Source organism: Hevea brasiliensis, chromosome 17, assembly GCF_030052815.1.
Source record: "Hevea brasiliensis isolate MT/VB/25A 57/8 chromosome 17, ASM3005281v1, whole genome shotgun sequence".
Lineage (NCBI taxonomy): Eukaryota > Viridiplantae > Streptophyta > Magnoliopsida > Malpighiales > Euphorbiaceae > Hevea > Hevea brasiliensis.
In genome coordinates this window covers 16,531,905-16,603,993 of record NC_079509.1, presented here as the reverse complement: position 1 = coordinate 16,603,993, position 72,089 = coordinate 16,531,905, and the positions used below count along the sequence as shown (strand labels likewise).

The window sequence follows — 72,089 nt, the reverse complement described above, 5'->3', positions numbered from 1 at the left end:
AACTTATATTGAGGATTAACCACCACTGCAATATAAATTATTTTATTCATCTTATCAGGATCCCCCCAATATTTATCAAATTTCACCTTCATCCTATCACCCATACATGCCAATTCTATGTCATTACTCCCTTGCCACTCTTGCAATAAACAATCAACTTAACTGATCTCATTAAAAAATATATTAGAAGTGACATATCGAGATTCTGATATTCTCAAGGTAAGATCATAAAAGTGGCCCAAAAAATCTACAAGTCTCCTAGCATTTTCCCAATCCAAACTATCTGGCAAACCATCACTTGACTGAAGATCAAATTTAAAGCATGGATCTATAGCAGCATATCTATCAAATGCATTTTCAAACTTTTGTGCAGCATTTAACATCAAATAAGTAGAATTCCACCTAGTGCACACGTCTAAGCATAAAGAACTTTTACTTTCAATCCCCTCCATCTCACAACATGATTTAAACTTTTGCAACCTAGCAGGAGATTGCTTAATATATCTCACTGCTTCCCTAACCCTTTTCACTGAAACATTAGTTTCCTTCAATCCATCAACAACAACCAAGTTAATTATGTGTGCAATGCATCTCATGTGAAGGTACTTGCAATTTAAAATGCTAAACCCCCAACCAACTATTTTCTTTTTCAAATAGGCAATAGCAACATCATTTGAACTTGCATTATCAACAGTTACTGTAAACACTCTCTTAATTCCCCAATTTAGTAAACAACTCTCAATTGCCATGCCAATATCATCACCCTTGTGACTAGTAATTGGATAAAAATTAAGAATTTTTTTATGCAATGTCCAATTATCATCAACATAATGTACAGTGATACACATATAATTGATTCTTTGCAATGAAGTCCATGTATCTATGGTAATGCAAACCCTTTGATTGGAATTTTGAAAGTAATTCTTCAATTTTTTTTCTCTCTTCCATGTACAAGTCATAACAATCCCTTGAAACTGTCCAACGGGATAGAATTCGAAACCTAGGTTGTGTAACTTCCATAAATTCCTCAAACCCTTCCCCTTCCACAAACATAAATGGGAGCTCATCAACAATTATCATTTTAGCTAGGTTTTGCCTTGACCTCTCTTGATTAAAATTTCAAGTATTTAGTGTACCACAATGACTTCCCCCTCCCTCTTGTATACTAGAAGATGGTTGTAAAGACAATTCTGATTGCCTAGTAGTCATACCATATGGGTTCTTTATGCATGCAAACATGTGATTTCTAAGTGCAGTAGTTCCATTTTTTTGTGGGTCACAGAAAAATTCTTTATAGCAGTAATTGCACTTGCCTTTTTGTATGCCACTACCATCCACAAACTTTGAAAAGTGATTCCAAACAGCTAATCTTGGCTTCATGCCCTTCCTCTTCATTTTAGAAATTGCTTCGTTGACTTCGGTTTGACTTGAAGCAACTGGAGGTGGATGAGAGGGTTCCACAAGAAGATCATTTGTTGTTTCTTGTTGTGCCATCTTTGAAATTTAAAAATTAACCTGCATATGAAATAAAAATATATAATTACATATAATATATAGTTACATGTCATTTAATATGTTTTATGAAGGAATGAAACTTAAACATAATACATCTACTTATATGTGTGTGTGTCTATATATATATATATATATATCAGCTCATTAATCTAATCAAAGACAAATAATTAATTGAATTTCAACTCATTAATTTAACCAAAGGCAAATAAGTAATTGAAAGTTATATTGTTTTCACCAATGTAACAAGCAATCTAGTATCCTAGGTCATTTTATTAATAATTAATTGGATATATATATATATATATATATATATATATATATATATATATATATATATATATATATATATATATATATATATATATATTAGCTCATTAATCTAATCAAAGGCAAATAAGTAATTGAAAGTTATATTGTTTTCACTAATAGAACAAGCAATCTAACATCCTAGGTCATTTTATTAATAATTAATTGAATTTCAACTCATTAATCTTACCAAAGGCAAATAAGTAATTAAAAGTTATACTGTTTTCACTAATAGAATAAGCAATCTAGCATCCTAGGTCATTTTATTAATAATTAATTGAATATATATATATATATATATCTGCATAGTGCTGCTTCTGTTACTGATATGCATAGTGCTATTTGAGCTACACTTACTGTAAAATTGAATTCTGGTTTTACAAATCCAAACACCCTTTCATATGTATATCCAGGTAGAGATGGTCAAATAGGCATAAAATGTAAGGGAATTAAAAAGAAACAAGAGCACCTAAAGAAGATTCCTATATGCAGCTGAATGCAGATCATCTATGAAGAACATCCTGCAGTTTTTGCACACTTTGGATCAAGATCGCAACCAAAATTTTACAAAATCCATGGACATTGGCTTTATGGGAAATTGAAAATATGTTATAATGGAATATGTTATATTTTTGAGCACATGTTTGCTGAGAACAGAAAAGTATAGTCCCAAGGTCTATGACACGGGATTTCTGCAAATGGAAAGAAGACTACAATGTGCCCAATTATCAGATATTTTCCACAAAGTGCGAAGAAAATTGAAGCTTTATTGGTTGCATGGAATTTAAAACTAAACAAAATTTAAAACTTTCATTAAATGAATAAATAAGCAAACAAATTTTAAAACTTTCATCAAATGAATTTAACATTTATCAATTTAATATCACAACCTCTTTTTCAATACATATGCTACTGCTGCTATCTCCCATCATACCTTTTTTCTCCCTCAACTTTTCAAGGTTGAAAGTTATTCCTAGTGCTGCTTCTTACTAATATGCACAGTCCTATACTCCTATTATTCTACTATTCTATAATCTAAATATTGTGAGACTAATTATATTAATATACATAATGATATTAACAGTTAATATGATGTAAAACAATATTAATCATATATTGACCTGATTAGATTAACACAAAATAATGTTGATTCTATTACTGGTATGCATAGTCCTACAAGCTATTAGCATGCTCAAACCACCAATATATCTCTACTTGTTGTGTTTACACTCCAGCAGACCATCATTTGAAATGGATATAGACTAGTAATTCCCCAATTGAAATCATAATCAAATACTAGTAACACTACACCCATTTTGCGTCATGTTAATTACTGAAATTATTAATGCAGTAGATATAAATTTATAGAATCATGTAATAAACTACTCAACAGTATTTGAGAATTGGGCTACAAAAACAAACAAAATTGAGCAATTTAACAACATATATGATGATTCCCTTTAATAATCATAGAGAAATTTTAGTATAAATCAAGCATTTAATTGAACATGCAATGGATATAAATTTATAATATCATGTATCAAACATTCAAACTACTCAATTGTATTTGAGATTGAAAGTAAGAAAAGAACTAAGGAGAGTTGAACCTACCGTGGACTGGAGAATGAGAGCGAGAGACAAAGCACTCTAAGACAGCGACGACAACCTTAGGTTGTAAGAAGAATGAGTCGAGAGAGAAGGGAGGAGAGGAATGAGTGAGGAGTGTTGTAACACCCCAAAATTTTATTATTTATGAGTATTTTTGGTATTTTAATTTTATTTGAATTTTAGGAATTTTTTTTGAGATTTTTCGAATTTTAAAAATCGGGTTCGATTTTCCGAAAATATAAACTTTGATGATTTTTAAAAATTAATTTAAAGACCACGTGGCAAAACTAAAAATATATTTGGAGTCTACGTATTTTTCTGAGTTTTACGGAATTTTTTCGGAATTTTTGGACCTCGTTTTCGGTCCCGAGGCAGAGTAAAAATTCAAAATTTTGTATTTCGAATCGAATCGACCGGACGGATCGGACCGATCGAATCGGACCGGTCTCTTCTTTTTCATGCTCCGCGACGCCTCTCCTCTCTTCTCTCGCTTTCTCTCTCCGCCCTAGCCGCCACTGGCCACCGCCTAAACGGCCGGAACGCCGAACGTCCCTGCGTGCGCCGCGCCGACTTCCTCGGCCAACCGCCGATCCGCCACCAATTGGACCGGTCTTATATCCAAAATCATCTACTCGGCGAGAGCTTTCCATAGACACCAAGAACGCCGAAATCCATCGAGCGGATTGTCCGATTTTTGCTCGGGAAGATTTTAGCCCATTTCGACTTTTGGGCTAGATTTCTCGAAAACCGTGAATCCCACGAGGAAACCGAGGCCACCAGCACGCTCCATTCGTTGAGAGCTTCGCAACGACATAAATTTCGAATCTTTCCGACACCATTTTTCGGTGGGTCCCACGGAACTTCGCAGTGTATTTTCGAGCATTAAATGAGCTTAGAAAATTTTGAAAAATTTATGTACTAACCCCCGTGTTATGGGCTTCGTGTAGGTATCCTCAATTCGCGGAAATTCGACAGTTGACTGGGTTTGCAAATTTCGCCGCATGCACTGCACGGAAAAGTCCCGAATTGATCGAGGTTTTGGCTAGCCCCATTGTCGACGCCCCAGCGTTGCCAAGTCGGAATCGGCAAAGGTAAACCCGAACCTTGCTTTTTCGTAATTTTCTAGTGCTTAAATAGGATTAAAAATCCATAAAATATTCGTGGTAGCTTAGAAAATTACGATTCTTTTTGCAATAGCTTAGTAATATTGCTAAGGACCGCGGGGCAAAGTTTTATAATTTTTAGAGCTTGTTTGGGCAGTTTTTGCAAAAATGATCAATAATAAGGACTAAATTGAAATTTTGCGTATTGTGATGGGTGATTGATTTGATGGGCGGGAGGGGCCGTGTGATATGATTGAACTGTTGATATATGGATTGTGAATATAGAAGTGCTTTTAGCCCTTTTGCAGTTGGGTAGGTCCTAGGTATAGGGGACTCTGCCGGATTTTCGGCACGACTTAGGACGTAATTGGTCTTTTCTTTGTTTGTATTGAGTCAGATTGTATTAAATAAATGTAATATGATTGTCAGGTGAGTCGGGACAGCCTTCTTCCTCCGCCCAGCCACCACAGTGATTGTCGTCAAGTCTGTGAGTAAAATATTAATTTTAATTGTAATTTCGATATTATTATATGTTCAAGCATGCCCATGCATCACTTATATGCATATATTTATGTAGTTAAACTCTAGGCACGATTTTTGATGCATTGATAAATGTTAAAGTGCCATGTATGTTGTTGTGGTAATTTGGAGCAGTGTGCGTGCGTTGGCGTGCGTGTGATGTGGTGTGGACTATGGATAGGACGGGTAGACACGGCTTGAGTTCTTCGCTGGGACCCGGTCCTTCGGGGTAGACACGGCTTGAGTTCTTCGCTGGGACCCCGATTTGGTATTTAAGTGGAAGTCCGAAATGAGTTCTTCACGGCACTGTGTTGGATTTAAGAGAGTCAGATAGGGATCACCCCATATATTATGATTGATGTTACAGGGTGCGTGAGTGCTCCAAATTACCTTTGTGATGTTATGATGTGAAAATGATGTGGATGTTGCATTTCACTCTACAGGGTGCATTAGTTTCAGATAGTTATAGAGATTATAGTTAAGATTGATATTTTACTCTCTGAGTCGAACGCTCACTCCTGTTCAAAAATTTTTACAGGCCACAGGAGGATATTTATTCTGGATTAACCTGCTTTTATACTTCGCAGGTTGTTTATCGATATTTGTGTAATTTTATTTACTCCTAGAATTTCCGCATGTGTTAGCAGTAATTATTTGAATTTAGTCTGTAATATTATTATCATGTTGGACCTGTAAACTTAATATTTTAAGTCTGTTTTGATGGATTGGATGAGGGAGCTGAGCTCCCATTTATTATTATGTTGATGAGTATGTGGAGGGTGAGCTGAGCTCCCCAATGGATTGTTTATTGTGTTTACAGGTCGGGTGAGTCGAAAACTCCCCGTTGGAAAGTCCATTTTATGGCCGGACTCTGTCCGTTTGTTTTCTTGAAATTGGGCCCAAATGGGCCTTAGAGTTGGGTTAATGAATAGTTAGGCTTACTACGGGCCTCGGGGGCTTTAAGCTGGCCCAGGTCCTAGTGCCGGTCCGGCCCATAGGTTGGGTCGTGACAAGTGTGAAGACTGACGAGACGACTGAGTGAGAATCGAATGACTGAATGAGTAAGTGCTGCTATGGAGAATCAGAATCGCGCGGCGAGCAAGTTTGGAGGAATGGACTGAAGTTAACAAGAGATATTTACTTAAACCTAAATCCCAAGGCCAAAACTATAACACCCTAGGCAAATCCCACATCGGCAAAACACGGGAGAGATGCTGGGTTTATAAGTTGGTGGTTCGTAACCCCAAGTGACGCGTTTTAAAACCGTGAGGGCTTCGACCCAGAGCAGACAATATCATTAGTGGGCCGGACCATTACATTTGTGGTATCAGAGCCGCTCCGCGTGCAACCTTGAGCAATGGTGGGGCAAACCTTAGCGAGGACGTTGAGTCCCATAAGGGGGGTGGATTGTAACACCCTAGGCAAATCCCACATCGGCAAAACACGGGAGAGATGCTGGGTTTATAAGTTGGTGATTCGTAACCCCTAGTGACGCGTTTTAAAATCATGAGGGCTTCAGCCCAGAGTGGACAATATCACTAGTGGGTGGGGCCGTTACATTTGTGGTATCAGAGCTACTCCGCGTGCAACCTTGAACGATGGTGGGGCAAACCTCAGGGAGGACGCTGAGTTCCATAAGGGGGGGTGGATTGTAACACCCTAGGTAAATCCCATATCGGCAAAACACGGGAGAGATGCTGGGTTTATAAGTTGGTGGTTCGTAACCCCTAGTGACGCGTTTTAAAACCGTGAGGGCTTCGACCCAGAGCGGACAATATCATTAGTAGGCCGGGCCATTATATTTGGGCTTGTCACGACCCAAGGATGGGGTTGGGACGTGCTTGTTCAACCAGCTATGCACTGGGCTGGAAACTTCGTGTCCCACATCGGAAACGGGAAGAAAAGATTTGGGCTATATATGTGGGAGCCTTCTCACACAGTCGCGCTTTTTGGGAATGAAACCTCCCAAGGGACAAATCCGTGAGGACCATGGGCCAAAGCGACAATACTAATCGAGAAGGATCGGGTTACAATTTGGTATCGAGCCGACTCCTCTAGTACTGTGTGGTGCGAGGATGCACCAAAGTGAAGCCGTGGGCTTGTCACGATCCAGGATGGGGTTGGGACGTGCTTGTTCAACCTACGCGACCGGGTGGAAACTTCGTGTCCCACATCGGAAACGGGAAGAAAAGATTTGGGCCATTTATGTGGGAGCCTTCCTCACCTGGTCAGCGCGCTTTTGGGAATGAAACCTCCCAAGGGACAAATCCGTGAGGCCCATGGGCCAAAGCGGATAATACTAACTGGAGAAGGATCGGGCTGTTACAAAAACCCTGTGTTTTAATAAATTTTGGTTTGGTTCGGTTCAACTGAACTTTTTGGTCAGTAAAATCGAATCGAACCGAAATAACCAAAATTTCAAAAAAATAAAACCTAACCGAATTGAACCACTCCCAAAACATAACTGAAATACCGAAATAGGGCGGTTCAGTTCAGTTAATTCGGTTTGAACTGAATAGTGCTCAGCCCTAGTGGTGACATGTGGCACCATGAAATGTCGACACATGGCACCATATGATCGTGCCACTTGTCTTTCTATGATGGAATACCATTTTTCATGATTTAAATGGAGCTTGACACTTGACTCGATAGAATTAAGTCAACCAAAAAGCAAGATGGGATCTTGTGGTGACATGTGGCAAGGGTAAGTGAGGTTTGACTTTACTATAAAAGGAAAAAGGAAGAAAGAGAATGTAACTTTCTTCTTCCTCCCTCATTTGGATGGCAACATGGGTGTTCCTCTCTTCTCTTATTTTTCTCATTTTGATTCAAAGAGAAATCACTTGTTTTCTTTGAATTAAAAGTGTTAGAAATTATTTCTAGTCCACTAAACATCTTTTAACCTTCATCAAATCACTAAACCCCATTTTCAAGTGGTTGGATTGGCTTAGGAAATCAAGTTGGGGCTGCCATAGTTGATCATTGGTGTGCTTGTCGTGGACAAGCAAGAGGGACTACAATTGGAGTCCTAGAGGCATCAAAAGTAAGAGGGATACATCAATTGTGCATCAAGAGGTTAGTACTTAAAATCCCCCTTTTAATTAAGGATTATTGTGAATTAAATGTTAATTCACAATCTTAAATGACAGATGAAAGTTTAAAGCATATTAAAATATGTTTTAGTATGCAATTGAGCAATGAAAATTGATTAGAATCATAACACACTTGTATAATGCATGAAACCCTATACTGATTTTTGAAATTTTAATGCTTTAAAGGCCCTAAATCCATACTTTCACTCCTACAAAAATAACTACTAACTTTTTACTATAAAATAATAAGTTTCATGAAAAGGATAATTTTATAATTTTCATATTTATCCTTAACTTTCAATGCCATCCAACCAAACAAAATGATGTTATAAAATTTTCATTTACCTTACTTTCCTTCCAAATATAAATCAGACTATTATCTTACCTTACTATACTATATATACCTACACTTTACTTTACCTTACTTTATTAAACCTCCTTTCACTCCATTCAAACAAACTCTAAATTTTAATAAGTTATTTAAAAAAATTTATTAATATATAATAAATAAAATTCTAAAAAATTTTATAAAATAATATATTTATGTTATCTAAAATAAAATCCAATCAATAAAAAAGTTTAAAACAATAATCACTAATAATTTCAAATCTATAGCATCTTATGAAAAATGAGAGTTTATATTTGCGTAATATTATTATATTTTTAAATTTATGAATTTTTAAATTTAAGAAAAAATTAAATGACAAAACAAATTAAAAAATAAAAACGCTTTAATCGCTTTTCATAAATAATTAAATAATTATAAAACAACATTTCTATAAATATTAGTATTAATCAATAAAGAAGTAAATATATATAAAAAAAAAAAGGAGACATAAGTGCCAGTGAAAGGGAATGGCGTGTCAGGGTTTGCGTATGGTTTGCTTCGCTTTGAGGAAACGGATTTCGAGTCTTAAAGCGTGTCTTGGAAGAAGAGGCGGCCCTTCTCACGCCGCCTTCCATTCACCTATTTCTATTTTTTTTTTAATACTCTTTTCCAATTAATTTTTATTTTATTTAAAAATTATTTTTTTTTTCATTATTTGATTTTTTTTTCAATGCTTTATTAGAAAAAAAATTGGGTAGTTGTTCAATAAATTTTTAATCACTTAACTTTTTTATTCTTTTTAATTTAAATTTAAAATCTTACATTAATATCACTAATTTAAAATTTATTAATTTTAATTTTAATTTAAAATTAATATTATTGAACTAAAACCCATTAAAACTGCTTATGTTTCATGGAATACTGGCTTGATCAATGTATGCATATGGTCCATTGGTCTTTACTACTAATTCTTGCCATAACCATAGAAAAACAAAAAATAATCTATTGACTACAACAATTTGCCTTTCTTTGGATTTATATTTGATATATCTCAATCTGCTGTATTGTTCAAGCTTATGCTATATTGTGTTGAAGCTTTTGAATTAATTGCCAATGAATAAATAAAATTCTCTATGGCTTTTTGATGAATACACCAAGGAAATGGGTAGTTCAACAGCCCAAATCTAGAATTTAGAACTTGATGCAGAGTAAGCTATTGAGCATACAGAAATGACACAAGATGTTGAATTATTATACTTAACAATGAAACTCTGTTCTCCACTAGCCTGCATTATTATGGATCTGATACCCAACCAAAATCCACTTCACCTCTCTAATCTCTGTCACCTTTGAAGCCCAAATGAACCCATGTGATGTGAGTTTTCTTCGTTAACATGGAAAAATTAAAATATTATTAAAAATATGTAAGTGAAAAATTTCATATCCAAAAAAAAAAAAAAAAAAAAAAAAAAAATATATATATATATATATATATATATAAACTCATTACCTTAACATTTTGAGTTAGATATTATGTCAAACTATGAGTATATTCTTTTATAATATTCATTAAAAAATATTTTCATCAAACGTTTTAAAATTTTTAAATTTTTAATAAATATTTATATTTTTTATAAAAAAAAAAATTATACTACCTATCAATTATTTTAGTTCAGTAATAATATAATTATTTAATTTAAATTTTAATCAAAATCAATTATAAAAAAAAATTACACTTTAATCATCTTAAAGTTGTGAGAAAAATTGCTAAAATGCTGACCAATTTCTAGAGTAAAGTTTCCTTAAGTTTTAAGAGAGTAATGGCATAGCAAGGATTTTGGCTTTCAATCTTTTATTTGATCTGAGGAAAAAAATAAAAAATAAAAAGAAAGACAAAGAAGCGATAACTATGAACAGGTGGCTGACAGAAAAGAAGATTTTATCTCTGAGAGACCAAATCATGAGTTGGAAAATAGCTTTTACTAAAACTGCTTTTAGAAAGTTAAAAGCAAAAGAAAAGCAGCAACCAGAGTTTAGAAACTTGGTTGGGCTCTTTTATAAGTGTGGTTTTCTCTTTTCTTTTGCTCTGATTGACAAAGCTGCCTGACCCATTTGCGCAGATAAGGCTTCACTAATGGTAATTGATTGATAATTATTAATATTTATATTTAATATATATATAATTAGTTAATATTAATATATAAAATAAATATATAATTATTTTTTTAATCAATTTTTTACAAGATTGTAATAAATAATATAATTTAATATTTATATATTTCATTTCAAAATAAAGTTTAATGAATTGAGATTTTATTATAATTATATCTTATTAAAATATTTATTTATTATTTATTTGTTAATGAGTCGGTACTTTATATATATGACAAATTTATTTTTTCTTTTAAAAATTTTATAAATATTAGAATTTAAAATTTTTGTCACCAGTGGCTAAAAATTCTGGATTATATTGCAACCGACTCCTTTCATAAATATATTGTTTGGTTAGAAAATTTATTAAAAAAATAAACTTATAATTTTATTATGTTTTTATTATATAATCTTTGTTATTTATATGGTGGTCATAGCATATTTGTAACTTTAATTAGTTTTCATAATTTTTTATTTTTTATTTTTTACTTTATAGAAAATTTTGTAGAGATTATTTTTTTAATTATTATCTAAATAAAATAAAATAAAATAATATTTTCTATCCATTTTTCCTCAAAACAAATAAACTTTGTTGCTTCTAATCACTTTTTTTTTTAAGTCATAATTCAAAATTTTTTACATGCTAATGTAGATTATTTATAATAAGTGAGAATTCAATTCTTATAACTCAAATATGTTTCCATGTTTAGTGTATAAGAAAAAAGAGAAGATCACAAATTTCACTAAAAATATCACTTAATATATATATATATATATATATATATATATATATATATATATATATATATATATAAAGGTAGAGGGACCATACACCTTATAAAATAAAAATGTTTTTATTTAAAATTAATTTAAAATATAAAAATATAAAATTTATATATTTAATAAATAAATTTTATTATATATTTTATGTTTTAAATTCATAATAAATCATATATAAATAAAAAAAATCTTATAAAATTATAATATTATCATTATTATTATTATTATTATTATTATTATTATATTGTCAAATTATATATATATCGTTGCAGAGAAAATGCATACCTTTTGTTCTATCATTTTTAATGATCATTTTATTTTTCACATTAATTTTATGTTTCCAACGGACTAGTTGCAAAACGTGCTTTTGTAATTTTATCTAATTTCTATACATTTATTATACATGATTTGATTGATTGTTTAATAGATTCTTCATTTGATTAAAAACATAGAAAAGTAAAACAAAATAAAATTTAGAAATAATTTAATTATAGCATGCAAGTAATTTTATAAAATTTTTTAAAAATTGATTGGTTGAATAAAATTATACTAATAAATTTTTGTAATTAAGATAAAATTATTAAAATTAAAAAAAAATTAAATAAAAATATAACATGTCCTATTTTAATATTTAATAATAATAATTACGCCTGTAAAATAAAATTCACATGTTTAAGGGACGACGAACGTCTTTGCGGTTGTGTTCTTTCCATTAACCAATGCTAGGAGCGCCCATGTCTTTGCAATGACAACTCATGAAAAACCTCCATGGTTTGCTTGTCTCAGTCTGCTCTGCTGTGCCATGGGGTCTGGTTCTCGTTTATACTACGAGAAAAAAAGCTTTATTTTTAATAAGAAAAAGCTTGCTTCTTGCTTGATAACAGTATAATAATGGGGTGTTGCTAAAATGAACCATCTAACGCTTGGGATACTTCTCTTGCTCTTGGGTTTCGAGCTCGACACCTCCAACTTTATCTCTTTAATGCCTTTGTAAAAGCATATAGATATCCAAGAATACACTTGGAAAAGACTTGAGAGAGTTACGTCGTTTTTTGTTCTTTTCTTTTATTGAATCCTTTTTAGTTTTTTGTTTTCATACGGAACTGATAATCTTTCCTCTGATGATGTTTTCGAAACCAAATCAACGCTTGGTGTAATGGGTACTCGTTCCTTTTCCTAGAAAAAAAAGAAGAAAAGAAAAGAAAAGAAAGATGGTGCTGGTTCTGTAGTTGTTCTATTTAATATTTGCAGCGGTAAGAAAATAAGAAGGAAGAACATTGGTCTTCCCTCTGTCTACCTGCCTGTCTCTGCCAGTTTCCATGTCAGTGACATTTTTTTTGTCCCTTTTTTTTTTAAATATTTTTATCCTTCTTTTAGAACTCAAAACGTATCGTTGAGCTTCTTTCTTTGTTGAGACCCATTTGAAAATTTTTTTTTCTTGCATTATCCTTCTTTTTTGGTTTTGGGTTGCAGCTTTGTTCGTTTCCGAGCTATGGAAAGTTTGAAGATGGGTGCTTTTTTGTTATGTTTTTCCTTTTTCTACGAGGCCTGTAAACCAGGAAGAACTGGAGCTTAAACAGTGTAAGAATAGCAGAGTCATGATATGGCGTGAAAGCTTTGTTCTTTGGGTTAATCAGTGAAGACAATCACACAAATTTGGAGAGATCTGCTTTCAGCTTTTTGCGTATGTACGTATTGGCACTCTCTGAAATTGGCTATTATTGTGAATTGCTATTTGCTAGTCTCTCTTTCTTGAGGTTTTAAAGAAATTGCAAGGCGTAAAGATAGTAATTAGTCTAGTAAGGACAACGGATTTTAACAGGACTAACTTGAATAATTTACAGAATAAGCATGGTCACTTGTATATTTTATTTGCAATCTTAGTAGTTTCCTAGCTGTGAGGCTGAGAAATCCAATGTTTTTTTATTCTTGATGTGGTTTTCTTTCTCCTTTGAAAGTCTTTGAAGTTAAAGAAAATTTTGCATCTTCTACTAGAACTTTAAATTAAGTTGACAGTTTAGGGTTGTCCTCTTCTGTGTATATATGATTAATTGAGAATTTGCATGGATGAACTTCTTAATATTATGTTTCTATTTCTGGTACAGAACTACGATGAATTGAGACTTTATCTGGGCTTTGCTCATTTTATTATGCTTTGAAGTTAAACTTGGAGCGTATTCTTTTGACTATACTGAAGAAATGGGTTGTGTAGCATCAAAGATTCATAAGGAAGAGAGGGTGCAAATTTGCAGGGAGAGAAAGAGGCTAATGAAACAATTGGTAGTGTTCCGAGGAGAATTCACAGATGCCCAGTTGGCTTATTTGAGAGCACTGAAGAATACTGGTGTAACACTTAGGCAATTCACTGAATCAGAATCTTTAGAGCTTGAAAATACCTCTAATGGCAAGGCATTGCCTTCTTCCCCTCCTCTTCCTCTGCCTCCTTCCCCTCCACCTCCTCCTCCTTTTAGCCCTGATTTAAGAGGGTCCATTGATAATCAGAAAGAAGAAATTGATCAAGAAGAAGGTATAAAAATTGATGAGGATGATTGCTATACCCAATCACATCCAATTTGTAGTTTCTCATGGAATCTTTTGGAATCAGAATCCATTGAGCAGCCTTCCCCACAACATTGGGAGAAAAACAAAATAGTAGAACCAGCAGTAGATGAGGAAAATTGGGCAGAGGCTAAGGCAGAATTTGAGGAAGAAGATTGGGAAGATGAGAATGCTGGGAATGTTCATTCTAATTTACTTCCCCAGATGCAGCAGCGACAGCAGCCTGTTAAATTGATTGATGATGACTCATCGATGGTGAGCTGTTGTAGTAAAGATACTACAGACGTGGCTATGGTAAAGTGGAGAAGCAAGATGACCTTGGAGGGTATTGTTAAGGAGTTAGATGATTATTTCCTTAAAGCATCAGCTGGTGGAAAGGAAATAGCTGTTCTCATGGACATTTTCAAAGGACACACCTCTCTATCTCAGAATTCCAAGGAAAACAAAAGTAAACGCTGGCCCCTTCAGTAATATTGCATTTATTTTACATTCTTTGTGTACAACCATAAGTGTGTGCATGTGTGTGCTTGTCTGGTTACCCAAGCTATTGATGGATGGGAAAATCTTCCAGTATTTCTTAATCCTAAACACTGCTTGTCTTTGAACATGACAAGTTTGTTTTATACTTCAATAGCTCTACAAATGGATTTTGTTCTGCATACAGAAAAGTTGTGGTTATATGTGTATCTCTTTGATGGAAATTCTGCCTGATGCTGTCACTGCTCATTGTAGTAATACTTAGGCTTTGGTGTGGGCTTTCTTCAATCCATATTTCTAGTTAGATTATGGTGGAGCTTGTGTATTTTAGATTATTTAAGGAATCATATCCTTTTCACAATTGTGGTCCTTGGTGTTGTCTTTTTTTTTTTTTTTTTTTTTTTGTATTAATTGAGTACTTCATTTTAGTAATTTATGTGGTTATCATTTTAAATCTGCCTACAACTACCATTTTGAATAGGGTTCCACAATTATTGGGTTGTTAGAGACTTTGAGTTTAGGAGTAATAGTTGTCAATAGGTGAAAGATTTTGGAGTTCGTTTTTTGGAGTGTGGATTTTTATTGCTGACATCATGATGCTTTGTTAGATGAATTTAATTTTTCTCTTATCTACAGGACCATTGAACTTCAATCCTACTCGATAGAGGATGGTGTATCTTTTGAAAACAATTGTTGATCAGGGTTTTTCAATTTGTAGAAAGAGATTATTCTCCTTAATTTCAATTAATATGTACATGGGTATATATACACAATTGATTCCTATAATTGTGTTATACTAATTAGGAAGAAATCCTAAATAGGAATGCATAATATACAGAGAAATAATATAATGATTGACTTTCCATAACACTCCCCCTCAAGTTGGAGCATAGATGTTAATTATGCCCAACTTGTTACAAATGTAGTCAATCCTAGCTCCATTAAGAGCTTTTGTGAAAATATCTTCTAACTGCTCACCAGTTTTGATGTGTCTTGTTGAGATGATCTGTTGTTGAATCTTTTCACGAACAAAATGACAATCAATTTCAATATGTTTGGTCCGCTCATGAAACACTAGATTAGAAGCAATATGGAGAGCAACTTGATTATCACACCATAATTTCGCAGGCAGGGAGGTTTTAAAACCTATCTCATCTAGTAATTGAAATATACATATTACCTCACATACTGATTGTGCCATGGCTCTGTATTCGGATTCAACACTAGATCGAGAAATTACACTCTGCTTCTTGCTTCTCCAAGACACCAAATTTCCTTCAACAAAAACGCAATATCCAGTAGTTGACCTCCTGTCAATCTTAGATCCAATCCAGTTAGCATCTGAAAAACATTCAACATTCAAATGCCCATGATTATCATATAACAAACCTCTTCCTGGAGCGCCCTTCAGATAACACAAGATTTGTCCCAAGGCTTCCCAATGAGCAACAGTTGGGGAAGACATAAACTGACTTACCACACTAACGGCATAAGCAATGTCAGGACGAGTGACTGTAAGATAGTTCAATTTTCCTACCAATCTCCTGTATCTCTCTGGATCTTCAAACAACTCACTATCCCCTGCTAACAGTTGTAAATTTGGAGTCATTGGTGCACTACAAAACTTAGCACCTAATTTTCCTGTCTCTGTCAATAAATCGATGACATATTTTCTTTGAGACAAGAAAATACCTTTATTGCTTCTCATAACTTCAATACCCAAGAAATACTTTAACAATCCCAAGTCTTTGGTATGAAACTGGGTTTGGAGGAAGGTTTTAAGAGATGAAATACCTGCAGAGTCACTCCCAGTGATGAACAATGTCATCCACATGGACTACCAGGAGAATTAGACCAGCCTCAGATTGTCTATAAAATACTGAGTGATCACACTTATTCTTTTGCATACCAAATTCCTGTACTGCTTCACTGAATCTCCCAAATCAGGCCCTAGGGCTTTGTTTCAATCCGTAAAGAGACTTCCGAAACCTACAAACTTTACCCAACTTCCCTTGAGCAACAAACCCAGGTGGTTGCTCTATATACACCTCCTCCTGAAGATCACCGTGAAGGAAAGCATTCTTGATATCCAATTGGTGCAGGGGCCAATCATATGTAACTGCTAAAAAGATAAATAAGCGAACAGAAGTAAGTTTAGCTACAGGAGAAAAAGTGTCAGAGTAATCAACCCCATATGTCTGAGCATATACTTTTGCTATAAGGCGTGCTTTTAATCTAGCCACAGAACTATTAGAATTTACCTTTAACTGTAAATACCCATTTGCAACCAATAGCTTTCTTACCAGTGGGCAAAGGCAATAGTTCTCATGTACCATTAGCATCTAAAGCCTCTATTTTCTCTTTCATAGTAGCACACCAGCCAGGATGAGACAGTGCCTCACCAACAGTATTAGGGATAGGAACAGAGTCTAAAGAAGTAACAAAACACCGAGAACAAGAAGACAATTGATTATAAGAAACAAAAGAAGAGATAGGGTAAGTACATGAACGTTTACCTTTACGAAGAGTAATGGATAAGTCTAGATCAGAATCATGATCAGTATGAGGTACAGGATCTCCCAACGAAGTAGCTGATGGAGGATCTGAGTTAGAAATCTCCAATCTCCTCGAATAAATATGAACAACGGGAGGTCGAGTAGGTCTAGAGACAGAAGGAACAGGTTGTGGGAGAGGACTAGACATTGGTTGGACAGTATATATTAAGAGATTAACCTTCTCCCCCTGACTCTCATACACAGATGATTGAGGAAAAAATGGAGTGGACTCAAAAAATGTGACATTTGTAGAAACAAGATAATGATTAAGAGTAGGAGAGAAATAGCGGTACTCTTTTTGCAGCCGGGAGTACCCAAGGAAGACACATTTGAGAGACTTTGGATCCAATTTAGTAACCTGTGGACGAACATCACGCACAAAACAGGTACAACAAAAAATACGGGGTTCAACAGGGAATAAAGATTTTGTAGGAAACAAAGCAGTATAAGGAATATCCCCATTAAGGACAGAAGACGGCATACGGTTGATCAAAAAACATGCCGTAAAAACTGCATCCGCCCAATAGTGTTTAGGAACTTTCATCTGAAAAAGAAGAGCACAAGTTACCTCAAGAAGATGCTGATTTTTTCTTTCGGCCACGCCATTTTGGGATGGGGTATCCACCCAGGAAGACTGATGAAGAATGTCATTTTGTGTCATATAAGACTGAAATTGTGCTAAAAAGTATTATTTGGCATTGTCACTTCTTAATATGCTCACAGAAACATTAAATTGAGTTTTGATTTCATTACAAAAGGCAAAAAAGATAGAAAACAACTCAGAACGATTCTTCATTAAATATAACCAGGTAACACGAGAGTAATCATCAACAAAAGTAACAAAATAACGAAATCCAGTTTTAGAAGTAACAGAACAAGGACTCCAAACATCAGAATGAATTAACTTAAAAGGGGATGAAGCCCGTTTATTGACTCTAGACACAGAAGGCAAACGATGATGTTTTGCAAACTGACACGACTCACATTCTAGTACTGATAAAGACTGAAACTGAGGACATAGCTTTTTCATGGTAGACAAAGAAGGATGACCCAATTTACAATGAGCTTCAAGAGGTGTTAAGGTACTGGAGCAAACAAGCGACCACGGTACATGATTTTCTAGAATGTAGATACCACATGACTCACGTCCTCTACCAATAATCTGTTTCATCGTAAGATCCTGAAACAAACACTGGTCAGGAAAAAGAAAACAAAACAATTTAAAGTACGAGTAAGTTTACTAACAGAAAGTAGATTAAAAGAGAATTTTGGTAGACACAAAACAGATGACAAAGAAATTGACGAAGTCGGGTTCGCAGTTCCAGAACCCATGACACAAGAAGTAGAACCATCAGCTAAAGTAACAGTAGAGGAAGTGAGATTAGACTGAAAAGCAGATAGAAGACTAGAATTACCTGTCATGTGATCTGTCGCACCAGAATCAATAACCCATTTGGATGAGGAAGACACAAGGCATGTAGTGGATTTACCTGACTCAGCGATCGCAGTGATAGGGGAACTGGTAGGCTTTAGAGATGCCTGATACTCGGAAAACTGTGCAAAATCCTCTGCAGATACCAAAATAGTTTTATCAGAGGAAGATACTGTAGAATCCTCTGCTGCCATATTTGCCATATGTGATCGCTGATTTTTTCTCTGAAGTTGCGGACAATTATATTTTGTATGGCCAGGCTCATGGCAATAATAACAAATGACTCATCTTGAGTTCTGATTATAACTAGCCTCTCCATTACGCTGATTACTTCTGTTGCCTGTAATTCCTCCTCTACTTCTTCTTCTATTACCCTGTTGTCCATTTGGATTACGGCTAATAAAAGCACTACTGGCAGGCTGTGAAGATTGGGTACTCTCTGTACGAAGGACCCGTGTGAACATTTCATGCAAAGAGGAAATCTCAGAACTGGAGAGAATCTGAGATTTAGCAGTCTCATACTCTGAAGGAAGGCCTGCAAGAAAACTCATAACAGCAAGTTACTCTCGTTGGGCCTGCTGAACTTTCACATCAGGATTAAAAGGCAACAGTACATTAAGTTCCTCATATACCTGTTTAAAATCCATAAAATAAGCAATGAGAGACTTATCCTCTTTTTCAGCACGGTAGAATGCCTTACAAACGTCATAAATACGGGAGATATTCCCTTTAACAAAATACAAAAAATCTAAGTAATCCATCAATTCCTTAACAAATTCACAGTGATTAATTAAACTAATTACCTCACTGTGAATCGAGTTCCGAAGCTGCAAAAACAACCGAGCATCCTCTCTTAGCCAAGTTTGTCGTGTATCATCCGTAAGTCCCTTTAATAAGGTGATCATCCTTATCAATGCTACGCAAATAGACCCTAACAGTCTTACTCCACTACAGGTAACTCGAACCATTAAGTTTGTGTTCCGTGATCTTAGTCATCACCGGAATCACATCAGAAATAAAATTCTTATTGTCTGCCATTTATTGATACAAAGAAAACTAACCGAAACGCTAATCCAAAGTGCTTACAGCAGCAAAATAATCCAAAATCACAAATCAAGCAAATACTGAAATAGGATCTGAGAGCCAAACCTCATATTTCCTTTAATGGTATACTGGATCAGGCAACAGCACACAGTGGTGGAATGAGGGGGGTTGAGGCAAAGCCGGCGATGTTGATCGGAGTCGAAACGGCCGGTCGGCGGCTAAGGTCTCTCCTGAGCTGGGTGGTGAGAACAAATAGTCATCCTAGATAGATATCCTGCTCTGATACCATGTAGAAAGAAATGATTCTCCTTAATTTCAATTAATCTGTACATGGGTATATATATACAATTGATTCCTATAATTGTGTTCTGCTAATTAGGAAGAAATCCTAAATAAGAAATTCTAAATAGAAATACAAAATACAAAATATACAGAGAAATAATATAGTGATTGACTTTCCATAACACAATTTAACATTGCAAAATTCTGCCTACATCATTTGCTTTTGGTTTTAATTTATGTCCAACTTGGTTTCACTTGAATGTTGCACACTTGCACTTAACCTCACTTTTGTCTTACCATCTTATAGATATTTCAGCCTATGCGAACTCAAATCTTCATGCTAACTATATGAGCCCTCTTTAAAGTTCATGAAGTTCTAATTCCTTATATTTGTATGTTCTTTGGTTTGTGACCATTTTTTCCCAAGTGTTTGATCTAAAAAATTTTTGCAGATGAATTAATTGGAAGGCTGTTTGACAAGACTATGTCTTCCATAAATATATTGACATATAGGATGTAATTTTCATGGGCAAGTAAACATGATGCCACTAGCATGTGAAACAAAGTGCTCTCATTTATATAAGGCACAATGAGTTGGAGAGCATATGGAGCATTCTGTCATAAGGCAGGTAGTATTGGTATAATTATTTGGCAGTTGGCACTCTGGTCTTAATGTCTCTCATTACATGTAGGAGATGACATTGAAATAAATGTTAATGATCACTAAACAATTGAATCTGTTGCTCTGTGTGCGTTGTTAGGTGCATGCTTTTCTGACGAGAATGTGTAAGTGTGTAAGTGATAGGCGCACAGTGATGTGTATTTTTTTGTTCCATTTTATGGGATCTAAGAATTTTGTTTCGCTAGTCATTTTGGCATTTAATATGCTGCAAATGGTTTTTCCAGATACTATGCATATGCATGTGCTGATTGCATGATCATAAATGACTTATTGATATTATTTTTTCAGTGACTAAAATCACTTCTTATCTTTATTGTCACTCACTGCTTCAATTATTATGTTTCTCATGGAAGCTGTGTAACTTTGTTTTACAGGGAAAAGGAGTAATTCTGTCAAGGTATTCAGTGCATTGTCATGGAGTTGGTCTTCTAAGTCACTTCAGTTTGCAAAGGATGCTACTGAGGTTTATAATCCCAGTGAACCATGCAAGCCTGGAGCTCATTGCATCACACTGGACAAACTATATGCTGCAGAACGGAAACTGTACAAGGAAATGATAGTAAGAATGACATTTCACTTATAGATGGAATATGTGAATTCTTATTTGAATGATTGTATTGTTGGACAATTTTGATCTCTCTCTCTTTCTCTCACTCTGTATGCACAATGTTACGTATTATTCACCATAGCAGAATATTTTTGTTCAAGAGTTATCATATACACAAGAACACAGATTCTTTAATGTTGTTTGTTTCTATTTTGCCAAGTAATAATAATAAAAACCTCTCTTTTGTCCATTCAGTGAACAGTTGGATTGACAAATTGCAATGTTCAAACCGTAATAGCTTTTATCTAGGACATTTATTTGATGTCTTGTCCCTCTTAGACTGATACATTTCAGACTTAAAATTTAACTCATATATATACGTTAGAACTGAAATGATTGCACATGACTGTGACTGGACACATGGTTAGAACTGAAATAACTTTCAATGGTAATGCATTCTTAGGATATCAGAAATAAATTGAATTTGAACATTTGAAATACATATATGACCTGCTTTAATTTACTTGCTAACTTTATTCTAGGTTAAATTGCAGATTCATGAATGAAATATTTTTATGTTCTAAATAGAAGAAAGTATCTTGCCATAGTGGAAATGTTTCAGCATTTTTCTAATCCTCAGTGATTTGTGTGTGAGAACTCATCATGCGATTTTGCTTATTTTAATTCGCTTGCATTTGAATTTCTTCTTCCACAATGAAAATATTTTTAGTTTTCTACTGTTTTTAATTATCAATTTATTATATTACGTAGGAAGAAGAAATGGCCAAAATAGAGCATGAGAAAAAATCTGTGATACTCCTAAAACAAGAAGAAGAAAACCATGACTGGACCAAGACTGAAAAAACTCGACTGAGTGTTGAGGGTTTGGAGACTGATATCAGACGCCTGCAGCATTCAATAAGTAATACTCGTTCTACTATATTGGAGCTCATTGATGTGGAGCTGTATCCTCAACTTGTCACAATAACTTCTGGGTAATAAATCGCTATAGACACCTATTTTATGCTCTTGTTTTATGATTGGCATTTCATTAGTGTAGGACAAGCAAGATGATTTTCCACTTCTTCAAGCAGTTAATATATTTAAGTTATTCAAGAAACCTGTTTATCATCTATTTGAGGTCATTATGAAATTGATTGCTACGATAATCTCGTATCTTGATGACAACAGTATCATTCTTTTTGGTCAAATGATTGGTTATATAACACTTAACAGGAAAACTCTCCCTATTTTGTGTGTGAATTGGGTTTGAAACTTTGAACTCATGTCTCTAATATTGACACTGTCAAATGGCTTTTAGAGTTAAAGACAGTAGCACCCACCCAATTTTTATTTAAACTAGTAACTTTCCCATTTGTTTACCCCTTTTTGACTCTCTTATAACTGAATGATTACTTAACCTCATATATCTGGCCCATGCATTGAAATTTTTGCTGTCCAAATTTCTTTTGGATTTATCAAAAAGGGTATGATCTCATAAAGAAATAGGAAATTAACCCTCTCTTTGGATTGAGTGCAGCATAGTTTATTAATGTAGTATATTGTATTATATTGTATGGTTTTTATTGTTAACATATTTGGAAAGATGGTCTGGTACAGGATGGTTTAATAACCTTTTCTTGTTTGCTTCTTTCTTCTTAGCTGTTAAATTCCTGCTCTTGAGTGATTTCTAATCAGGCCTTAGGTTTTCAGTATCTTTCATATCTGTAAATTGTGTCAAGTCAATCTTGTCCTAAATTTTGTTGTCTTTGCTTTTCTTGATTGCTTTTATAGGCTGAAAAAAATGTGGAGAACTATGTATGAGTGCCATCAATTTCAGAACGATATCTCTCTGCAGTTGAATCATCTCACTGATAGTCAAGGTGTAGACTTGACTACTGACTATCATCACCAGGCCACCTCTCAGCTTGAAACTGAGGTCACTTCCTGGTACCTCAGCTTCTGCAAACTTGTAAAATATCAACAGGGGTATGTAAGAACACTCTGTAGGTGGATCAAGCTAACTGACTGCCTTGTAGATGACAATCAGCATAGTAGGTCCTTGTCTGCAGTTCGTAGTCTGTGTGAAGAGTGGCAGCTTCTTGTTGATAGGTTGCCTGATAAGGTATTTCCACAATCCTCCTATGAATTTTATAATTTACCTAGGACTTTAGTTATTGTCGTATATCATGTACTAAAACTCACATTTTTTTACTTGTGCTTCTTTTGTGGTCAAGGTTTCTACGTTTTGAGTCAACTGGTCATGGTTAAATAGGTTATTGATGATAACCCTTCCTAGTTTACCTTTATTGCCATCATTTACCCTTATTAACTTGGTATCTTTATGAGAAAAATCATGTCTTGTAGTGTTGGTTCAGTCTTGAATCAACATATTTGGATTTTGAAATGTGGTTGTAACTTGCACACTGAAGGATCCCCCAGACCCAGAGTATAAGTTAAAAAGTTGGTAGGTAGATTTATTTGTTCGATCTAATTTAATCCTTACATGGTTAAACAATAACAGCCTGAGTTATGGTCACAGAAGCACATTTTTCCCGAGCAACTTCCTAGCACAAAATCCACCATGTATGAACACAATCTCATCTGAATGGAATATTGTCATCTTTCATTTGATTGTGAGCTGCAACGTGGGAATGAATTCAGTAATGCATTTATTGCATGTATTGGATTATATCCTTTACTTGCATTAAAATTAATTTATTTGTTCTAAAGATTCAATTACTGTTTTTTTCTCCTTTGGATAATGTGAATTCTTTCTACAGATAGCCTCAGAGGCCATTAAAAGCCTTTTGGATGCCATCCAAATGATAATGCTGCAGCAGGGGGTGGAACACAACCTACATAAAAAATCTGATAAGCTGGAGAAAAGATTTCATAAGGAGTTATTTTCACTTGCTGAAATGGAGAAAAAGGTTCATTGGAGTTTGGCTGATGAAGATATGCAATCTGATTTGAGCCCTAAACATCCCTTGTCGATTAAGCGTGCCAAAACAGAAGCTTTAAAGAAACGGGTGGATTCTGAGAAGACTAAATATTTGAACTCAATCCAGGTTACCAAAGTTATGACCCTAAACAAACTGCAAACAGGCCTCCCCTGTGTATTCCAGGCATTAATGGGATTTTCAGGGGCTTCTGCTCAGGCCTTTGAGGCTGTTCACGGCCATGGCAGACCAGTAGTTGATTGCAATGCATCAGAAAGTTCAACGAACTAAAGTTGTTAGAAATGGTGAGATGAAGTGGGAACTAGTTACGCACTTACAAGAGCCATTTGGTCAATGTATAGGCCCCAAGTGCAAGTTCTTTGACATTCAAGAATGCATATCAAACTGCAACAAAATGTAAATTTTGTTTAGAGTTAGATGTTACTGTTTTTATCAATTACCCTGGACAGAGATTCAGTTGACGGTGTAATGTCAATGTAATGAAGTCCTACACTTGAGCGGCGCATATTCCTTAAAACTGCATTCACATGCCTCTCTGCACTATTCTTGATTAAAGAATTCTCGCAAGTTGGTCTACTGGCTGCTGCCCAAGAATTTGAAGCTGGTTTTTTTTTTTTTTTCCCGAAGAAATGATTTTATTCATGATAAAGATTGCCATACAACCTATCTTTAAGTAGAGCATAAGCTAACTCATCAGTAGGATTAAGAATCCAACCTTGGTACAATAAATCTTGTCTCACAACTTTAGCAATCAAGTTAGCACATTCATTGACACATCTAGGAACATGTCTTACAGACCAATTAGGATAGGATGTCCAGAAAACCTTAACATCATGAATAACAGCCTCAATTTCCCATGAAATTGTAGCAGATGGTGAAATTAGCATATTAACAAGAGATAAAGAATCAACTTCAAAAATCACCTGATTGTATCTTCTAGAGATAACAAATTGGAGTGCTGCTCGCAAAGCAATTACCTCAGCTACTAAAGAATTTGAAGCTGGTCTAAGGCAGTGCAACTAAAGATTGTGTAGTGTGACAAGATAATCTTTTCAAAAACAGTTCAAAGAAATATAATAATTTTTTTTTCAAAGGTCTAATGTTATAATTCTAACACTTCTCCTCGATTGTTGACACTTTATAATTAATTTATATTTTTAATTTAATATAAATTTAATTAAAATCTCTAAAACGAACAACACAATTTAATTTCTGATATCATGTTAAATTCAGAGAAAGTGCTAGTCAAATTACGTATTAATTTATTTTGATATGAGTTTATATAAATGATTAGATTACTTTACCTATTAAAATGATTTAGTCAATATTACAGTCTAATTACTCATATTTATCCTTTTATTTTTATAATTTCCAGACGTGAGATTTATAATCTCAATAAAAATAACTATTGTAAAATCTTAAATTTGAAAAAAAAAGAAAGAAAGAATTTAACCACAAATTTACAAGGTCGTTCTTAAAATTTAAAATTTTTACAATTTGAAAACTGGCAAAATTTTATTTTATAATTTATCTTAACTTATATAAAATTGATTTTAGATTTTAACATTTATGCAATAGAGTTTTTTGATGGGCAACTTGTAATATTACGTAAAAGAAATAGAGTGGTTTGGGGAACGATTGGCCACTTGGCAATGGCACTGGTGATGCCCAACTGGGTTTGTAAATTTGACCACTAAACGGCTAGTAATTAAGTTTGATAACAAGACTTTAATTAAATAATATCTGAGTTATTTTTAAAATAATGAAATTTCAAATTTAATTTAAACTCAAATAAAATTCATATTAATATGTAACTATAATTGTTACTTGTCACTATCGCTAAATTAAGAGTTTGTTTAGTAGAATAATTCATCACTATTGTTATTTACCAAGAATAAATTTAATATATATTCAAACAAAAAAAATCAATTTAATATTACAATTTAAAAAAACATTATGTCAATATTTATTAAGAACCCTTTAAATTTAATATATCTTAATTATAAAAATTTCAAAATATTATAATAAAATTTTCAAAATTTTTAATTGTATCTAAAAGATATATATATATTTTTTTACATAAAATAATTTTAAATTAACTTTTTGACTATCTGACTACAATCCCAAATGCATCCTAGATCATGGATTTTTTTTTATTATTTTTTTACATATGCAAATTTGCACTGGAATTCATTAGAATTTCACCTGCTAACTCATGAACATTTTGAAAGAAACTGTAATAGAAATGTACCTATTATTAAATCTTGTGAATTCAATTGAAAACTCTACTGTGAAAGTTTAAAAAAAATGTAAGAAAAAAAAAAAAGAGAACTATTCAATCAAATAATACTAATATTTGGATGTTCCCTTTTAAATTTTCCCATGTTTTACCCTAATAAAATGTTTAATAAAGTGTAATATAAAATATTCAGGGATTAGAGATTATTGCATCTAAAAAATAGAAATTAAAAAAAAAATATAATTTTATTATTTTCAAAACAAATAACCTAATTGTAAAATTTATTATTTTACTAAACTTTTTTTGAAAAAATATATCATTATATGCTTATTCTGTCAATGTGAATATTATTTATAGGGATTCTTCAGAGTGATAAAATAAGCAGACAAAAGTTGCACCAAATTCCTGTAGTTTTGGATATTGCCTTCCAAAATACCATTAAGCGGCAAGCAACAAGTGCTTAAAATATCAGATTTTTCCTGCAGTGTAAATCAAGGCAGATTTTTATAAAATTTTCATTTGTGCATCTAATTCTAGTAAACGAGATTAAGACACTAAGCATGCACATTGCTTGAGGTCTGTCTTGAACAAAGGTGAAAAAAACAGCATCATAACCCATGGACAGAGGCCAGAGCATAAATTTTGAGACACTAACAGATTAAAAAACTTGGAACTGATTATAAAGGTATTCTGAATATACCTGGAACCCACTTAAGGGTACCAACCCTGATTCTGAGTCAAATGTAAAAATGGACAAAAAGGATTGTCCTGAAATGACAATCTGAAGCATGTGGACAGAATTCCAGAGACTTACGTACAAAAATATCAGGTGCCTGGTAAGTTACTTCCTCATGTGGATACAATTTGAAGCAAAGTTATAAACCCTGTTATTGAAATCTTATGAAATACTGCTTCCTACATTTCAACATGGTCCCAGTCAATTGATCTATCTTCAAAGCCTTCTGATTGGTGAAGTCTGTTTCGACCTAGTCTGCTCATCATGGCAAGACCTGCAAAGGAAAAAAAAATGAATAAAAAGAGACCATGCATAAATGAAGGAAGAACTAAAATATGAGACAAATGCTAAGTTGCTCCCCACTACGAGATGGAACACAAATGCCAGTGCAGCGTCTGCTGCTGCTTCAAAGAATGATATCCAAAAACGTTCATCACGCCCACTATCAGTAAACAGATTATATTGTAGTTACACTAGCAACTGAATGGTACAAGTGATGTGATATCCATTTTTTAACCTGAGTGATCAGGATATTGATTTGCAGATTTACAGTAGAAAAATACATATTAAAGAGAAGTATGCATCAATTGATAAAAAAGATAAATTCATAAAATACAAACAAATATGAATGTCTGCAATCATTGAAGGTTATATGGGGCTCATGTATTACAAGGGGCAATCATTTTGTACCTTCAACCATCTTGTAAAGAGCTGACCACCAGCCCTCTCTGGAAATTTGGTATTGATTTAATGATTCATCAATTACTTTGTCATGCTTCCCTTCCAACACTCCTTGCAAAGTTACCACTGCATCCTTTGTTTTCTTCAGGATACTGTCCTCATCCGCAACTTCCAACCGCTGAAGGTCATTATGTGATGAAGTAAGGCTAACAGCAATGGCAAACTGTGCAGCAGCAGCCCAACGAGAAGAGGCCAGCCATTTCCTCTGCCCATCTAACTGTTTGTTCTCTTGTGTTCTAAACCTACTCTCTCCTTCCCCTCCTAGTACTAAACTGCGCAAGTACTGAGCATTTGCAGCCCCTGTACTTTGAACCATCTTAGAGAAAGCACTATCTTCATTTGATAACAGTTCCTCTGGTGTATCATATTCCAGTACCTGAAGAAGATTCATGACACATTCAGTGAATAAACAAACACCATAGAGATAGAAGATGAAAATTTTCCATCAGATAAGAAATCTGCCAGTGCATGCTGGGGCAGTATCTGCGGACCCTACAGATATTCATGCACGCCTAGCCAGAATAAAGCTTCAAATTGGAGGCATACCTGGCCAGAATCAAGCAGAAGGATCCGGTCACAGTCAATGATCGTATTAAGTCGATGAGCAATGATTAGCATTGTACATGATTTGAATTCTTCTCGTATGGTTTTCTGAATAAGAGCGTCTGTTCTCACATCAACAGCAGCAGTAGCTTCATCAAGAACAAGTATCTTTGATCTCCGCAACAATGCTCGAGCAAGACTCAAAAGTTGTCTCTGTCCAACACTGAAATTCTCCCCAGCTTCCGAAACCTTGACAAATTGTGAGCAAGATTATAGTTCAAAGTAGTAGTATAATAGTAGTAGTGGAAGTGGCAGTAATAACAATTCAAAACAGAGTTACTATAGATCAGTTCACTACTAAAATGCCAAGAACACATCACAACAAGACACCAATTATGACGTGTTCCTTGTTCTAACTGTTCTTCAAAATCAAAACTCCATTGTTTAACTTTAGAAGTTAGGTAGAGGCACATCTCCTTAAAAAATCAAAACCACCATTCATTTCATAACAATGGTATCAGTCAATCCCCAGCTGTAAATGTGAAACTCAGTGCAGTGTAGGATCAAGTTTTACCACACCATGGAAGTCAGTGGGATGTGGCTCCCATACAAGCCACCTAAATCTATGACCACAACAGATAATTGCCATAGAATAGAGAAAAGAATCTGTAAGGTTAATGATAGCACAACAATAAATGTGGTGTCACTCCTCATGAATCTATCAAGATCTTTTGGCTCAACTTTGGCCAAGTTTTGCTGAGTTCTGAAGCAGATATGCATGCAAATCCTCCCCCCACCCCCAATCCCCAAAAAGAGGTTTTTTTTTTTTTCTTTCCCTTTTTTTTCTTTCTTTCTCTTTTTAGGAAAAAGTTTCTCAACTGTTCAAGTTAGACAGAAGAGCTGTGATGGCAACAGAAAACTATTTAAGAGTAAATATTTTTAATCCAGAATAATTCATAGTAATATGGTTCAAGAGGTCTATATGACAAGCTTTATAACACGGAACCCCCTCCTGCATTGGATAAGTTTGATGATGTTAAAATAAATCCTTGCACAGAAATTTCATAAAGCAGAATTGTTTGCCTTACTAACTCAAAATAATAGAAATCTAACAAAAGAAATTTTGAGCATGTACCTCAGCATTCAAACCTAAAGAATTCCTTCTAATAACATCCTTCAGGTGTGCTCTCTCCAAAGCCTCCCAAAGATCAGCATCATTGTGTTCATTAAAAGGATCAAGATTAAACCTCACAGTTCCTAGACAAAATAAAAAAAATGAAAGTTAACTAATCATAGTCTTATGATCATGATTGAAACTAAGATTATAGAGAGAGTGTACCTGAAAAAAGAACCGGTGATTGTGGTATAATACCAAGTACTTTGCGTAGATCCATCAAACCAAACTTTGCAATATCACAACCGTCAATCAAGATTCTTCCTCTTTCTAGTTCCACAATTCGAAATAAAGCATTGAGCATGCTAGATTTGCCTGCTCCAGTCCTTCCAACTATCCCAACTTTGTCACTTGGAGAAACCATAAAGGACAGTCCATGTAAGACAGGTGGAAGTTCAGGTCTGTAACGCAGGACAACACCCTCAAACTTGATTGATCCTGATGAAGGCCAACCTGGAGGGGGGCGGTTGCCCTCAATAATTGGAGGGGCCTCTGATGGCAAATCTATATATGTGCCAATCCGCTCTACAGCATTTAAACTATTCTCAGCCAAACTTGCAAGTCTGAGTACACCGGTCAGTAAACCTGTAATATTTAAGGCATAGCTGAGAAGTAGACCCATTGTAGATGCAAATGCCTGTTGGTTCTCTGCCCTTCCATTCTGCATCACAGCAAAGGTTGCTGTAAGCCAAATCATAATGCCTCCCAATGTTTCCAGACGGATAGCAAGCCAACGATTTGCACTCATGTTGACAAGGGTGAATCTGATACTGTTGTCCATAGATCTACCATTGATGTCGGCCATCCGATCATAAGCTTTGTATGCACGAATAGTTGACAGACCGTTTAGAGCTTCTCCAAATTGTGCATAAACAGGTGATCTACTTATAGAATCCAAGCGCTTTACTTCGCGGGCTGTGCTCTATGAAACAAAGTAGTTTTTAAATGAAACTGACTCTCAAAAATAAACGAGTGATTACAAATAGAAAGCATTTATCTGCCAAAATGGCTCTGCAACCTAAAAATATTTGTTGCTTTATCCTATATACAGTTGCAGTAATAAAGAATGATACTATAAAAGCTATTTCAGGGTACATCTAGGGGTGGCAATGGGGCAGGGTGAGTCCAGGTTTTGTGCCTGTAGGTATAGAGAGGGGCAAAAAATTATTAGGGCTGGGGCGGATTCCACATTTTTAATTTTTTTTAATTCTATAACAATTAAAAATATGTACTTTTTTATATATTATCATAAAATAGTACACACATTTATATTATATTTCATATATTATTAAGTTATCAATGTGGGATTGGGACAGCTTAATCCCATCTCTGTGCCATTACCATTGGCAGGGTGGGGCTTTTGGGGCTGATCGGGTTTTGCCATTCCTAACAGCATCAAAAATGTTCTCTAAGAGAATACAATCATTGCCACAAATCTAGAAAGTTACAGTTATAGCTTGATTTTAACCAAAATGCTATGCAGGTAGAGACAATTACAAGCAATAGCATTTATGAGCACTCAGGTCAATTAATAACTAAGGACGACATGAAGAAATTCAGACTAAGATGCAGCCTAAGTGGTATTTATTCATATTGAAGCCTTACAAGCCAAAAAGGAAGCCTAATAGAACCAGAAGGGAAGAACATAGCATAAAAGCCATAAAATACAGTGGCCTTTAAAGCCGGCCAAACCAAATTGTTGCGGTAAGGCTTTGCCACACACATATAAATCTCATGTTAAAAATGATATTGCACACCCATCAAATTCCATCCAACAACAATTTACCTACAGTTGAACAAGATCTTGGAATTTACTAAAGATCAAGACATTATAGTGCATAATTACGTTAAATTACTTGAGTGTCTATTCAATTACAGTCCGCTTTAACATCTATAAGGCCAAAATAATCTCAATAATTTAAATGCTTAGCAAGAACTACATTGGATAAAACCCACAACATTCAATTTCCCAATCTACCATGAGTAGCCACTTATCATATAAATAAAAATAGTAGATAATTGAGGGGAAAGGGAGATAACTGAAAAAAATAACAGCACCATATTTACATGTCGGATGAAAACATGTATAACAAACGATAAGAAGTTTCACATACCTGATAATATAGATAGGCTCCATAAAACAGAACTAAAAGCGGCATTATGGCCCACAATGACATAGTGCTCACAATTCCAATGAGGATAAATGTAGAAAGGAGCTGTGACACTTGACCCAGAAACATATTCACAAATGGGGCAACATTCCTATCAATGTCACCAAGATCCTTTGCAAACCTATTGATAATACGTCCAAGTGGATTGGTGTGAAAGAAGACCATTGGAGCTCTCAATATGGAATTAAGCATAGCATCATGCAACCTTCTGGCAGCATAAAGACTTGAAATGATCAACCAATATGAATTTAATAATGTCACCATAACCTGCAAATTGAGTAAGGAAAGAGGAATCAGTTATTAAAACAAAAATTATTTATTTTGGATGGTAAAGATTCTTTCACTTAGTAGGCAATGAAGGCCCCTTAGCGGCTAAATTAGACTGGACAGAATGACGGATAAACAATGAGTAAATAGATCTATCTGCAGTAGAACTTGCATTCAGTTTTCATCCAGTTGATTCATACCTGACCAAATGATAGAAGGGAGTATATAAGATTGTAGTAAAGGGGCCCATGGATCTTTGTAGTGCCTTGATCTGTCCAATTACTTAACCAAGTACTACTGGAAACTCGCAAAACTTCTGTAAGGACATAGCACATAAAGAGTATCAATACCACCCAGGCACCTCCTAATGCATTCTTGTACCTGGAAAGAGATTATTATCATAATATCTACAATTTAAGGAGAAAAAACAAAGATAAAAACTGTATAAATTGAAACTAACAGATAATTACATCACATGTCAAATAAGGATCACTAAAATTGATGTTCTCAAAACAGAAACTCCTATCAGCAAGCAGCCTCTGGATGCCCCCCATCACACACCACCACCCCCCCCCCCCCCCCCCCCCTCCTCCCCTCCTCTCCCTCTTTCTCTTTTAATTTTCCCTTTCTCACTTGCACAAATTTCTGCATTATATGTTATGTTTAGTGTTTATTACTATCATTCTTAACTTCGTACTCTTTCCTTCTACAACGAAATTTCTGAATTGTCTGTGGCTGCTAAGCCAACATGATTATCTTTTACACATTCTTATCTGCATTTGGTTTGCAATGTCTTTGTGGTGCTCCTCAATGAATTCCATTATTCGTCATTATACTGTTATAAATACTGTAATGAAATCACCAGAGTATTCACATCAATAGGTAATTAAAACATTCCTCTCCAACACATCAATTAATCTCTAAGATCCCTCTCTTAATCAGTGATTCAACATGTACACAATGTTGAGCGAATATAAATATATGATTATTGCCACACAATAAGCTTTCCAATCTTTCCTGACAAAGTAGATGACCAACAAGAAATTAAAAAGGATAAAATGTATGGGTTATCAAAGGAAGAAACAATAAGCAGCTAAGAAAATCAATTTCAGCATTCATTTGGCAAGACAGAACACAGCAGGGACCATCATCAATGCCCATTACCATCAAATTCTAGTTCCAAACAAAAGGTTCGCACAAGAACTTTTCATCCTGTAACAATCACCAACACTTAAAAGGCAATGAAATTCTAATTTCAAATATAGGACAAGGGGAGTTTATAATGGCTGAAACAATGAAACTCGTAATCTAAATTGAGATACTCAATTCATAAATGAGGTAAGAGACAATCTGGTCTCAAATTAGCATGAAGGTTCCACTTTATTTATTGCTGGGGATGTCGGGTTTGTTTCCTCAAAGCATATTTTATGTAAAAGAGATACATTGCATTTTACCGATAGATAACTGAAGCACTACAGTAAACATTTTATTACCTCATCAAAACATTCCAACTGACAACACCTGTTTCCCGTTCTTCCTGCTTGATAAGAATAGACTTGCCTTCCTTTCGTTTTTTGGTCTCCGTTGCATTCTTACGCAAGTCATTCATTGCCCCATTAGCAACAGGTTTTGAAGAGGTTTTAAGATCAAAAGTTTCACCATTTTCCTTTTCTTCCACATACTCTTCCATTTTTCCTGCATTTTCCATCAGCTTTTGGAACAGCATGCCATTGTTGGAGAGCTCCTCAAAGGTTCCCTCCTCTTTCACCATACCCTCATGGACCAGCATAATTCTATCAACTTGAGAAAGAAAATGGAGCTGGTTTGTGACAAGAACTCTCGTTTTCGCACTCAATTCTCCCTTGATACATTTATCAAAAACCTACAGATAATAGTGAACATTAGTCCAGAAAATAAAAATAAAAATAAAAATAAAATTGTAATGGCTTCATCATGAACACAGTCAATCACAGCTAAAATAAGTACCACATATTAAAGTTCTTTTATAATTTATGGAAGGTTAACATTTGTTAATCATTTGAGCCGGGGGACCTTGGCTTCATTAATGGTGTCAGTCAAGATTGACTGTCACAGTATTACAATCTTATCAACCTGTGTAACCATAATTTAAAAAAAAAAAAAAATCATATTCATAGTTTAGCATGTACCTAACCAAGCATATACATATTAAGAAAACATCAACAATATACTATAATTTTCTAGCTGCAATTGATGAAAAGGGGTAACTTTTTTTAAATGGAAATAACAACGTTTAAAAGTAGACTACAGTCTACAGTGCAAAATGGAGGGGAAAAAAAAGGAATTCTAAAGAAAGAAAAAAGTAATTGTAAAACAATTTTGTAGAACTCTCTCTCTCTCTCTCTAAATAAAAACACCTACAAACTCATATATATATATGTATATATATATATATACATATATATATATGAGTTTGTTCGTGTTTTTATTTAAAACTATAAAAGGTCAAACTTAGCCTAAATAGGCTTTACAAGAAGCACTTGCATTGTTTATGAAAGCCCATACAAGAGCTAAGGCTTTTAGAAATAGTGTCAAAATAAAAAAATTAAAAAAAAAAGGAAAAGACGATGGAAAGAAAGAGACACTATCTCTCCGCCTCAACCCTCCTCTTCTTTTCCTCCATTTTTTTTTTCCTGTTTGATATGCTTATTTCTCTCACATAATGGTGTGTGTCAAATGCTTTGTGCAATCAAAACCATTATAGGCAAAACCCCAGTGTTCCCAAATAAACCAAACAGATAACACCCAATCCCTATATGAGCCAGCCATTTTTCCTTAGCACTCTGGCCAATACAAGACAACATGACTTTTTTTGAGACCCTGAGTGCAATGGATAGCAAAGAGAAGAAAATATGAAAATAAACAACATATGTTAAAAGGAAGTTTTAAGAAGAACTCGTTTCAAGACATAAGAGAAGCAATGCCCTGAGGCACTATCAAAGCAAAATAACACTCATTGCATACAAGCTCTTCAAAGTACAGGAATTTACAAATTAAAGTCATTACAAGAAAAAATGTATATTTCTTGTCCAATAGCAATATAAAAAGTACCAAACCAAACCAAATTGCAATGGTAAGAATCTTGGGTAAGAAACAAAGAGGAGGCTGTAAGCAGCCATTCTTGCATAATTTTGAAAGAGTGGAATGTCTCAAAATGCTACCTTACTTTGGCTGGAGATGGTTGGGAACTGCCTTGTCCATTAATAGCCCTCTACTAAGTTTGCAAAAAACTATACATGACAACTGTGTGGACAACGTTTTTTGTTTCATATCAAGTAGAGCAGTCAAGTCTGTCCTATTATTTGATCCTATCTGTGATCTTAAAGACCCAACCAAGAATCTTAATTGTCACAACCACAAACAGAAACTATAGATGCTACAATAATAAAATAACAATTGTGTTTCGAGTAATAATGCAGACTATCTTACCTGTCGAGCTACATGAGCATCGAGAGCACTTAAGGGATCATCAAAAATGTATACATCTGAATTGGAATACACAGCCCTAGCCATGGAAACTCTTTGTTTTTGCCCACCACTAATATTCACCCCTCTTTCGCCAATCTCAGTGAGATCACCACCCTAGCAATCAAGAACATGAGAGAGAAGAAATTCTGGAATGAACTTCTTAAAAGATTTGATATTTGCATATCCACAAGTACTGCTACATAAGATAACTTTCTCGAACAACTTACAGGCAATAAGTCAAGGTCATGCTGCAATGACGTCACATCTATTGCCTTCTCATATCTTGCTGAATCAAAGGGAGATCCAAAAAGTATGTTGTCTCGTACCTGCAATAATAGACTCCAGCAGTCACTTAAAGTTGTACCAAGCAATTTAGTCACAAGTCAACTACTAGTAATTTCAATTACGGAACTTATTTAAATCCAATAGAGAGTAACTTAAAGGCTTTCACATCATTGCAATCAGCAATATGAAATTTACAATTATCCCAAAAGCCACGAACATTAACATAGGAGTGAATTGAACTCACACACAAACATAAATACAACCATCCACTCTTTTCCTTTTTTTTTTTTGGGATAAATTACTTAACAAAATAACTTATATATTACAAAGCATAAGAAAACCATAACTTACAGTAGCATTAAAAATCCATGAAACTTGTGGAACATAAGCAACTGTTCCCCTAATAACAGCACTTGCATCTGATATCGCAGGAAGCTCCCCAAGCATTGCTGAAATTAATGAGGTCTTTCCCTCTCCAGTACTACCAACAATTGCCACTAGGCTACCAATAGGTATATCCACGTTGACGTTTGATAACGTGGGCCTCTCTGCCTGAAGTAAAAAAAAATTAAATTGTCCATAATTAGAAATATTGTTGCCAGCTTGTGTAGCATTGCTAACGTAGTAATGACTACAGAGTAATGATTCAGTACTACTATTCTTCAATTGCTTCAATGTTATAGAAAGTCAATCCTATAATTATGTACATAATATTCTTTATTAATTAGTTAGCATAATTATTGGGATCTCTTCCCAATTAGAATACTTAATTATAAGATTCTTTATATATAAATACCTTGTATCTCATTCAAGAAAATACACAGAAAATATTCTCTTCATGGTATCAAAGCCTAGGTTCCCTAGCCCAAATTTTTTTTTTTTTTTGAAATATATATATTTTTTTTCTCTGGTTCTTCTCCTCCGACAAGTGCTGTCTTCTAGGAGAACTCAATAGAGTTATCACAATGTCTCACCACCCATCTCAAGAGAAGGCCTAGGTGCCGATCGGCCACCCTTGGAAGTCCGGTAACCGGACTTGAAGCGCGTAGCCTTCATGCGCCATTCTTGAGTTCTAATCCCTATTCCACGCGCCGGCGCTTGGACGCGCGTGTGCCCTCCTCCGGTGACGTCCGACAATCACGCCTCTTATCCCAGGGTCGCCTCAACTTTGTGATTCTAGTTCCACGGTTCATTGTTCAGTTTGGGGCATTTCTTATGGATCTCAAATATTTCTCTCCTTCGGGCAGTTCACTGTTGAGTAATTTCAGGTTCTGTTTTCACGGAATTCTTTTGTTTCTAAGTTTTATTAAGTTTGTTTGAAGATTGGGACAGAGTTGGTTATTAATCTGTGTTAGAATTTTGTTAATTTCATCTAATGGCGGACAATAAGGCTATTATTTCTGATGTGATTCCAATGATGACTAAAATCACATAACACAAACTTAATTATTCAAATTACCTAGAGTGGAGTAAGACCGTCAGGGTCTATTTACGAAGTATTGACAAGGATGATCATCTGACTCAAGATCCACCCACTGATGATACAAAGCAAGCTTGGCTTAGGGAAGATGCGGGGTTGTTTTTGCAACTTTGAAATTCGATTCATAATGAGGTAATTAGTTTAATTAATTACTGTGAATTTGTTAAGGAATTGATGGATTATTTAGATTTCCTGTATTCTGGTAAAGGAAATATTTCTCGTATTTATGATGTGTGCAAAGCATTCTATCGTGCTGAGAAACATGATAAGTCTCTCACCGCTTATTTTATAGAATTTAAGAGAGTATGTGAAGAACTTAATGTCTTGTTGCCTTTTAACCCTGATATGAAAGTCCAACGGCTCAACGAGAGCAGATGGCTGTTATCAGTTTTCTTGCAGGTCTTCCTTCAGAATATGAGACTGCTAAATCTCAAATCCTATCTAGTTCTGAAATTTCCTCTCTACATGAAACATTCACACGTGTCCTTCGTACAGAAAGTACCCAACTTCCACAAACTACTAGTGGTGCTCTTGTTAGTCAAAATATGAATGGACAACAGAGAAATAAAGGAGGAAATTCAAGCAATAGAAGTAATCAGCGTAATTGGGAAACCAATTCTAATCTGGACTCAAAAGGAGTTATTTGTTATTATTGTCATAAGCCTGGTCATACAAAATACAATTGTCTAAAGCTTCAGAGGAAGAATCAGCAGTCTTAGATGGCAAACATGGCAATAGATGAGTCTACAGTTGCACCCTCATCTGAGAAAAATGTCTTAATATCTGCAGAGGAATATGCACAATTTTCCCAATATCAGGCATCTTTAAAAGCCTCTTATTCCCATGTCACTGCTATCGCTGAGTCAGGTAAATCCACTACATGCCTTGTATCTTTCTCATCCAAATGGGTCATTGATTCTGGTGCTACAGATCATATGACAGGTAATTCTAGTATTCTATCATCTTTTCAATCTCATCCTACCTCCTCTACAGTTACTTTAGCTGATGGTTTTACTTCTTGTGTCATGGGTTCTGATATTGCAAACCCAACATCATCTATTTCTTTATCATCTGTTTTATGTCTACCTAAATTTTCATTTAATTTGCTTTCAGTTAGTAAACTTACTCGTGCCTTACATTGTTCGTGTTATCGAAGTTATGAGAAGTAAGAAGGGTATTTTCTTGTCTCAAAGAAAATATGTCCTCGATCCATTGACAGAGACAGGAAAATTAGGTGCTAAGCCTTGTAGCGCACCAATGACTCCAACTTTACAACTGTTAGCAGGGGATAGTGAGTTATTTGAAGATCCAGAGAGATACAGGAGATTGGTAGGAAAATTGAACTACCTTACAGTCACTCGTCCTGACATTGCTTATGCCGTTAGTGTGGTAAGTCAGTTTATGTCTTCCCCAACTGTTGCTCATTGGGAAGCCTTGGAACAAATCTTATGTTATCTGAAGGCGCTCAGAAGAGGTTTGCTATATGGTAATCATGGGCATTTGAATATTGAATGTTTTTGGATGCCGACTGGCTGGATCTAAGGTTGTGAGAAGGTCAACTCTTTGGATATTGCGTTTTTATTGGAGGAAATTTAGTGTCTTGGAGAAGCAAGAAGCAGAGTGTAGTTTCTCGATCTAGTGCTGAATCCGAATACAGAGCCATGGCACAATCAGTATGTGAGGTAATGTGGATACTTCAATTACTAGATGAGACAGGTTTTAAGACCTCCCTGCCTGCGAAATTGTGGTGTGATAATCAAGCTGCTCTTCGTATTGCTTCTAATCCGGTGTTTCATGAGCGGACCAAACATATTGAGATTGATTGTCATTTTATTCGTGAAAAGATTCAACAACAGATTATCTCAACAGGACACATCAAAACTGGAGAGCAGTTAGGAGATATTTTCACAAAAGCTCTAAATGGAGCTAGGATTGACTACATTTGTAACAAGTTGGGCATGATTAACATCTATGCTCCAACTTGAGGGGGAGTGTTATGGAAAGTCAATCACTATATTATTTCTCTGTATATTCTGTATTCCTATTTAGGATTTCTTATTTAGGATTATTTAGGATTTCTTCCTAATTAGTAGAACACAATTATAGGAATCAATTGTATATATATACCCATGTACAGATTAATTGAAATCAATGAGAATCATCTCTTTCTACAGTTCGGTTTCCTTTTTTCCTGATTATTGTTTATTTCAGGATCTTAGGACGAAGCAGATTATTGATAGAGGATATGAGTCCGGTAGTCTCTACATCCTGAATAAATATGTACCGCAATCTCTTACTTGCTCCAGCACCTTAACTCCGCTCGAAATTCATTGCCGTTTGGGCCATCCCTCCTAGGCTACCTTGAAGAAATTATGTCCTCAATTTTAGTCTTTGTCCATCTTAGAGTGTGAGTCATGTCAGTTTGCTAAGCACCATCGTTCACCTTCTACACCTAGAGTTAATAAACAGGCTTCGTCCCCTTTTGAGTTGGTTCATTCTGATATTTGGGGTCCTTGTTCTATTACTTCTAAAACTAGTTTCAAGTATTTTGTTACATTTGTTGATGATTATTCCCGTGTTACTTGGTTGTTTTTAATGAAGAACGTTCAGAATTGTTTTCTATTTTTTGTACCTTTTGTGCTGAGATTCAAATTCAATTTAAAACTTCTATGCGTATATTGAGAAGTGATAATGCTAAGGAATATATTTCTGACAAATTTTAGGCCTATATGTCACAAAAGGACATCTTCATCAAACATCTTGTGTTGATACTCCATCCCATAATGGGGTTGCTGAAAGAAAAAATAGACATCTTCTTGAGGTAGCACGGGCACTCCTTTTTCAAATGAAGGTCCCTAAACAATTTTGGGATGATGCAGTTTCTATAGCTTGTTTCCTAATTAATCATATACCATCATCTGTGCTTAACGGTGACATTTCTTATAACATTTTGTTTCCTTCTAAATCTTTGTTTCCTGTTGAACCTCGTATCTTTGGTAGTACGTGTTTTGTGAGAGATGTTTGTCCACAGGTTACTAAACTGGATCCCAAATCTCTTAAGTGTGTCTTCCTTGGCTATTCTCGACTTCAAAAAGGGTACAAATGTTTTTCTCCAACCCTTAATCGTTATAGTGTCTGCTGATGTTACCTTTTTTGAATCTACTCCATTCTTTCCTCCCTCTCCTAGTTATGAGAGTCAAGAGGAGGAACATGATCTCTTAGTCTATTTTGTCCATCCAGTGTCAAGTCCTCAGCCAAGTCCTTAGAATCCTCCTGCACCAGCACCTGCTCGACCTCATCGCCCACCTGTTGTTCATGTTTATTCCAGGAGATTGGAGACTCTTGACTCAGATCCTCCACCAGCTTCTTCGTCAGAAGATCCAGTTTCATCTACTGCTTCTCAGTCTAACTTAGATCTTCCCATTGCTCTTCGCAAAGGTAAGCGTCAATGTACTTATCCTAACTCTTCCTTTATATGTTATGATCAATTGTCTCCTTCATCTCGTTGTTTTATTAGTTCTCTAGACACTATTTCCATTCCTAAAACTATTGCTAAGGCATTGTCCCATTCTGGCTGGCGTGCCGCAATGGAAGAGGAAAAGGTGGCTTTAAATACTAATGGTACTTGGGAATTGATGCATCTGCCTCCAGATAAGAAAGCTATTGGATGTAAATGGACTTTTACAGTGAAAATGAACCTCGATCGTACTGTTGCTCGTCTCAAGGTTCACCTTGTAGTTAAAGGATATGCTCAGACTTATGGGACTGACTACTCTGAAACTTTTTCACTTGTTGCTAAACTAGCTTCTGTTCGCTTATTTGTTTCCTTGGCAGCTAGATATGATTGGCCTTTACATCAGTTGGATATCAACAATGCTTTCCTTCATGGTGATCTCCAGAAGAAAGTTTATATGGAGCAACAACCAGGATTTGTTGCTCGGGGGGAGTTAGGCAAAGTTTGTAGACTTCGAAAACCCCTTTATGGCCTGAAACAGAGTCCTCGAGCTTGGTTTGGCAGGTTCAGTGAGGTAGTTCAGCAGTTTGGTATGCAAAAGAATAAGTCTGATCATTTGGTGTTTTTTAGACATTCTAAAGCTGGACTAATCCTACTTATAGTATATGTTGATGATATTGTCATTACTGGAAACGACTATGCAGGCATTTCTTCACTCAAGTCATTCCTTCAGACTCAGTTTCAAACAAAAGATTTGAGTTTATTGAAATATTTTTTAGGCATTGAAGTTTCAAGGAGTAAGAAAGGCATCTTCTTATCTCAGAGGAAGTATGTCCTTGATTTATTGGTGGAAACAGGTAAATTAGGTGTCAAACCATGTAGTGCACCAATGACTCCCAATCTTCAGCTCACAGCAGGAGATAGTGAACTATTTGAAAACCCTGAGATGTATAGAAAATTGGTTGGCAAACTTAATTATCTTACAGTAACTCGTCCAGATATTGCATATTCAGTTAGTAATGTAAGTCAATGTATGTCCTCTCCTACTGTTACCCATTGGAAAGCTTTGGAGCAAATTTTATGTTACTTGAAGGGTGCTCCAGGTCGTGGTCTCTTATATAACAATCATGGGCACTTAAATATTGAGCGCTTTTCAAATGCAGATTGGGCAGGTTCAAAGATTGATAGAAGATCCATTACAGGTTATTGTATCTTTGTTGGAGGAAACTTACTATCTTGGAGAAGTAAGAAACAGACTGTAGTTTCCCGTTCGAGTGTTGAATCAGAATATCAAGCTATGGCCCAAGCTGTGTGTGAAGTTATGTGGACACGTCAGTTATTGGAAGAAATGGGTCTTGAGACCTCATCTCCTACCAAACTATGGTGTGACAATCAAGCCGCTCTTCATATCGCCTCAAATCCAGTGTTTCATGAGCGTACTAAGCATATTGAAATTGATTGTCATTTCCTTCGAGAAAAGATTCAACAGAAGATCATCTCAACAAGGCATGTCAAACCCGGGGAGCAATTAGGAAATATCTTCACAAAAGCTTTGAATAGGGCTTAGGTTGACTATATTTGTAACAAGTTGGGCATGATTAATATCTATGCTCCAACTTGAGGGGGAGTGTTATAGAAAGTCAATCCTATAATTATGTACATAATATTCTTTATTAATTAGTTAGCATAATTATTGGGATCTCTTCCCAATTAGAATACTTAATTATAAGATTCTTTATATATAAATACCTTGTATCTCATTCAAGAAAATACACAGAAAATATTCTCTTCATTCAATAACTCAAATGCAGTTGTAACAACAAGACACTTCATTTACGTTGAATTTCCCTTGCTACTCAAAAGATTACATGTCTCAGGTCCAGGGATGTGTGCATTTTTATGTCTGAATGAGTATATTATCTATTACTGAGAAGGAATATGTTCATTTTTATACATGTTACAGAATATGGGCACAACAGCACGCAAGTCAAAATTTTTCTATGCTATTGTGGTTGCTTCAGTTCATTCATCTTGAAGCATTCATCTAATAAAGTTTCATCAATCAGCATTGAGCAAAGGGTAAAAGATATGGTTTAAAAATTTGCATAGATATTTGAACAAATAAACTATCATTTATATTAAAGTTCACCTCAGAGTCTCAGACATAATTGATGTACTAAAAAGTAATAATTGATGTACTAGAAAGTAATTGCATGAATAATCACAAACAGTTGAAACACAAATGCACATGTGACCTAAAGTAACAAAGTTGATGAATGGAACCTTTGAATCCCAAGAGAAGTATCCATTTTTTATTGAGATGGCGGGTTGTCCTGTCTCAAGAGGAGGGTTTGGTAGAAGGATCCTCTCTTCAGCCAGAAGTAGTTCCTCCAAACGCTTTAGGGATACATTTGCATTCACTACCTGTCCAATTACAACATCAGTATAACCTAACAACACAAGCAACTTGGAGACATGCAAGCATATAACGTATATCAATCACGCAGAGAAATGAAAATTTATTATAAAAAAGAAAATAAGAAATAATACTGGAAGAAAGAAAACAACAGACGAGGATCCTATTCTACAACAAAAAGTATTGTTTTTTAAATTCATGAGACGCTAACATTATTAAAAATGGTAAATTTCATGTGCAGTGTACTTGAAAAAATATTTCTAATAGACATTTTTATTTTATTCATTTCAAGTTCACCTTCAAATATATCAGCTCTGAATCAAGTTATTTTGACTGTTCCATGTTCCATTTCAAAATCAAAATTGATAGTCAAATTTAGTGATTAAATTAATCAAAACAATCTAAACTAAATATTCTATTAAAATTAGCAGACAAGCTGCAGCAGGGAAACCAATTAGAACAGGAAAATAATCCCAATTGTTTTTGCATTTTCTTTCCACAATAATATTGCATGCAGTATCTCAGCAGTAAGCAAGATGCAAGATATAGAATAAAGAGGCAAGTAAACAAACCTGGGTAATAATATTAGGAAGCATAAAGAGGGGAAAGCGAAGCACGGCAAACAGGGAAAGTGATGTAAATGCCCTTGCAGGTGTCAGATCTCCCCCAAGCAAAGTGAACATACCAAATGAAATCACAGTGACCACCACAGGGATGCTGTTTAGTATAAAACCATTACACTGCAAAGCAAGCAATAAGCAAAGAATATGCATCATCTCAAGAAACAAAAACCATAGAACTTAATAGTCCTCGCACTAAACATCCGTGTATAACATCAATTGGCCAACATTCAGATTCAAGCAATGTATTTGTTTCAGGTATAAACAAATTATCCTCAAAAAAATCATTAATCAATTAAGTTTTCCTAAGCCTGAGCCTTCAGTTTCTAGACATGCGAGTTTCAGCCTGAATTATAGGCTGCAACAGAAGTAGAGCTGCAAATAAGTCGAGTTACTCGTGCACGACTCAGACTTGGCTTGCAAAATATTCAAATTCAAATTGGTTTTTAGTTGAGTTGAGCTCAAACTTGAGTAGCAAGACAAACCAAGTTCAAGTATTACAATGTTTAGCTTGACTGGCTGGCAAGCTTATTTGACTATTTATTTTTATACATAATTTTTAAATATATATTATATTTTATCTAAATAATAATTTATGAACTCAAGCTCACTTGAGTTTATTTGAGCTTTAACTCAAGATTACTAAACAAGATTACCAAAATAGCAGTTAAAACTCAAAAAACTGCAAGATATCATCAATATTTTAGACTTTCTAAACTATAGGTGAAAAAAAAGGGAATCTCCATCAAATATGTTCCAGGCCATACCGCTCCCAGTAGTGATGCTTTTCGGAACCATGACAATTCATCATCACGAACAGTTTGAACTTTAGCCTGGAAACTGTTCTCCCATGCATAACACCTATGCCATTTCAACATGGTAAAAAAAATCAGTAGATACCCTTTAAGAAAATAAAAGAAATTACTTTAAAAAATGTATCATACTTCACAGCGTCCATTGCAGCCAAAATTTCATTCATAAGGCCAATCCTCTTGTCAGTGCGCTGCAAGCCCTCCTTTGACAATTTCTGCATTCTGCTTATAACAAATGTCTGTTCCAACATGCGTGAGAGAGCAAGAATTAGGGACAATCTAATTAAAGGAATAAACAATGTACAAGTACATCAACAAATTAATAACTTGCAGCATATGAAACCTTATTGGATGAGTTTGACATAGGCTAGTTCTAATTACATCCGAAAACCTACCCTCTATCTGGAGTTCTAGTTCCACATGCAAAAAGCAACCTGATTGGATGAGCTTGATATAAGCTATTTGCACTACCTTAAATCGGACTTTAAATGTTCAAAATGCTATTTGGTTAGTTACAGGAAAAATGACAAAAGTCATTTAGAGCATTCTTTAAATTTTGGAAGCCTGTGTAATCTTTTACTTTATTTTTTTTTTTCAAGAGTCCAGATACATATGCTAAGACATTTTGATAATGCACAAAACAAATACACACACACACATACAGAGAGAGAGAAGAAAAGACCGTAAAAAATTTTCACCATACTGAACCAAAAATGTGATTTACATTAAATGGTAAGGCTAAAAGTGCATCCTTTGGAGAACACCCATATAAACATAAACCTTTGATCCTGCTATTTTAATTACACCAGTTGGATTATACAGTCCTTTTCCATTTTCAAAATAACCATAATGCAATGAAATACAATCCCTCATAATATTTAGTTTGCAGTTGTATAATCAGATCCTTGCAGCTATTAACTATAGGCTTACTTATAAATCCTTTCAAAGGATGAATCCCTTATAAGTTTTACATATAAACATGAGCATGTCACAGCAAAGTACTCATTTAAATATTTTATGAAAAAATAACAAATCGTTTTTAATTTCAATTTTTTTTTTTTAATATTCAATGTGTCAGTCGCTTAGAGTTAAAGTTCATTTGGAGGACATTCCAATAGTTTTTGCACCTCAACAGTGTAATATGGGAACCATGAAACTTTTGATCAATTCAAACTCTTTGTACGCATGAACGCATATGAACACACATAAGGAAACAGGAAAAACTAAAAAGTCCTCCAAAAGCACATTATTGCAAGCTGGTGAAATTTTGGTCGAATGATAGAAAAACTTCATTATTGAGCTTTTTAAAACATGACGTCATTAGTGCTTTAATCTGAAGGTTACAAACTTCTTTGCAACTCTCAATGCTAATTAACTTCTTGGATAAGTTCTTTCAAGCTTCTTGCATTTTCAATTTTTCTTATCATGTGATATCCTTCTATAGGGACTACAACTAACTATTTTGACTACCTCAACATGAACAAAAAGTACAATTATACAATATATCGATTAAAAATTTTATTCAAAACCTTCTTTGCTCTTCTGATGATGTACGTTCCTCAAAAGCAAAACCAGATTTCAATTTGTTAATACTACTCTTGAAAATCACTTCATTGAGCCTTCACACGATGCCAAAATAATGTAGAGAAAGCTAGAAAGGGATGATATGAAAAACCTGGATTTCTATCCACTGTCTATACTGAATAGCATGTAAAGCCCAGTTTGCACTAATATAATGTGCACCAGGTAATGTTATAGAATACTGAAATCTTCTTTTTGGAGCATTTACAAAGATTCAAATATGCCTTTATTCATTCATCATATTCATACTTCCTCACCCTTCTCACAAAAGTTCAAACAAAGTTATAGAAAATTCAAAGCAGGTTTCTGCTCATCACAAATCTTCACTTTTTCTTTTGATGTATTAGTATTACTTCAAATCATATTTCATCATTTTTTTTCTTAGACTCTAGTTCTTCAAAAAATTTGATGACCCTTTTCTCATAAGCAATTAGATTAACAGATTCACAAATCAGATGCAACTATACATAAGTTGAACCTAGGGAAAATAATAAAAATAACATACGAGAAACAGATCAAAATAACCCCCACTTGATTCCACTACTCAGTTTAATAGAAGCAAAAATTTCTGGAAGGAGATGAATGAAAAAGGAAAAACTGAAAATTCATCAAACTGTAAAGTACTCGGGAAAATGAAATCTGTGAAAGCTGAAAGGTAGAACATTCCTTTTATTAAACAGAGAAAAATTATTTAAAAAAAAAAAAGTAGATTCTAAAAAAATCACATATTTGAGAATGAAAATGAAAGTTGACCAAGCGAAAAAAAATGAGAAAACAACATCTAGCAAAAATTACTATAGATCAAATGATCAAAAAGAGAAGGAACTTTCATGTACCTGTATGGGAAAGAGGAGTACTAGTATTACTGCACCAAGAAGTGATGCAACGCCCAACTGCTGAAAAAGCAAAACCATTGCAATGATAATACGAAACGGAGCTGACCACAGAGTGTGAAGGGATTGGCATACTTGCTGTTGATAGAAATCAGCAATCAGTCATTAATAATAACCAAGTTAACTAAACAGAATATGAAATTTTCATAAAAATGAAAACCACATCTAGTCAGAAACAATACTTGGAAGTTAAGGTGGCATAACATGATCTAGTTACATATTTATGCAAGGCTCAGTCCTTGGATCTCCCATTATATTTGCAAAAGAGCAACACAGAAAGGAAGCTCATATAATGCATCTTCATTAAAGTAACATCTTGATAGTTTTTAGAAAATAGCAGGAAAGGCAATTATATTGGTGTTTCTATTCATTTCTCAATTCTAGTAAACAGAAAATCATGATCATACAGAAGGTGCAAGCCCAAGCTATTATTTCTATTAAAGGTATATTGACCTAGAATAATTACAATAATTCTAATATGGTTACAATACCAAAATGGTGTACGAACTAGGAAATACATTATGAATGTGTGGTGGTTATGTGGGGCTATAAACAATCAATTCATACAAAATTCTGAAAGAAAGGACTCTCCAGAATTACTTCCGAGCACCATGCTTTGCAGGAGTTATAATTGGTGATGGCATTTTTCTTCATGGATACATGCCAACCGAGTGTTTGCACACATGAGCTCATAAAACACAAATGGCACATTGCACACTGTTTTGAATCTTTTTAGAGCAATCAGTATATAAATCTAGCCTACACACTTCACCTATTTTACAGAGTAGAAAACACATTCAGTGAGATAAGCAATCAAGAACACAACAATTTGTATAAAAGATTGAAATGAAAGAACATGCCTGAAGTGCTTCAGCATCAGTGGTCATCAAGTTCGTTATTTTTCCAGATGCAAACTTTCGCCGACTCTCATGAGTTAGCCTTAGAGATTTCCGAAATACAGCAGCAATCTGAAAAGCATGAGAGATGCAGAACATTTAAGTTCAACATTTGAATTTACCACTAAACCATTCAGATAACTTCCAATTTCCTCCCTTAAACCAACAACAAACCCACTGAGGTTGCCTCTTCCTCCCAACAAAATAATAATGCATAAAAAATTTTGCTATTTAACCCAAAGCCAATTACCCCTTGAGTTCAGCATTATAGAAATATTTTTTTTAAAAAAAAAAAAGAATGCTGATTTTAGGTTTCAATAAGAATAAGAATGATTCCTGAGGCCACATAATATCTTATCCCCCAATTTCTGTGTTTTATCTTTTATGTTTACATAGTGACACTCATGGGCATTTGTTTTTATACTGCTGTGTAGTAAAATTAATTCAATTTTCTAGTAGGTAATTCTTCAATGGCAAATTTATTTTAGTAAAGCTGATTCACAAAATCACAATAGAAACTGAATACAAAAAAAAAAAGGCCCACAAGGCGATGTTACCAAAGTTGATCTCAGCCGGTAACCAATACGCATGACATTCTGAAAATACTGAGCTTCAAATAACACACCCAATACCTGACAAATATTACAGCAAGTAAGAAATCCCAAGTGCTTATATATTATTCAATTATGAAATTAAGTGCACAGTGCACTTGAAGAAGGACCTGCAAGTAGAAGGAACAGCCTAAACTAACAAAACTAGTTTCTACGAAAAACATAGAACAAAATAAACAACAATGGGGCATCGGTTAACTGCAAATGCCCAATGCACAAGAGCCAGAATCACCACGCAGAACATTTTTAAAATAAGGCATTTATTATACTATTTCATCATTTTGCTTCTGATAGACAAATAATAGTTACATGGTCACCCCTCTAACCATTTTCCTCAGGAAGGCATGGAACTCAAATAATCAATACACAAGGCACAACAAAATGCAGCATTTAATGTTGTCAAAAAGACATCACATAAGAAGCTAAATCAGAAGGCAAGCTTAACACTTAGATGGATAGAGGATATATATCATACCACCCCAGCAAAAATTGAGAAAGCATAGATGTATCCAATCCACGATGGATCACCTTCTTGCATAGACTGCATGTAGTCCACCAAAAAAAGTAAGTGAAATAGTCTCAGAAAACTTCAATTAAAAAAAAGTCCAGGAAAACATTTAGTCAAAGAACCACACAGTTTATATCAGCCAAATGTAAACATCTAATCCATGCTCACACCCCCTCAACCTAAAAAGAAAAAAATCTTCACAATTTAAAAATGAATCAGGTATCAGATCTCCACCATAAAATATCCAATCCTTAATCTATAAGAACAAGCAAAGTGATACTATGAAATACCATAAATCTTACCAATTATAAATGAACTGGCACATGATGTGACAAAGTATGACATGGAGATAGAAATATACAAGATTAGAACAGCAAATTTGCATTTGCTATTATTTGTTCTTCGCATCAAAAGAACATTAAAGGATCATATAAGCATTATTGATAAATATTTTTAATCAATGTCATGTACTAAAATAAAAGATAATTGCATGCCACCTTCAACCAATTTTATCCACCAAAAAAATAAATAATTAAAAATAAAGTAAATATTAACTTCAAAACCAGACCATGGAAATCTAAAGTTCAACCTTATGGGGCAAAAAAAAAGAAAGAAGGTTAATCATTTATCCAGAAAAACAAGGACAAAAGAGTAGCTAACCTGTAGGAGTTGGTTCAATAGAAGTGGCCCCACAAATTGGGAAACATCATTGCCAATCTATGAGTTAAAAAAATAGGAACAGATATATCAGATATGTAAAGCTTATTGATGGTAATACTACAGCAATATATCCTTAAAAGCCAACACATTTCACATAAGTTCACTAGAAGAAAAAAAAAATAAATCATGTGAAATCAACATATATAAGATAATAAAAATAAGGAGATTTTTCTCAAAGAATTGAATTGTAAAAACACCATTTTCAAGGTATAATAAGTTTAATGCAGATAAATTATTATTTTTATAAAAAAAGTATTGCATAAATTGAACTTCAGTTTGGACCTAAGAAAAAGAAAAGAAGAAGATAACAGAGATTATGTTCATATAAAATATGTTATGCAGATTTAACTCTTGTCGATTATGTGTTTTCTGTTATAATCATTGTACAATTCAAACTCTTCTAAATATAATACATTTCAGTAATGCCATAATGATTTAACGGGAATCACTTCTCATAGAAGATACTAAAAAACACCAATTTTTTAAGCTTGGACATATTAAAATCCACTCTGATCAATATAGGCCTAAATCAATTCTCATAACATCATGTGTATATTAATAAATATGATACTTCCAGTTCAATAACCAAAATAAAATCTAAATTTGATTTTAGAAAGATAAGCACATTACCTTCCAAAAGCCTCCCCACCAAAACCTACAAAAAGCAAAAAGGGAACATCAGTCGGATACATGTCCATGTAATCGCAAACAAGCACACTTCTAGACAGATGGGAGAATTGAAAAACATTTATCAAACTTAATATAACAGATAGAAGCATAGAATTTCTGCAGGAATGTGCACAGCATTTGTTCAAGTTAGCATCTTTTTATATCTCAGATTAATTCCGTAAAATCATGCCATTGCAAAAATCAATCCCAGAACTGAAAATCAACTCATCAACACATCCACTAGTCAAGGAAGAGTAAATCAACAGCACTAGGTCAATACAGGTCAAACCAGGCTGGACCCAGAGATGATTTTGCAAAAGACAGACCAAATAAATGTTGCCTAGTCAACTGCAGAACAATACAGTTCCTCACTAATGAATGAGCAGCAAAAAAGTTGAAATCTCGCTCAATTGCTTATTAACACACAAAGATACAAGAATATTGATAATAGTAGAATGATTCCTTAATAACACATACATACTCATTAAACCACTCCTATTACTACTCATCAGAAACAAAATAAACACAAAAACATCAACATAATCACAAAAGAACCAATCAGCATTTGCTGAGTCTGTACCCAGACTGGACTAAGTTTGAGTTCATAGTGAGAGTCCTATTGCAATGAGAGTCCTATTGCAAACTAACTATTGCTATTGCACTAACAAATAAATAGCAGCTAAAGAAAACATAAATTAACAAATAAATAGCAGCTAAAGAAAACATAAACATCATAATAGTAATCAAGATTGTCAGCAAGTTAAGTTTTACGTTTGACCCTATCATATGTTCTCCAAGTAATATCTCCTAAATAGAACTTTATTAATTTTGAATATTATACATTATGCACTTTGGTTATTTATCTCCAACTCCACCTCTTCTCTTTCAAAACCATAAATAAAATGTTAACCATGACAGCAACAAACGTATATGAGATTTACTCATATAACTGAACCGTACAGGCATAAGAAAAAAAATTACTTTAAAAGATTGTCACAAGTTTTACCTTCCTCCGAGGCTACCATTTAATGCTCTTAAAAGCCATGGATTAGGCCTTCGTGATTCCTCAGCCCAACATTTCTGGAACCTATAGGGTCAGCAAAACGTATCACACAAACTTTGATTGCACAAAACTATATTAGAAACAAATGTAAGGTAAAACAAGCACACAAACCTGTCGTTCAGTGTTTCAGTCCGATCCCACATGTCTAGTTTCCAAATATCCTTCTCAGTGAGAGGCCTTTTGTATCCTAGCTTCATTATAGGATTCATCCATGCAAAAATAGTTTCTAGCGGAAGAAAAATGGAATGCAAAACAATTAGGAAGCTAAAATGATTAATTGGTTGACCAGTCATAATAAAGTTAACATAATTATTATTTTCTCATCTTAAAAATAATGATTTATACATCAGTCAGCATGCTAGGCAATTTGAAAGTTTCCAGCTACCAGATATTTAGGACAAATATATTAGAGTATACATACTGGAAAATATGTTGACATGCTGCTCAGGACATACGTACTCTCCTCCAGGAAGTTCTTGATAGTCAACATCATCAACATATTCAGACCGTAAGGGAGTGTAATCAGGGTAAGAATCCAAGTCAGGAACGTACACAAGCAGAAGTATTCCAAATAAAACCTAAATAAATACAACAATTATATCAGGACTAAATTGTAATTTTTTTAATATAAATAAGATGAAAAACAGAGTGTTAAAATCTTTTCAACAAATATATATAAAAAAAAAAAAACTCTATTCCAGATCCTGTTCAGAGGCAATATCTGGTCATGTTTGGCCAGCGGAATTAATATAAACTGTGCAACGCCCTTGGCGATTCTAATCATGTTAGGCCATTAATTCAGCAGTATCAATCTGTGTCAATAAACCTAAGCACTAAAGATAAGCCCAATTTTATTAGAGGAAAACAATTTCAGCTCTAGAGGACAAGTTCCACTTTTAACATCCAACATGATCCTATTCCCTAGCAAAACTGGGCTACAATGACTTCCAACCAACAGAAATTGGATAACCATGTATTAGAATCCCTTAATTAGTGTAAATCCCTTAATTAATGTAAATTAGCTGTAAATTAGAATATAATTAAGAATCATTATATTTATTAGTTTCCTATTTAGTCCTAGCTTTTGTATATAAATTAGAATTCTTGTAAATCATTTTTGTATGAAAAAATATTAAAAAAAATTCTCTAAATTCTTTGTCTTCTACATGGTATCAGAGCTGTGCCAAAATTTTTTTTCGTGAACAGTGTAGTTCTGAGTAGTTTTTTTTGTGGATCAAGCTTCTATGTTGTTCTAAGAAGGGAGGTGACTGTCACCACCCACCTGAGGAGGAAGGACACCAGCCGATCGGCCTACGCCCGGAGTCCCGCCGCTGTTCGGTGAGGCGCGTGAGCTCACGCGCCTCCAGAAGCCTCGCGTCATTCTTCACGCGCCGACTCGTGCACCCTTTTTCCGGTGATTTCTCCGGCCGTGCCTCTTGCCGATGACCTTCCCTGTCTGGCTCGCCTTTGACCAACGTGTTTCCACACCTGGTTTGCACATTTATTTTTTGTTACCTTCCGTTGTCCAGTTTCTTGCTTTTTGCCTCAGTACCTATTCTTTTAATTGAAAAATGATCGATGGAAAGAAGAAAACCTCTGAAACAAAGACTGGATTTGTCGGTGATAATCCCTCTTTACAAATTGGTCCTGTAAAGTTGGATGACACTAATTATTTGGAATGGTTTAGATCCTGTCTACAGTTCATTCAAGCTAGAGAACTGCAAGGGTATACCACTTGAGATAAGAAAAAGCCAGAAAGTGCTAGTTCTACCAACAATCAGTGGGAGTCGAAGAACTCTCTTATTATGTCATGGCTCATCAATTCTATGCAACCTCATATAGCTCGTACGTATTTATTGTTAGACAGTGCAGCTACCATTTGGAGTGCTGTTTCTCAGACTTATTCTCAAATTGGGAACGATGCACAAGTTTATGAGCTTAGGAACAAGGTTCATGGAACGAAATAAGGTGAGTTGACCGTTGCTCAGCATTATGCGGAATTGAGTGGTCTATGGCAAGAGTTGGATTTCTATCAGGACTTTCAGGCTTCATGTCCGGTTGATGCAGTTAAGTTTCAGAAATTGATTGAGAAGGAACACATATATGATTTTCTTGTTGTGCTAAATGTGGAGTATGATCATATTCGAGTCCAAGTACTTGATAAGAATCATTTGCCCACCTTAAAGCAGACATATTTTTATGTTCAGCAGGAGAAAAGCAGAAGGAATGTCATGATTAATTCTACAATTGTTGATAAGGCTAGGCTGACTGCTAACTTCTTACAAGAACAGTCACATAGTCCATCAGATAAGGATCACTTGCATTGTGACTACTGTGGGAAATCCCGGCACACCAAAGAACAATGTTGAAAGCTGCATAGCCACCCAACTAAAGGGCATGGAGGAAAAAGGATAGGCTCCACTAGACCACAAGCAAATGTATATGAGGCTGTGAGTGTTTCTGAAGATACTGCTATCACTGGGATGTTTTCCAATGAAGAAGTACAGACTCTAAGGCAATTCCTGTCACAGCTTGAATCACAATCCACTACAGTTGCCTCTTCTAACTTCCTCAACTCCGGTAATGCTTTTCTTGCCAATCATAATAATTTATTTTGAATTATAGATTCTGGAGCAAACAAACATATAACAGGCTCCTCGAATAAATTCATATCCTATCTCCATGTTCTGGCAAAGAAAAAGTTCACACTGCAGATGGATCCTTATCTAATGTTTCTGGAACAAGTTCTATTAAATGCACTTCTACTATAAGTTTTAATTCTGTCTTACATGTGCCTAGCTTTCATATTAATCTTCTTTCTGTCAGTTCTATCACAAAAGCTCTCAACTGCAAAATTGAATTTTTTTCCCACTCACTGTGTATTTCAGGAATTGATAACAAGGAGAACGATTGGCAATGGTAGACTGCAAGATGGGCTATATTTATTGAATGATTTTGTTGATCAGGCCATGTTGAGACAGTCTATGAGTGCTGATAAAGAAATTATACAGTGATATAGGAGACTTGGACATCCTTCATTTACTGTTTTAGAGAAACTTTATCCTCTTTTGTTTAAGCAATGCAAAACTGAATTGTTAGCATGTGATGGTTGTGAGTTTGCCAAACATACTAGACAATCTTATCCTGCAATAAATAATAAGGCTTCAATTCCTTTTATGACTATCCATTCTGATGTGTAGGGGGGCCTACTCAAACTTTGTCTTTATCTGGTTATAGATGGTTTGTAACCTTTATTGATTGTTGCAGTAGATTAACTTGGGTATATCTGATGAAAGGGAAAAATGAAGTATTCTCATATTTTTAGCAGTTTTACAAAATGATTAGCACCCAGTTTGATACTCATGTTAAAATATTGAGAACTGATAATGGCACAGAGTATATGAATGGAGTTTTTAGGAATATTTGAAGTCACTTGGAATTTTCTATCAGACTAGTTGTGTTAACACTAGTGCTCAAAATGGAGTGTCTGAGAGAAAAAATAGAAACTCACTTAAAGTTGCTAGGTCTCTTATGTTTACAATGAATATTCCCAAACCTTACTGGGGAGATGCTATTCTTTCTGTTGCATATCTTATTAACAGGACGTCACTCCGGACTTTAGAGTTTAAGAGTTCTTTAGAGGTTTTCCAAGGTAAAAATTAATATATTATTCCTCCAAAGGTCTTTATTTGTGTTTGCTTTATTCATCAGCCTGATAGGGGAAAGTTAGAACCTCGAGCCCTCAAGTGTGTCTTTGTTGGTTATTCCAGTACTCAGAAGGGGTATAGGTGTTACCACCCTCCTACACGGAAATATATTGTGAGCATGGATGTTACCTTTAGGGAACCTGAATCTTATTTCCATCCACCTCTTCAGAGGGAGCATAGGAAGGAAAAAGAGGTATCTTTCCCATATTCTTTGTCTTCTCCCAACTTTCAACTTCAAAGGGAAAATCTGGGTTTAAAGCCTATACATAATAATGATACTCAGGGGAAGTCACCTAAATCTCGAGAGAGACTAAATAGATCAAATTTGAGAATCTATACTCAGCGAAACAAGATAGATATAGCCATCGAGCAAGAGACTGCTAATCAATCGGAATCTCTGGATTCAATTCCTGAACATCCTGAGGTATATGACGAGTCTCCTTCGATTCCTGAAGAGTAATTTTAATTCTCAGTCTACTTTTACTTCTTCTGATAATGATCTTGATATTCCTATTGCTCTCAGAAAAGGTGTCAGAATCTATACTAAACATCCCATCTCTAACTTCATTTTCTATGATTCTTTGTCTCCATCCTATTTAGCCTTTCTATTGTCTGTTTCCTCTATTTCTATTACACAGGATTGGAAGAAATCATGTCTTGATCCAAAATGGAAGGCAGCCATGGTGGAGGAGATGAAAGCTCTGGCAAAGAATGAGACATGGGAACTTGTCACTCTTCCACTGGAAAAAAAACCAGTTGAATGCAAGCGGGTGTTTACTGTGAAACATAGAGTAGATGGTTCAATTGAAAGGTATAAGACTAGGCTAGTAGCAAAAAGCTTCACACAGACATATGGGGTAAATTACCAGGAAATCTTTGTTCCTGTTGCTAAAATGAATACCATTAAAATTTTACTATCATGTGCAATAAATCTTGAGTGGGATTTACAACAGTTTGATGTAAAAAATACTGTTCTACATGATGATTTGGAAGAAGAAGTGTATATGAAAATTCCTATAAGATTTGAGGATGAGAAGACCAGAGAAAATGTTTATAGATTGAAGAAAGCACTGTATGGCTTAAAACAGTCACCTAGGGCATGGCTTGACAGGTTTAGTAAGGTTATGGTTTCCTTTGGATACTGTCAAAGCAATGTTGATCACACATTGTTTATAAAACACTATAAGGGTAAGATCACTCTGCTTATTGTCTATATGGATGATATTGTGGCAACTGGTGATGATAGGGAAGAAATGGCTCATTTAAAGGAGCGACTAGCACGGGAGTTTGAAATCAAAGATTTGGGAAGGCTAAAGTACTTTCTTGGAATAGAGGTTGCCAGATCAGATAAAGAAATCTTTATCTCTCAAAGTACATACTGGATCTGTTGGAGAAAACAGGAATGCTAGGTTGTAAACCAGCAGAGTCTCCTATTGAGGCAAATCACAAATTACAAGCTGTAGGTGGGGAATCAGTGGATATAGGGAGATATCAGAGGTTGGTTAGCAGACTGATTTATCTTTCGTATACCAGACCAGATATAGCATATGCAGTGAGTCTAGTGAGTGAGTATGTGCATGATCCTCATGAACCTCGTTTGGAGGCTGTTTTTCGCATCCTACGATACTTAAAATCTGCACTTGGGAAATGACTTCTTTTCTCAAAGTATGGTCATCTTCAGATTAAGGCCTTTATAGATACAGATTGGGCTGGATCTCTTGATGATAGGAGATCAACATCTGGTTACTGTACTTTTATTGGTGGTAATCTAGTCACTTGGAGAAGCAAGAAGCAAAATGTGACAGCTAGATCTAGTGCAGAGGCTGAGTTTAGAGCAATGACTCAAGGTATTTGTGATGAGTTTAAAGCAATGACTCAAGGTATTTGTGATGAGTTTAGAGCAATGACTCAAGGTATTTGTGATGAGTTTAGAGCAATGACTCAAGGTATTTGTGAACGATTGTGGTTACGAAAATTGATGGGGGAATTAAAATTGCTGAAAGCTAGTGGTTTGTCCTTGTTCTGTGATAACAAAGCTGTCATCAGTATAGTTCACAATCCAGTTTAGCATGATTGGACCAAGCATATAGAGATTGACAAACACTTCATAAAAGAAAAAGTTGTCAATGATTCCTTAAGTATCTTTTACGGAGGGTCGAAAGACCAGTTAGCTGATGTGTTCACTAAAGGATTAAGTTGTAAAGGGTTTCATACCCTAGTTTGCAAGTTGGGCATGTGCAACATACATGAACCAACTTGAGGAGAAGTGTTAGAATCCTTTAATTAGTGTAAATCCCTTAATTAGTGTATATTAATTATAAATTAGAATATAATTAGGAATCATTGTATTTATTAGTTTCTTATTTAGTCCTAGCCTTTGTATATAAATTAGAATTCTTATAAATCATTTTTGTATAAAAAATTATGAAAGAAATTCTCTAAATTCTCTGTCTTCTACACCATGTAACTGAAAACCACCAACAATAAATACTATTGAGAAGATCAACTTTTTGGAATATGGCACGCTTTGTCAGTGGGGCCAGAGGCCATTTAACAGGCCTTAGGGCTGTGGAAAAAAAATAAATTAAAAAAAATGGAGTTTGAATAAATACACACGCACAACACACATCACAAGTATAAAAGGCCAACTTATGAGAGCAAATTACCAGCCTAACTCCCAAGATTAACTGACTCTTACAAATAAAAGCACCGTAGAAATAGAATGAAATAAAACAAAAATCACCTCAAGGAAGAAAAAGGAAGAAAGAAGCAACAAACCTGAACAAAGACCTCACTGATGTATAAATACAGAACGGAACTGCACAAACAATACACAAACATGAGTTTGCCTTTTAAGAAAATGTGTTCAGAACTTGAATGAAAGAAATCATTTATCATGCTTTAAAGTGGAAAAGATGAGTGATAGCATGTTTAGCCCAAAATATGCAAGTTATAGTAACTAAAGAAATGCAAACCTATTGTAGAACTCTTTCACTGCAAGAATAAGATTGAACATTACTGCATCTCCCACCAAAGTGTAAAGAACCCCAAATCTAACAAACCATCGAAATTCACGAATGTAGACTTTGGTTTCCACACTGATCATGACAAGCACAGAGCACCAAGCAAGAGCCTCAATAATCAAGGAAACAATCTGCTAATAAAATCATCATTAGCTTACCACGGCATGAAAGAGTGTAGACCTCATGGCTAAATAGCATAATTGTTGAGTTTGAATGACAAGGAACAAATAAAACAAGCATAGCAAACTGGCCTGCTTAAAAGATAAAAATATAAACTGGCATTCCCAAAATTAAGCCAAGAAAATGTGCATAATTTTATTCAAGAAAGAAAATTTCAAACAACATGGGCTTTCCTCTAAAGAGAAATGAAGACTGAAAAGTTGTTGCCCATGCATCTACTTCTTTTTCATGCATAAACTGAGGCATTGAGCTGACAAGTAAGAAGTCAGATTTAAACATTGACTAGTGGTGTCTGAGTTCTGACGAATCAGATTAACTCTGCTAATAAAGAAATGCAAAATGGAACGAAAGTAAATAATGAAATCAAAAGAAACCCACCTCATAAGGAGCAAGTTCCTTCTGCCCATCTATGTTCAGAGTTGAAATTCCCATGATCAATCTGAACAAAGGCTCTGCGGTAGAATAACCAGCTAGTAGCCCCAAGAAATAGTTATACCGTTTCGATCTCAAACAGAATTGCTGGATCTTGAAATCTTTCTTAGTGAGCCATATTCGATAAAAGCAAAGAGCCATGAGAACCAAGTGAGAAATAACCACCACCAGAGTGTCTGTGGCACAAGGTGTATAGGCGCCAAAGGCATTTTCCACTGCCCTTGTCCAGAGTCCATTAGCCACTGGCCGGCAATACCAAACCAAAGGCTCAAAGGCCATCTTTTTATCACTTTCCGACCACTATTCTTCACCGCGTAAATGCATAATCAACAGCAAATTAATTCTGCAACAACAGAAAGCTACCTTTATTTATTTGAATAACAAGCAAGTTCGTAAATATAATTGATGTCATACTTCCAATTAATTTACTCCGATTGGTTAAGCAGAAATTGCTTTCTGGGAAAGTTTTAGCAGGAAAAACGAAGGAGCTCAAAAGTTCCAACAATTATGATCAAACAGACAAACAGAGATACATTCTTTGAGATTAGATAGCAGTCTTTTCTCATCAACCAAAACCAAAAAACAAAAACAAATTTCTTCTCGTCTCACCTTAATTACATTTAAGGCTAAAATCACTAACAAACATATCATTAAACATAACCCAGAAATTTAAAAAATACATAAATAAAATTACATACAACCATCGTGATTATAAACAAGAAGACGAGAAAAGTAAAAAGGGAAAAAAGAAAAGGCAAAGAGAAAAAAGAAAAACGATGTCTGTAGCTGAGAAAGCGAAGTGGTGAACTGAAAATGGTCACCTAGAGAAAGAGAGTCTCCGTTCCATTACCTCGTATTCGCTATGAGAGGTGTGAATGGGAATCAAAAAGCAAAGTCTTAGCGTGGAGAAATCAGAGAAAAACTACCAAACAAGAAACAAGGAGTTCTGGTTTCTCTGGAGAAAGAGGCCAAACAGAAATGACTGATTGTATCTAAATTGAGGGCCCAGAAATGAGACTTCACAGAGGCGGGCGTCTCGGATCTCTCCAGTAATCGGCAGCTCAGAAAGGGTATTATTGTCTTTCCCTATTGCCGGCGGGATTGGAGAAGGGATAAGAGAGATGTAAGTGATTAATAAAAAAATTTTATAAAATGTGGAACTTTTTCTTGAAAGAAAAAAGATAAATTTTTTAATTTTTAAAACATGAATAATTTAAAGAACAAGATGGGCTGGGAGCCTTACTATATTTATATAGTTGACTCATGTTATGTCTCTTTTCTTTTATAGGTACTCTCTGATTGTATCCTTTTATAAGTTATATGTATGATAACGGGATCGTCCCATCTAATATCACAACAAAGATATTTCTGATACACATGATTCTCTAACAAGGCAAGTGTAGAGCATACGTATCTCTGATTACATAAGTATAATATACATTCTAGGGTTTTCAGGAGAAAAGAGGAAGAATTAGAAGGCCATATATGAGAACTGAGAGATTTTATTCAGAGAAAGCTTGGAAAAACTTGATTACAATTGAACTGGGAGTCTCCTTATATAGGCTTTGAGACTTTTAACTTTTACAGGCAACTGGGTAGCAACCTGCTACCGACACTTAAAATTAAAAGGTACACACTCAAAGTAGAAGATACACTTATTACATAACATGGCCGATAGGCTTTAACTTTTAATTATGGAGTTGTTGACAGATTGAGGGTCTAGTAGTCAGAGTCATCTGAGTCATCAATTCCAAAAAAGTCCATAGGTCATTGTCCATGTTCTGTGGGAGAAGATGGGTCAGCATTTTCGATGGCTTCATGGGCTTCAATGTCCATTGGGTCCTGGGAATCTTACCAGATTGGATTAGACAAATCTACAGGTTCATCTTCAAGGGCTCGAATGAGTCCAAGGGACGTGCAGTTCACATGAGGAAGAGCCAGGGGCTGATAATTATTTATCTCACAGAGATGCTCAGCCAGTTGTCTTCTTAGTGGTCCCATAGCACCTTTTTCTAGGATTGAGTCATCATACATTCTCCACTCATTTTCAGAATTTTGAAACCAAGGAGTCCATCAGGCCTTGTAGAAAAGGGCCTGTGCATGATAAATATGGTCCTGATAGTGGGCTGAGTATTGATGGGCCTTTCTTCAATTTCATGGACCTCTATGAGTCGTTTGAGGCTATATTGCAATGCAGAGATGGGCTTAAACCATTCAATGAACCTAAACAGGAGGGTCCTGTTCATGCTGTTGAGCGTATATTGATGAAGTGCCAAGAGAGGAAGCTCTATACTTAAAAAAGGATTGTCAATGATGAAAAGAAAAGAAGAGGGGAGTAATCCTCTCAGGGTATTATAGCACTCAAGTAATGGAGCAAATGGTCTTTTGCAAATTAGGCTATCTTTGGAATAGGTTGATTGGGAGAGCAACGTAGAGGGAAACTATCTAGTGTGGGGATGAGAAAAACAGGGGTATTTGGAGAGGATGAAGAGGCAATTAAGATTAAGGGGAATGTAAAATGTGATATGATGAGGTGAAGTTCTCTGTCTAGACAGGAGGTCTGGGATTAAATTATGCATTCCTTTTATGTGCTGGACTGTGAATTTATATTTGGCGAACCAGTCCTTTAGTCTTAACAGTTGTAGTTCTAGAAGTGACTTGTTCTTGAAGTCCAGAATCTTTGGGAAAGATGAGCTGTCCATGATGACAGTGAAATGGTATCCAATGAGATGAAACTCGAATTTTTTGATACCATTTTTGACAGCCAAGATTTCTTTGTACACCGAGTGATAATGCTTTTGTGATTCTGGAAATTCACCACTAGTATGTCCACAGATGTATTTTTCTTCTTGGATTTCTTCAATAAGGACAGCACCCCAGTGAGTATAACTGGCATCGGTTTGGAGCATGCGATGTCCTATACTGAGAATCTTTAAAGGTGGCGGGTTTGAAGCCACTACTTTAAGGGCTTTGACTACTTCTGTTTGTACTTTTCTCCAAGGAGGTGCAGTCTTCCAGAGCATATTTGAAAGTTTGTAGGTGTGAGAGGCGACATGAGGAATAAACTTTCTGATGTAATTGACAATGCCTAGGAATTGCTGTATTTGTTTTGTCGACAAGTCTTTGTCAAGGAACTTTAGTAATTCTTCTGCAATGTGTGGCCCTGGCTGGTACCTTCCATCTTTAAATCGCATCCCAAGGAAATCAATATCAGACTATGCCAAAGAACTTTTCTTTTCGGACAGCATTATGCCATAAGATTCCACTATAGATTGAAATATGGTCAGAGTGCTTTATGAGCCATGACATATTTTGAAAATAGTAGGATGTCATCGATGTAGATGAAGGCACTGTGGAGTATGGGCTCAAATATCTTTGTCATGGCTTTTTGAAAAACAGAAGGTGCTGTCTTTAGGCCAAAGAGGATAACAGTCCATTGGTATTGGGCTGTGGGAATGCAGAATGCAGTCTTGGGCCTATCCGTAGGTTTAATACCCAGTTGCCAAAAACCAGCCTTGAGATCAAACTTTGAAAAGATGTGAGCTTCATGAAGTTGGGTAAACAAAGTTTCAGGTTTGGGCAGTGGAAATTTGTCATCTTGTAGGAAATTATTAAGAGGCTTATAGTCAATTACGAGCCTCTTTCTGCCCCTCAATTTCTTAGAACGTTTTTCCACATAAAAGGCTTGACAAGCCCATGGAGAGGATGTGGGTTCTACAAGGCCTTATTGCACTAACTGTTTACATTCCTCTTAGCCCAAAGCCAGATCTGCTAGATTCATTCCCGGATATGATGCCTTGGTAGGATTTACATCTTCATTTAACTTGAATGATAGATAGACAATGAATTTTGAATTTTTCCATAAGGGGTGATGATGATGAAACTGTACATGAGAATCTGCACAGAACTTCAGGAGAAGTTCTTTGTGTTATTAGAATTCCATTGAGGCATCTGCTAAGGAAGATAGTTTAGGAACAAAAGTGAAAGGTTGGAAGTGTCTTTTGTATTTTAAACCCTTTGGCAGAATCTTTAAATAATTTGCTTGCTGATATAAATCAAACCCAATCAGTAAGTCTTTATCAGGGAGGTCTGATCCAATGATCTTGGTCCAAAGGATGCAGGTGGGAAAGAACTGAATACCAATGGGCTGTTTGGTAATCAGGCTAGTTTTAAAAATGTTTTCATCTGCTGCTTTGAAATACTCTGTGTGCAGGACCTAATATTCTGGAGGGAGTGTGGCTGGATTTATCATACTCTTATGGGCTCCAGTGTCAAGAAACCCAATAACATTTATGGGCCGTTCATATTTATTGGGCAGTACATATAATGGGACCAGAGGGACAGGGATAGTGTTTGGTCTATAAGTAGGACGAGAGGTTTAGATGTTTTGGGCCAGGTAAAATGGGTAATGGCTTTAAAGTCAGATTCTGAGCTTTCTGAGGATGGGGACTAAGCCTGGTCAAAATTAGTGTCATCTTCTCCAAGAGCGAAGATAGTTTCTGTATCAGGTTCATCTTGTTTTGAAAACAAGGACTCTATGTCATCATGTTCCAAAGAGATATGAGAAACTTGTTGGATGTGCTGTAGAAGCTTGACAGCTTTGTTTGGATTCTTGGGATAATTTTTTGTATAATGCCCCTAGTTTCTACAAATGTAACATAGATCAGATTTCTTTGTGCCCATTCTTCTTTTCCTGAAATATCAAATTGACTTCTTCCCCTTTCGATGTTTGAAAGGAGGCTTGCATCCTGAAGAACCAGAATACCTTTTATAATGAACCTTCTTCTTAGGCTTGCATTCACAGTTCTTTTCTTTGCACTTGATGGTAAGGTGAGACTTTTGGCAGACATTTTTCAGTGTCTTACTATTGTCAACAATGTCTTTAAACAATTTCTGTTGCTCGCACATTTTCTCCAAACAAGCCAGTGTCATCTGGTGTATTTCTCTGATGGTTATGGCATTCATGGCCCTGCGGGTAGCAGCAATGCTTCGGTGTAGCTCTGGCTACAATGCTTCAGGAAGGGAAGCAATATAGGTATGCCGCAGGTTTATATCATTGTAACCATTCAGCAAGTAATATCGCTGGACCATACGTTGGTAATGTTTCTTTATATCTGCTCTTTTTAAGGAACAACAACACACGTCAAAGAATTCTTGGCATAGTTGCTTGTTATATAAAGAGGCATCTCCAAGGAATTCAGCAAAGATAGCATTGATTGCTTGTAGGATAGTTAAGTGGCAGAATTGAGCTTTGTGATATTCTCCAAGGGAGGCGAACCAATCTTGAAGAGTACCAATGGCTCGATAAATAAATTCCCTAAGAACAACATGGGAATCAGCGCCTTCTCAAAGCATATGGACATCTAGCCAAGCTTTGAATTATGTAAGGCGGTCTCTCCATTTGGATGGAGGTATGTCATCCAAAGTGAACCATGGGCCTGAACTGGGCTTAGACTGATGTTGGGTATTCGAAAGTCCGAAATCCAATATTGGATCATCTTCAGGTATTTCTAAATGTGGATCTTGGGCCTAGGGAGGCCCTGTAGTGCCGCTAGTAGAATCTGTGGTCGGAGAAGGACCAGTTTGAGATGAGGTTGGTTGCTAAAGAGGATCAGCCATGAGTAGAGTTGTAACATCCATTTTTCCAGATTCACTATCATCACTAGAAAAATCATCTTTACTATGGGAAGAATCATTTTCTAAGTCAGAAGGAACATATATCATGTGCTGAGGCGGTGGTTCAGGATGCATCTTTTCTTTGCCCTTGTCAATTTTTCTTTTGGTGGCTTGGGATTCATCAGAAGAGGATAAACTACTAGGCTCATATCTGGAAAGTGCTGGAGGAGGTATTGGTCTATGGAACAAGGGAGATGGGTTATAAGTTACAAGAGTAGGATCATAAGGGTAGTTGAAAGGACCAAAAGGAGAGTAGGTAGGTTTAGGTGTTGCAAGGAAAGGATTTTGTGATCTTGGGGCAAAGAAAGGGCTGTAAGAAGTAGGTGCTTCGGTTGGCCTGTGAAGGTCTGCTTCAACCTGAGCCAATTGCTTCTTTAGTTTTCTGATCTCAGCTTCCTTTTGAGTAAACTCCATACCAAATCTCATTTGTTGTATCAAGGACTTGAGATCCTTGTCAAGCTGCATAATTTTTTCTTATAATTCTCTGTACATATTCTGGGCAAATGTAGTAAAGGAATCCACAGTTTGATCAATGTGCTGAGTTCTCGTAAGAACTTGATCAATTTTAGAATCAATCCGTTGCAGTGTTTTGTTATGAACTGTTGAGTTCTTTGTTTGCCAATTTAAAACTTCTTCATTTTGGGTGATCGGGGTTGCCAGACCTTCAGCATCAACTTTGGTCGAGTGGATGAAGGGTCTTATAGAGATTTTGGTTTGCTAATCTGTCTGTTGAGCTAGCGGGGGAAAATTCGCTTTATACGAGACAGGGGAAAACATCATGCATGGTTGCACCAGAGGCAAAGCAGGAGGAGGAGGACAAGGCCATCCTTCTTTTCTGATGATCTCCAGGGCAAGTTCATAAATTGGGAGAGGCTTCTTTTGCTTGGTTTCTTCATGGATGTCTATCCATGGACTATTGTCAGGATAATCTTCTCTGAGAATTTAAGGAGATTTACAAGAAGCTTTAGAATGCTTGGTCAGCTTGTTCTAATTTTTATCTGAGAGAGGATGATCATATTCATTTTCCCAGTAATTATCACAACAGTCACAATTTGGGTCACACATTTCAGATCCTGGGAGATCCCAGGGACAGTGACCATCTATTCTCATGGGATAGATATAGTGATTGTCGGGTGTTACTGCCTTGATAGGATAATGCTTTTACTCCTTCTTTAATGGCTGGACCATCATGGTCTGAAATACAGGTAAGGAACCTGTGGAGTATCTGGGGCTGGTAGGCAGTTTGTACCATCCCGTCAGCATTTCTTCTAAAAGGAGACTCAGTGATTTGAATTGGCTGAGAGGTTGCATGGAGCTTTTCATAGTTGATTAACCAGGTTTTTGGAATGAGCTGCTCAAGCTTACTTATAGGCAGTTGCCTAGGTATCTGAACTATTATTGGTGTTGTCTCAATGTCTGCTAGTACCAGTAAGGCATCATTCGAAACAGAAGGCTGTGACAGATCTACTGCATGATCCTGTAGTCTGTAAATAATTTGATGATGCAAAGTGGCCATCATTGATGACGTCACTTATTCTGTTCCTGTAAGCTGGACTTGAATTTTTAGAGCAGTGCAGAGATGAAGATCTCGCAGAGATAGGTTATAATTGGGAAAAAATTGTCAATCCCACACTTCCAGCATGGAGAGTGATAAGACATGTTTCAATGACTACATATTCATTCTGGAGAAATTTAGTGTCAAGAAGTGACACTCTAGCAGTTACTGGGAGTCCACGTCTTCTATGTAGACTGAGGATAAATCTTACTGATCCAAAATGTAAATGAGAATACCCTTCTTGTCTCCATTTAGAAATCAAAGGAGGAGGGGTTTCTAGAGTAACATATTGTTCAGTAGAATAGCTTTGGAGGAAACATTAAAAATGTATGAAAAATTGTTGAATAAAATTAAAATGTAATTAATAAAAAAAAATTAAAATTTCTATTGCTAATAAGGGTACTAAAACGTAATTATAAAATTTTTGTGATATATATTTTAAATAAAAAAAAAAAGATGACATAAGCACATATGTAAGCTCAATTTTGAGTACGGTTGACTTGAACGACAAGTACTGCCATTTTATGTGATTTGTCTTTTTTACCCTGCTGTCAAGTTGAACTCGCTGCTCGTTTTTATGCTCGCGGTCCCATCAAATATTATTTGTTACAATAATAAATATTAAAAATTAAAAAATAATAGTTATCAATGATTAATGTAAATATATTTTTTAATTATTATACAATTTGCATATTGTAGCAAAAATTATTATATTTTAAAAACATGAATTGGAAAAATTAAAATATAAAAATTAAATTATTAATTTTATTATAATAAAAAGATTAATTAATAATAAAAATAATTTATTTCTTTAATTTAAATATTGTAAAATTAAAAAATATTTTAATTCTGCTTGATAATAACTTTTAAGATGATATTTAGTATTTTATTTTAGTTAAAATACGTATCTCTTATTTATGTTGTTAAGTGATATAGTATCTATATTATTTTTACATTTAATCATTAGTTTTTAGAGTTTAAATGATATTTTGATTAAGAGCAACAAGATGATAATATTATTTTTATATTTAACTATTAACATAATAATTATTTTTATTGAATATTTTTATTTTAAATTACTATATAAATAATTAATATCTAAAAATAATAATTAGTAAAATAGCTTACAGTTATTGAAATAATTAAAAACTACTAAAACAGCTAATATTGCTAAACAATTACTTTATTAATCATGCATATGCAACTCCTACATATTTCTTTAAATTAAATTAAACTTTTGATGGTTATAAAATTGGATAAATTTTATTTATGGAACCTGAATTTATTTATTTATTTATTTATTTTTGTTGAATTAGTTGTATAGCTACTAATCCAAGTGATTGGCTAAAATTAGTTGGACTTGGTAAAAGTTTATATTTAATAGCATTACAAGGATTGATTGACTGATTTAATTAGTAAAAATCAGTGACTTTGAACTATATGTAGCTTCCTTGACCTTGTTTGGTATTGGGTAAATAAATTCAATGATAAATTATAATTTAGTATAAAATTTATTTAAATTTATAATTTAGTCTCAATAATTTTAAAATCAAGTGATTTAATTTTTAAAATTTTAATAAATTTATAAATTAATGCTTATTGTTAAAATTTTAATTAAATTATTATTAATTATATTATAAATAATCAAAATACCCTTAATTCTATTTTTTATACCCAACACCTACTAGTCAGTTTAAGTATTTAATCACCTAATATTGCACATAAGAGTCAAAACATGTGACAAAGGGCCTTAATAGACTGGTCGAATGAACCCTTAACTCAACCAGTTGCCCCACCAGTAATTGACAAAATAAGCCAACCACTACTACTTGGAAGGAGCTCTAACTCTCATGGGGCCCTATAAACAGCTTAACTTACAAAGATATATGTTAAGATAACGCGGCAATCAAGAGCATAGTCCTAAACCAAGCCAAAGCATTTGTTTGGCTCAAGCCTCAAGCCAATTACACCATTAATGCACCAGTACCTTATTACCTTGTTAGCCTCCCAAAGCTCACGTTTACTAGACTTCCAATCACTGCCATTCCATACCTACTAGAGCATAATTATCCCATTAGGCAACATTTCTTAATTTCAGACAGATTTAATTGAATAAGACAATCTCATTTAACATAGATATTCACATGTTAAGTCATAATTAGATTTCTTATCATATATATAGGTATTTATTATATTAGGTAAAACATTTTTTAATTCTTTACTCTAAATTCTTTCTGTTTTCTATCTTAGGTATAAATTCTTTACGCTTGGGCAACAAGTCACATATGCTAAATAATTACTGCACACAGAAGATTTGATTGATGGTTAAGAGTAGTAGGAATTGACTAGCAGCAATTAGTCGCTTTTTAGTTGTTGAGAAAATTTTCATTAATTTAATATTCATTTCATTCTTAAATCACAATTACACCACTTTTAAATTCATAATCCAATCATCAAGAGCAAGTTTACATAACACAAGGTTAATCATAAATATATGCATGCCACGTATTTCCCATTGTATAATTATAAACAAGTACACAAGTGAATTTTAGTTTAATAATATTGTAATTATCATTAAAATTAAATATAAATTAATCTAATAATTATTTATAATCATTATGACTAATGTTAGATAGTGGTAAAATTTTAATATGATAAAATTTATTTAATTTTAAATATTATTCTATAGTTATGGAAATATTAAATAAAAACTTTAGAGAATAAAATATTAAAATTAGTCCATTTTATTAAACTAGCACATTTTTGCTGAGGCAAAAGATGTTTCTTTTCATTGTTTTTTTTTTTTTTATTGATTTTAGTGGATCCATAAAAGATAAATGTGGAATTTCAAGAATCTCCATAATTAAAAGAAATGATATCAAGATTTTATTGATTAATGTCAACATTGGCAAATAATAGGCTCTTTTAGGAGGCAATAATGGTAAAGAAAGAAGAGGTGATTGAGGAATCACATGAATGTTGATGAAATTTTTGTCATTTGTCTCTTCATTTAGATCCCAAGATTCTAACTTTTTTGCTCATCAATGCTACCAAAAAGCTTGTCAATTACTCATACCTTTTTTGTTTTGCATTATCTTCACTCCCACTTGTTAATAAATTTATGTGGTTTTCCTTTCATTGCAACATTTTCCACTTTTTTTTGTCAAAGCTTTCATTGTAACTTTAGACTCATTAACAACAAACAAAATCCAAATCACTTTCCCCACCCATCTATTTTGTTCTGACTACTCATGAGAACCTATTTTGTCTATTTGATTCCCTCAATTTCTTCTTTACTCTTATATATATATATATATATATATATATATATATATATATATATATATATATATATATATATATATATATATATCTGGGGATTGAGGAGTGAAGACCCAGATCAGGATTTATTAAGTGAGTAATATACTTTTAGCCAATTGAATTAAATAAGACTAAAAGCATATATTATACTCTCTAAGAGGGTATTTATCTAAATTTTTATAAATTGATCAAATAATTTATAAGCTCTAAAAATAAGTTAATTTATTTATTTATAACAAATTTTAGATTTATAAGTTGAATTTATAAGCTAAAATAAATTGAGAGAACCAACTTTTTACTTTGATATTTAAAAGTTATGTGCTTATAAGCTAATTAAATCAAATATTTTATTATATCATTCTTATTTAATTTTTTAAATTTCATCATAAATCTCATTTAATGTCATTTTTAGTTATTTTAATAATAAATATATTTATAAATTATTTTTTACTAAATAAATTATTTTTTTACTTATGAACACTTTAATTAAACACGTAATTATTTAGAATTTTAAATATTTATAAGATCAAATTAACTTACAAGCACCTAATACTTATAAGTTGATTTTTATGACCTAAACCAAACACCTCCTAAGCCTCTAATTATATTCTTAAACATACTAAGTTGTGTGATATACACACTTATCTCAATTTATGTGATAGAAAAATAAAACTTTATTAATAGTTAATTATCCATGTAACATATCATTTTAAAAATTTCACAGAAAATATTATAATAAGTGAGATTCAAATTCTTATATTCAGTTGAATTTAAGTCATTCTTATAAAAACTCAATTTATATATATCAAAATAGAAAAGATTTTATATTTAGAATTACTAAGACTCGTATAGAATGTATCTTTAGATATATGGAAATCATGTCTAAAACAATTTTAAAATCATAAATAATTTCACTTTTATATTTAAAATAAAGCATTAATTATGCATCAATTATCTTAACAATTTTCGTATTATCATTAAATAGACTAAATATTAGCCTCTCAATGAGATGATTTTTTATAACATTAAAAATTATTAAAAGGAAAATCAGGTTATTAATAAATATCCCTTAATTTTTTTTTATTATTTATTTAATGAATGAAAAAATGTAGTCTATTTAGGTTCAATTATTGTAGCATAGAATTAATTTATATGAATTTACTTTCTTCTATCTAATCTAATTTGATCAAATGTAATTTGATCAAATGACTAAAAGTATGTCAACATCTGTTATCTAATATAGGTTCGACTTTTTATTCTCAATTTTCTATAAACTATAAATGCTCAGGCTAATTAATCCAAGATGGATTGGCGAGCATAGCTTCACCCATGTGCTAAATTCTGCTCCTTTCCCATGATTAAGGTAGAGAGAAAACATGCATCACCTCTAAAAAAAAAAAAAAATAATAATAATAATAATAATAATAATTTTAAAAATTATGGGCAAGGCAATATTTGAGCTATTTCAGGCAATGGAATTGGATGGAGAACAATGATTGGTTGATGCTGAGGCATTTCAATTGGCAGGCACAAACAGTAGCAAGTGGGATCTCTCTTCCAAAATCACTTCGGGTTGAAGTTTTAGGCTTGTAGCCCATTAAGGTGAACGAACTCTGACTAGACAATCATAATCATTTATTAAAATAACAATTAAAATAATGTGACTTGTTTTTTTTGGACTTTGACTCAATCCAAATAATTGAGTATTGTAATATCTAATGCAGGGCCCTCCTGTAAGTCGACTTTGATGGGTACCTGTCCTTGGGCTCCCTAAGTCTCATGAAAATTCTAAATATCCTTGGATGAGTTTTGTTACTATTTTTTTGTTTCATTTTGGATGAGTTTTGTTATTATTTTTTTTGTTTCATTTAATTTTACTTAAATTAAAATTTAAAATTTTATTGTATGAAGATGAATTTAATATTATTTCATTAAAACTCATTGATTGATAGATTTTAATTTATTAATTAAAAGTATTTTTAAAATTATAAGACAATAAATTCAAACCTTAATACTCTTTTGTGTTGCCACCGTTAGCCTTCATACTTAAATATTTTTGACAGGGACGCTTCACACTACAACCAAGAGAAAATAATTGTTGCAAGTGAAAAAATAAGAAAACAAATGAACCGAAAAGAGAGACAGAGAGAGAGAGAGAGAGAGAGAAGCAAAATGAACAAGATTGATATCAATGCAGCCTTGTCAGCTCTTCCACTCTCTTGCACAGCTCCTCCACTGAAACACCCATTGCCTTGGCAATCTCATCCATCCGACTGCGGCTGAGATCAAGGAATGATTCTATTAGATCTCCATCCAAGAAATTTTTGGCATCTACAGTTTTCTTCTCATTGTTGAATGATCTCCATTGCTCATGGCTCAACCCTCCGACACCCTTGATCACTTTCCTTAAGTTTGATTGGAGCTTCTCCAAAAAGACATATTGCTCGTGACGAAGTGAAGCGATCACTCCAATTACACCATTAACAGTGCCAAAAATAACAGTTGGGATTTGGCCCACATCGGAATCTGGCAAGCGCATCACAAGGGAACCATGTCGGAATCGATTCACAAATTCTCCAAGATGGTACTCACCAACCACCTCAAGGCGGCCCCGTTCCTCATCAGTAGCACCTTCACTGTTCTTACGTACTGTGAACAGGTTGAAGTTATTTTCTGCACCCAGGTAGATGTCATCATCAAGAATCTCAACGGCTGACATCCAATTTGCATTATAATCACGAGCTCGCTCCTCAATAGCACCCTCTTCATGCTGAAGCCAGGTGATTTGTGGGTCAAACAATGAAATAGAGTAGCTATAGATCAAAACTAATTTGCAGCTCAAATACATTGTTAAATATGTTATTGA

At 34.5% G+C, this 72,089-nt stretch overlaps 3 protein-coding genes across 5 annotated transcripts in view; 1 reads left to right on the top strand and 2 right to left on the bottom strand.

Moving 5' to 3' along the window:
- The first annotated feature begins 12,134 nt into the window (after window positions 1-12,134).
- On the top strand, window positions 12,135-24,519 carry LOC110646642 (nitrate regulatory gene2 protein). 2 transcript variants are annotated; one of them, XM_021800150.2, is made up of 7 exons: window positions 12,135-12,655; window positions 12,876-13,090; window positions 13,508-14,409; window positions 20,808-20,992; window positions 21,752-21,975; window positions 22,775-23,105; window positions 23,764-24,519. In XM_021800150.2, exons 3-7 carry the CDS (start codon window positions 13,602-13,604, stop codon window positions 24,211-24,213), a joined length of 1,998 nt encoding a protein of 665 aa, XP_021655842.2. In that variant the 5' UTR covers window positions 12,135-12,655; window positions 12,876-13,090; window positions 13,508-13,601; the 3' UTR covers window positions 24,214-24,519. The 2 variants fall into 2 exon arrangements, with proteins under 2 accessions (XP_021655842.2, XP_021655840.2); XM_021800148.2 differs by having other exon boundaries at window positions 12,135-12,723.
- Window positions 24,520-26,840: 2,321 nt separating this feature from the next.
- On the bottom strand, window positions 26,841-59,856 carry LOC110646643 (ABC transporter C family member 2). The gene is made up of 28 exons (XM_021800151.2): window positions 59,522-59,856; window positions 58,618-59,014; window positions 58,012-58,190; window positions 57,815-57,854; window positions 51,751-51,907; window positions 51,441-51,555; window positions 51,273-51,353; window positions 50,228-50,252; window positions 49,538-49,594; window positions 48,845-48,910; window positions 48,316-48,390; window positions 47,723-47,830; window positions 46,806-46,940; window positions 44,521-44,627; window positions 44,344-44,437; window positions 43,529-43,696; window positions 42,824-42,964; window positions 35,958-36,158; window positions 35,549-35,647; window positions 35,283-35,435; window positions 33,308-33,696; window positions 32,015-32,195; window positions 31,491-31,814; window positions 29,542-30,298; window positions 29,338-29,459; window positions 28,206-28,451; window positions 27,609-28,035; window positions 26,841-27,192 (listed from the first exon to the last, which is right to left on the bottom strand). Exons 2-28 carry the CDS (start codon window positions 58,948-58,950, stop codon window positions 27,098-27,100), a joined length of 4,875 nt encoding a protein of 1,624 aa, XP_021655843.2. The 5' UTR covers window positions 58,951-59,014; window positions 59,522-59,856; the 3' UTR covers window positions 26,841-27,097.
- An 11,367-nt stretch (window positions 59,857-71,223) lies between these two features.
- Window positions 71,224-72,089, bottom strand: part of LOC110646641 (DNA damage-binding protein 1a) — a 17,583-nt gene continuing 16,717 nt past the window's right edge. For both annotated transcript variants that reach the window (XM_058138901.1, XM_058138902.1), the window contains one exon: window positions 71,224-71,993. In XM_058138901.1, coding sequence (XP_057994884.1) covers window positions 71,412-71,993 — 582 coding nt within the window. In that variant the 3' untranslated portion in view covers window positions 71,224-71,411. The remainder of the gene's footprint in view (window positions 71,994-72,089) is intronic.

What these genes read in the sequence shown, in the direction of transcription:
- LOC110646642 (XM_021800150.2), top strand. Translation starts at nt 13,602, where the DNA reads ATGGGTTGTGTAGCATCAAAGATTCATAAGGAAGAGAGGGTGCAAATT. An exon ending in CTTGTCACAATAACTTCTGG is followed by an intron (nt 21,976 to 22,774) that starts GTAATAAATCGC and finishes TTGCTTTTATAG; the next exon opens with GCTGAAAAAAATGTGGAGAA. An exon ending in TTGATAGGTTGCCTGATAAG is followed by an intron (nt 23,106 to 23,763) that starts GTATTTCCACAA and finishes TTCTTTCTACAG; the next exon opens with ATAGCCTCAGAGGCCATTAA.
- LOC110646643 (XM_021800151.2), bottom strand. Translation starts at nt 58,950, where the DNA reads ATGGCCTTTGAGCCTTTGGTTTGGTATTGCCGGCCAGTGGCTAATGGA. An exon ending in ACCGGCTGAGATCAACTTTG is followed by an intron (nt 47,831 to 48,315) that starts GTAACATCGCCT and finishes CATGCTTTTCAG; the next exon opens with ATTGCTGCTGTATTTCGGAA. An exon ending in ATGACCTTGACTTATTGCCT is followed by an intron (nt 35,436 to 35,548) that starts GTAAGTTGTTCG and finishes CTTGATTGCTAG; the next exon opens with GGTGGTGATCTCACTGAGAT.